At 37.8% G+C, this 72,089-nt stretch overlaps 3 long non-coding RNA genes across 3 annotated transcripts; all 3 read left to right on the forward strand.

The window, feature by feature from the left end:
* The first annotated feature begins 16,700 nt into the window (after window positions 1-16,700).
* LOC120519362 lies at window positions 16,701-17,437 on the forward strand. The gene is made up of 3 exons (XR_005631460.1): window positions 16,701-16,970; window positions 17,155-17,212; window positions 17,321-17,437. It is a non-coding gene; the product is annotated as an uncharacterized LOC120519362 (long non-coding RNA).
* A 2,781-nt stretch (window positions 17,438-20,218) lies between these two features.
* Window positions 20,219-20,831, forward strand: LOC120519370. The gene is made up of 4 exons (XR_005631463.1): window positions 20,219-20,289; window positions 20,493-20,525; window positions 20,647-20,700; window positions 20,802-20,831. It is a non-coding gene; the product is annotated as an uncharacterized LOC120519370 (long non-coding RNA).
* Window positions 20,832-21,875: 1,044 nt separating this feature from the next.
* On the forward strand, window positions 21,876-23,106 carry LOC120519380. Its single transcript, XR_005631466.1, has 4 exons — window positions 21,876-21,921; window positions 22,234-22,394; window positions 22,513-22,577; window positions 23,067-23,106. It is a non-coding gene; the product is annotated as an uncharacterized LOC120519380 (long non-coding RNA).
* Window positions 23,107-72,089: the final 48,983 nt, after the last annotated feature.

Genomic DNA, 72,089 nt, shown 5'->3' on the forward strand with positions numbered 1-72,089 from the left:
TGTGAAGCTGCTTTGACCCATTTCTTTAAATCGCTGGTTTTATTAAAGACATAACCATTATAAGAGTAGCACTAAGAAGCAGTTACTTAGCAGTGCTCACCCAGTATTGCTGTCAAGAGGTGTTGGATCCTTATATTAGAATACTGTATGTGTTATTTTTTATGCTTTACAAGATTAAGACACAGAAGTCTGTATCAATTAAGTGAAACTATTGAAAACTGATTAACAAATCACATCTCTACAGCTTTACAACACACTCCATTTACCTTCTAGTTGGTTCATTAGTATTATGTTGCATTTATGTTTTAAAATTGAAGGCAATTTCCACTAAACAGGTTCAGGTGATAATAAATAGAACAATTTTATTGCAAGGTTTTTTAGTTGCATCTATCCTTTTTCAGAATTAAACACCCTTTTTTTTAAAAAACTAACATTCCATAACAAAAATGATATCATATTTGCAACACTTAGGTTTACTAAATGTCTTCAAAAACTAAAACATTATTTGAAGATTATTGCATATTCCTAAGTTTAAGATCAGAAAATTGAAATCAATCAGTTTAATTAAACTACTTCAGTGAACATCAACAGAATCACTGAATTTTAGAACAGAAAAGGGGCTACTTTGAGTGGTGCTGCTGGCTCACAGGTTCAGTTCACTTTATTCAAAATCTAGCTCAGTCACTGTGTCATTCTACTCATGTCTAGGTAAGCTAATTTTAATCATTACAAAATACATCATCATCATCATATACATTCATCAACTATTTAGTGTTGGGCAGAGGCCTCTTCCAGCTTTCTCCACAATAAATGATTCTTGGTCTTCTGCATCCAGGTTGTTCCAGTAAAATTCATTATCTCATCATATTAAGCTAATAGGCATCTTTAAATGTGCTTAAGGAGAAGGAGTACAAACATATGTCTACATTTTCTCCACAATGGACTAGTACAATGTTTAGATTTAGTTGCTTTGTTATACTGCATAATGCAGAAATAGGCTATATCCCGCAGGATGCGCATGCTCCCTGGAAATGTGTTTCTTTTAAAGCTGCAGTCACACACGAGACAATAGATCCCTCCTATTAACCACAATGTCAACTTGACAAACTGTACAGGTAAGTACACTATCCTCATACCTGAATGTGTACCAATACTGTTACGTGAGTTATGCAGTAAGTACATGATAATAATCCCTAATTAAGCAGGTTATGCATAATTGGTGAATAATTACTGTACAAGTACACTGTAGAAAGAGGCTCATAAAGTTTTGCAGTCATTTCTCATTAGTAATCTATTCAGTTTTGTTAGGCACACATTTCCTTTCATCTTTGGATTATGACAAACGTACACCATAATGAAAAATGTAGGATAGCAGATGCTTAAATCAAGCTTGCTATAGTATGGGAATGTTGTTCTGTACACACAATCTACTTTAGCATTTCTGATTCAGGACAACATTAATCATCTTGTTATCAAGAAGCTCCTAGTTTCCTCACATTGTAAATATACTTTTAGATGCAATACAATACAATACAATTTATTTTTTGTACAGCCCAAAATCACACAAGAAGTGCCACAATGGGCTTTAACAGGTCCTGCCACTTGACAGCCCCCAAGCCTTGACTCTCTAAGAAGACAAGAAAAAACTCCCAAAAAAACCCTTGTAGGGAAAAAATGGAAGAAATCTTGGGAAAAGCAGTTCAAAGAGAGACCCCTTTCCAGGTAGGTTGGGTGTGCTGTGGGTGTCAAAAAGAAGGGGGTCAATAAAATACAGTACAATGCACAGAACAGAACAAATCATGTATCAAATACAGTATAAAAATAAAAATTTTACAAGTACGGAGTAAAATTTAACAGTAGATGATATCCCATAATATGATTTGGATTTGTTTAGAGTCCTGGAGACCTCATCCACCAAGCTGCCTCCCCCATTTGGCCATTCCACAGCTGAAATAGAGCTAATCCGATGAAAGTACCCCTCATTCCCACGATTCCTGCATCCTCCATCAGGGAGGATTTTTTAGACGTGATTTGCATTTTGTTACAATGAATTATTTCAAGGCCTCCTCCTCGACTTTAATCTCTAGACTTATGAAGGAACGAGTATCCATCTGATGACGCCTCATCTAGGGGAACAGTATCATATTTACTAAGTCAGGTTTCAGTGAGAAAACACAGATCAGATTTTGTACTTAATATAATATCATTTACCAAAACATCTTTACTGCCAAGAGAGCGAATCTATACAATAAAAGGCAAAGCCCTCACTCACTCACTCACTCACTCACTCATCACTAATTCTCCAACTTCCCGTGTAGGTAGAAGGCTGAAATTTGGCAGGCTGATTCCTTACAGCTTACTTACAAAAGTTGGGCAGGTTTCATTTCGAAATTCTACGCGTAAGGGTCATAACTAGAACCTATTTTTCTACATATAATGTAATAGAGTTGAGTTGGAGATGGCCGTGGGGGGCGGAGTTTCGTGTGACATCATCACGCCTCCTACGTAAGTACGTAGAGAACAAGGAAGAACTCCAAACAGCGATGAGCACAAAACGCCATTTCACAATTGAGAAGGCAGAAAAACATTATGAAGCAAATGATGCATACTAGCATATTCATAAGTACAGCTACTGCGGAAACAAAGCACGGCGTGAACCGTAAGTTTATATTAAATTAAGTTCATAGACAGGCTGCCACTAGCGTTTGTAATTTAGTGCCTGCCCATATAAGGCCGTCCATCAGCGGCAATCCAATACAAACAGTGCCGGTAAATATTCACGTGAAGGACTGTGCTTATGCAGAGGAAGATGAGATGGTCAGGGTGGTGTTTGGCACAAACTCAGCGAAACTGCGAGAGAAACTTTTAAGTGCCGGGTCTTAGCTGACATTACACGAGATGGCACCAGCACAGCTGGGAACCTTCGATGCAAGAACACCAAGCGGCTCACGGAACTGACGCAGTGCACAGACAAAAGCAACAGTTCCAAAGAGTGCTGAACAAAAACCGAATTACACAATTGAGAAGGCAGCAAAAAAATATGAAGCGTCTGATACATAGAATCATATTCATAAGTGCAGCTACTGCGGAATGCAGCTACTGCGGAAACAAAGCACACGGTGGAAAAAGTGAATGTCCCGCTAAAGGAAGACAGTGTAAAAAAACCCGTGCATGCAGTTTGTCACATCTCAGATAAAGAGGAAGACGAGCTGTTTATTGATGCAGTAAGAAACTAATCGATGAATGAAACCTCTTATGTTTACAACGATTGACAAACACGGAATGTAACTTGAACTCAACACATCGTACAAATACGACCCTGATTGAAACAAATAATGATAATCAAATCCTTGATGACAGCAACATTCAATAACACTCACAAAACAATTACTGTATATTGACAATCATGTTACGTTATTTTAAAATGTTCCCTTTTTCATAACTTCTACTTCTCCACTGCGATACACGGGTATATATATAAATGTATATATATACCCCGATCTACAGTACATACTCGATAAACAAGCCACACGCTGTGGCTAATTGTAGAGTCTTAAGCCTCTAATGCCGACATTCGAGGTTCGATTCCGAGAGGGATGCACTGAGTATGTACGCTACCCGATTCATTTTACCTTCGCATCTCCTTGGTTTGGGACATATGAAAAAATATTCGGTTAACGCAGAATCATGTTACGTTATTTTTAAAATGTTTCCCTTTATTAGCACAAGCACAGCTGAGAAGCTTCGATGCATGTACTCCATAACGCGTTAAAAAAATAACGCATTTAATCACACTTTCAATTCCAAGCAAACGGGAACTTTTGTCAATGCATGATTTCCTGGTACATCCATTACACTGATGCACACATCACAGCTACAAAAATGTTAGAGTCGGAATAAAGCGCGTTCCTACGACTGATCATTTCGACTTCCCGAGCAAAGCCTTGATAAAAGCATGGTTTTGTGCACACTGAAAAGCAAGCAAAATTAGATGCATTACAGAAAGCGGACTTTGTGGCTCTTACTGGGGATCATTGGACTTCCGTGACCGTTAATAATTCTGATTACATCTAATTACAAAATGTTCAATGAACACACTGTTTTAGCCTAATGTACAAAATAATTTTGGCTAAGGTTACTCAGAGTTTAAAGATTAAGTTGGTCAAATTACCTTTTATGTTTCTGACTTATTTTTTTAAGAAGAAAAACTGCACTTTATGTTGAAATTTTGGTTATTATTATTTAAAGACAATACCATTCTTAAAATGTACTTAAAGTACTTAAACTACCACTTTATTTTTAAGTCTGCCCAATTTTAACCAGGGATGATATTTTTGTTTCTGTTTTGAATTCAAATGCAGTTTAAAGGCTTTTTTTCAGAAATTAAAACAGCTTCAGTTTACAATATTCATGTACATGTCTATTATTTGATTCTGTCGCCCACTAAAACACTTTTAAATTAAAAAAAAAAAACATTTGCGATTTGGGGCAAATTTACGTGTGCGATTACATACGATTAATCAAGATTAATTCTTACACAGCCTCTAATTAATTGGATTATTAATTAATTAGTCCCACCCCTAATATATATATATATGTGGATATATATGTAGATTTGTATATATATATGTGTGTGTGTATATACAGTATGTGTATATATGTATATGTATATATATGTATGTGTGTATATGTATATATATATATAACTGTATATATATATGTGTATAGATGTATATATATATATATATTTATATATATATGTTTATATATGTGTCTGTGTGTGTATATATAACACTCATTACAATGACAAAACAATTACATTGTCAATCATGTTACGTTATTATTAAAATGTTTCCTTTTCTTTTACTTCTCCGCTGCCAATCGCAGGTATTTTGATATATATATATATATATATATATATATATATATATATATACACATACAGATATATATAAATATATATATGTATATATAAATAGATAGATATGACAACAACACTCATATCAATAACAAAACAATTACATTAACAATCATCTTACGTTATTTTTAAAATGTTTGCTTTTCTTTTTCATAACTTCTTTAACACACTACTTCTCCGCTGCGAAGCGCGGGTATTTTGCTAGTGTTAAATAAGCAGCATGTAAAACTGCATGCTTCTTTCTGAACTTTTGTTTTAATTTGAATTAAATTTCTTTACAGATGCCCCTGGTGGAGGGTCTGATTTTATCCCTTGGTCTAATTATACACCTTATTTTTTGGTTATCAAGTAATTTAAGGTTTGCATTAAGACTAAATTTACTGGATGCCCCACAACAAGGATTATGGGTAACAGCTTCAGGATAGTGAAGGGAATGCAATCTGCTATAAATCACATCCCCTCTATATAATCTTGGTAAGGGACCAGATACAACTAAATTCTGACATTTTCTTTTAGCTTTGGTGCATAGAGAGATGAACTTCCTCTTTAATACTTCAGATTGCTGTAAATAAATGTCATTAGTGCCGACATGCAGCAATAAGGAAGATACTTCATCTTTGGCGACACAGTCCAATGCGGCCTCTATGTCAGAAATCTTGGCCCCTGCGAGGCATTTAACATTAACTGCTGGTTTAACATAGTTTGGAATTCTAATGCTATGATTGCAAAGACTGTAGTCCTTGCTTCTGAATATTATTAGCTGCTTTAATTTATATTCATGTACTCATTCTAGAATAAGAGGCAGGCAGTGTAGCATAGGAGTTAAGCCATTGAACTTCAAACCCAAAAAGTTGTGGATTCAGATCCCACCGCGGTCCCAAATCAAGTCACTTCAGCTTTCTAAGCTCCAAGCGAAATAACCAAAGAAATAGAACCAATCATATCTCAAATGTTGTAAAGTAAACAATATGAAGTCTTGAAAGAGACTGAAAGGAGATCCCAGAAAATATAACATGCTTTTTAAACCAAATTGTCAAGTTTAATTCCTTTTATCTCAGTTGTGTCCCATGTTTGCTTTCTGTCTAAAGCTATTTCTCCTAAGAAATTTTAAGCAGAAACATCTGTGACAAAATTTATTCTTAAATGAAAAATAAATGGGAATCTCTTTTAAGTCTTATGAGCTCTCAAAGATCAGCCTTTGTCCAAAATGTTTCCAGGGCAAGATCTAACCTGCACATGTTGCAGTCAAGCCTCATGTTTTGGGGGTGCACCAAATTAACATCATTCTGGACCAAAATCTTTAAACGCCTATCAGACAGCCTTGGTGTCACAATCCCTCTTAATCCATTGACAGCTGTGTTTGGTGGACTCCTAGAGGGGCTTAAAGTGGAGCAGAACAAACAAACTGTGATTGCCTTTACTACACTATTGGCATGTAGACTTATCTTGCTCAACTGGAAAAAATCCTAACTCACCTCTTTTAAATCAGTGGATAACTGATGTTATATACTATTTGAAATTCGGAAAAAAATATCATTATCACTTAGAGAATCTGCTCAAAACGTTTCTAAAAACCTGGCAGGATCTAATCAATAACATTTTAGAATAAGTATTTTTATTGGGTAAAAGGATTCTCTTCCCTCTTTTCTACTATTAAAGTTTTACTCTGTCTGTTGGCCTTCCTGTTTAATTTGCTTTTTATGGAATGTGTGTTGCTTTTAATAAATTCAATTAAAAAAGGAAAATGTGGCCTAAATGATCATACTTAGGGTGGCGCAGTGGTAGTGCTGCTGCCTCCCAGTTAGGAGACCCGGGTTCGCTTCCTGGGTTCTCCCTGTGTGGAGTTTGCATGTTCTCCCCGTGTCTGAGTGGGTTTCCTTCCACAGTCCAAAGACATGCCGGTTAGGTGGATTGGCGATTCTAAATTGGCCCTAGTGTGTGCTGAGTGTGTTTGTCTGTGTCCTGCGGTGGGTTGGCACCCTGCCCAGGATTGGTTCCTGCCTTGTGCCCTGGGATTGGCTCCAGCAGACCTCTGTGTTCGGATTCAGCGGGTTGGGAAATGGATGGATGATCATACTTATGAAAAAGGCGTTTGATGTTTGTGTAAAGTAAGGATAGATTGTTCACAATAATCAATTCATTTATTGTTCCTCCTATACTTTTTTAGGCAGTGGGTTTATTCTGCCATCTCTTTTAATTTGAACAAATTTTAACACAGAAAAAAGGTGTTGGCCTTACAATGCTACAGGTTCATCAAATGTAGAGATGCATGGTTGATCCTTCGATGCTTAAACTAGGTAGCAAAGAGGTCCAATGGTATTACAGTTCTACATTGCTTCAAATAACCCAGCCATAATGTTTCACATGTCACACCATCTTATTTACTTTTCACTTTTGTAATTGACTAACACATTTTAAAAACTTCTGGTTTACAAGAATAATTTTCCAATTATATTTTTCCTTAACTTACCCACACTTCACTGTACCAAGTTCAGAAGATGGGTTGACTAAGCCTAAATTGGATTTTAAATTTCATACACATTTCCTCTTTTTGCCTCATGTGCTTAAACAATTGGTTTCAGGAGAAAAAGCAAGCTGCATAATAAAGGCTTTAATTCAGAAATATGTTTTTTTCTTTCTAATAGAGCCATTATTAAACTGACTTTATATCATATTTTTGGCTTAGTCTGTGAGATATAATGCATAAAGCACTATTGTTTTAACAGACTAAGAAAATGTAATTATCACCTAGCACTGCATATCTAATAAAATGTGCAAAACTGGATTGTTAACTATACTACATTTTTACAAGCATTCTGTGGAGATTAGAATTCCTTCAGGAATGTTTGGTCTCATTTACAGCATACGTTCTGCAAAAACTAACACAGATAATTAGACAAGAGTGTAGTATAAAATACTGCCTACTAAACTCTGAGCTACCATTGATCAATATTTTAATAACCAAACCTCTAACACCTATAGAGAAGTCATTAGTATAATTTCTAACCTCAAGGTTTGAGACGTGAAGATCATTTCACATTAGCTTTAGACACCACATTCACATCAAAAGCCAGATTAACAATGGAAGCTGAATGATACCATTAAATAAATTCAGTTCAATTTATTTTTATTTTATTGCTTCAACACTTGACAGCGTAGGAGGATATCTGCTTTAACTAACTCTGTAATGAGCATTAAAAAAACACAGTGCAGAAAAAATTGGAAAGGGTGCAGTCTTAAATAAACAAGGAAAGAGGAGCACTAAACAAGTAAATGTGCTCACAAGCTCTAAAGAAATTAATGGGCAAAAGCGCAGGCACAGATGGATAAAATGCTTGAAAATATCAACAAAATAGAACTAAAAAAAAAATTGCTTGCTAATTTCAAAAAGATCAGAAAACCTCCGATCCGTCCATCCATGCTTCAAAGGCTGCCTTTATAATGACCCAAAATGAAAACTAAGAACATGTGACCACATGACCCTATAATGTGCCAGTTGCTACATCTTGGATAGTTACAGCCAATGGGAGATCACTGGCAAGCAAAGCAAAACGAAGTTACATTTTTATTGTACACCACATAGTGATAAAACACGAATAACTAAGAAATCTGACACATTGCTGCCTACTAGTGGCCCCAATGCCACACAAATGGAAAGCCTTAATGCCTTTTCTATTCAATCCAAAAAGTATCTTCATGTCTTTAGCTCTCTAAAGACAATTCTTCACTGATTTCTTAACAATAGCAAAGCTGTCCAATTTGTCAAAGGATCTTTCTTCCATTCAAAGAGGCAAGAGGGAAATATATGTATACAGTATGTATGATATGTATGCAGTCCACAAACCCAGAATGAGTGCCAAGAAAGTCAGTTATTGAAACATGTGTTTTATTAACATTAAATAATAATAACAAAGGGAAGTGTTAACAAACAAACATTCTCACTAACCCAATGGACCCATCTAAACAGAATTTATAGTTTCCCACTTACAATAACAACACTGTACCTTTTACTCAAGGTCTTCAACTTGCTCTGTTCTTTGTCCTGATTCAGATCTTGACTTCCAGTTCACTGGCCCTATGACCAGAACGGCCAATTTAGTGGTCTCTATTGGCCCCAGATGCTCCTTTAATCTCACACTACAACTAACAGTAAAAGGTCCAGTCAGGTCCAGTGCAGCATGGTTACCTTAATACAGGGAAACAAGAGTAATAAATAGAAAGGCAGCTGTTGCCCAAGATTACATTTTGATTGTTAAAAACTACTCTTTCATGTGGAAAGTGAATAAATTATGGTGTGAAACAATGCAGCCATTTTTGAATAACTTACCAGAAGAGAGCTGCCCAGTAATGACACTGGTGTAGTACTGCACTGGTAGGAAAGAACTGAAAAATCCAAAAATCAATGCAGAGGTTAGGAGGATGGTTGGCTTAAAGAAGAACTAAGAAAAAGAAAGAAATACAGAAGAAAATAAATCCTAAATACCGTTAACAAGTGTAAAGAAATACCTGTATTCTGATTAAAATTCTCAAAAACTGTGAACTCAACAGCAAATTCTCTGATCAGACACCTTTAATTTCCATCCATCCATTGTCTAACCCGCTGAATCCGAATAGGGTCACGAGGGTCTGCTGGAGCCAATCCCAGCCAACACAGGGCACGAACCAATCCTGGGCAGGGTGCCAACCCACCGCAGGACACACACAAACACACCCACACACCAAGCACACACTAGGACCAATTTAGAATCACCAATCCACCTAACCTGCATGTGTTTGGATTGTGGGAGGAAACCGGAGCCCGGAGGAAACCCACGCAGACACGGGGAGAACATGCAAACTCCACGCAGGGAGGACCCGGGAAGCGAACCCGGGTCTCCTAACTGCGAGGCAGCAGCACTACCACTGTGCCACCGTGCCGCCCCACCTTTAATTTCAAGCATTTATTCCATCCATCCATTATCCAACCCCCCTTATACTAACTACAGGGTCACGGGGGGCTGCTGGAGCCAATCCCAGTCAACACAGGGTGCAAGGCAGGAAACAAACCCCAGGCAGGGTGCCAGCCCACCGCAGGACACGTGCACACACACACACCAAGCACAATTTAGGATCACCAATGCACCTAACCTGCATGTCTTTGGACTGTGGGAGGAAACTGGAGCACCCGGAGGAAACCCCACGCAGACACTGGGAGAACATGCAAACTCCACGCAGAGAAGACCCAGGAAATGAACCCGGGTCTCCTAACTGTGAGGCAGCAGCGCTACCCACTGCGCCACCGTGCCGTCCAGTATTTATTATCAAGGCTTATTTCTAAAACTAAGTTTAAATCCTTTAACAATATCTAAAACTAATCCAGGATCACAAAAAAGGCTAAAAAATGAAATACATAAGGACAGAGGTCTGAACCCTCAAAAGAGGCATAAGCGGATTCCAGAGAATGGCACTGTGTTAGTGCGTCCTTTTATAACTTTTCAAATCTCACTGTACTGACTTCCAAAATGAAAGCCAGAAAAATGTTTTTATGAGAAAAGACCGGCAGAAAAGATAAGGTCAAAAAATAATACAGCAAAAGATCAAAATCAGAGGGCAAAGAGAGAAAACAACCAAACCGGAAACATTAACCCAAAACTCAAAGTCAAAGTACAGAGCAAAGGTCTTCTCCTAAAAACTCTCAAAAGAAAGCATGTAGTCCACAAGTAATTTCAATCTCGGATAAACTAAAGTTATAAAAGTTGACATTTATATAGTCACAGCACCAAGTGCATTGTGGTATCTTTTGTTATGGCAACAAGCAATGCAGAATTCTCAAAATATTGGGTTCTATTGGAAAAAAAAATGCAGTCGATAAATAACATTAAAAAAGTTACAAACTTTTGAAAAAGATCTCCATATAAAAATAGACATCAGAAATAGATTTTCAGGATGTATAAGTCATTTTTAAGGCTTCAGCATTGCTTAAAATAAATAAATAAATGTTAACTACAGCAGCCCCTAAGTAACTGAGCCATAATTAGTGACAGCACTTGAGTAAAACCTGTGCAGCCAAAAAAGACCTACTTAAACATAAGAGGATGATCCAAAAAGAGAATAAAAGATGGAGCTACGAGTGAAGCCTTAACAGCAATTTGACATCTACCACATTTTATGCATATGCTCTCTCTCTGTACAGGGTTGGGCAAAAGTAGGTTTACAGTTGTTTGAATGGAAAAAAAAACATGCAGGTTATTATTGTAGCTTATTTGCTACACTCAAGCATTATTATTTAAGAATAATAATAATAATAATAGAAAAGAAGAAGACAAATAATACAAAAAAATACAATAAATAATAATAAACTATGTTTCTTGTACTCACAACCGTAAACCTACCTTTGGCCACCCCTGCATATAATTTTTTTTTCTGCTGAAAAAAATTCAATTACCAAGGATATTATATGGTCTTTAGTGGTCCTCTCCTATAAACACAAGAGAAAGTATTAAATAGCAGCTATTTTGATAGATTTCTAGTACAGGTAAAGCAATTTGTTAGAACACAATCCTTCAATTTTTGCACTTTCAGATAATGTTCCCAAATTTGAATTTGCATATTGATATTTTGTTTTTTCATATATTTCAGAAAGCATGAAAAACTCTGTATGATGAATATAATTTACAGCAAACACTAGCCATAAATGTCACTACTGCTGTGTCTAAGAATACGTTGCAAATGAGCCACCTTCCTGCATTGTGCTAATCCTTTGTAACTCCATTCACAATGTGCCATCTCGCATGTTCGCCTTTCCCCATGTCAAATTGGTGCTGGCTGTGTACTGTACAATTTATGTGAAGACAATGCCATGCAATTTCATATGAGTTAACATACCTTTTTTAGCTAACTGAAATAATTGGAGCAGAGACAGTTTACAGATGAGCCTATGATCTTTATTATTGCATATACTTACTGTTTTGTCTTGGTAGGGTAATATTTTACTCTACTTTCTCTTTTTGTATTATTAATATGTAGCCTTTGTCAGAATGCCTCAAATCTCACAGACTTAACACTGTTTATAAGGTATTGTACCATATACAGTAACTTCTCCCCACCTTCCCTTCTACATCTATAACCTCAGGCAATTAGGTGTAGTAAAAGACAAGCAGGAGTTAAGTTACAATTTTAACAATGTATTATTGGTAATATTCATAAATAATAATAATATGCAAAGTACATTTGAATATTGGCAACCATACAACATGATAAAATGGTGATGTGTAGTTTCAGGTGGCACAAAGACTTCTTAATTACTTAAAATGTCTCTATTTAAGGCATCATTTGTGGTCAGCTTTCTCCAGAACAGGCCGCATGCCTGCCTCAATATGGCTGCCGAGCTGTGCTCTTCATTGTGTTATCTCTTTCAGTTCATGGTGTGAGATGGTCTTTCAGTAGTTTGGTAAGAGACAGAGTGAAGGAGTGAGCAAACGTATAGGTTATCTGCCCAAGCCCTAGAGCCAATAGGGAACCATGGTACTTAAAGGCTTCTGATACAAGCCAATTCCAAAGAGCCATACTTCAGACCATTTGGGGGATAGAACATCTTCACACCTGCCACCCTCCAAAACCATTTGTTGAGCTAAACATTGCCAGTTAGGCAGCCTGACTTTCCTATAGGGGTTGAAAAACTTCAGAGAAACACTTACCAAACTTGTTTCAGGCACTTCCACCCCTAATCTGTCATAAAATTCAAAGAGACCCATTCCTAAAAGGGGGGCGTATAACATGAATGCTTCTCACTAATGTAACACTAATATTACATTGCTTTGCCTAAATTACAAATAAAGACATACAAAATATTTATCAACTTGTATGCAAAATTTCACATCACAACACTTACATAATGTAAGTGATTATAAGCAGATTTTTTTGTCATTTGGAGAAAAAAAAGTCCACAATCCATATAAGAATATATTCCAGGCAGATGGTGCAAGTGTATTGAGAAGGGTGGTGACTACATTGAGAAATGAAATTATCACTTTTGTTAAGGTTCGTTCCATTTTCTAATAAATCCCATTTCTAACTTTAGCTTGACTCGCCCTCGTATTACCCAAAGTTCAAAAACAAACATCAGAATCCATATCTGCGAGACCTAAAAAGCACCCAAAATGAGTGCCAGATCTCTGAAAATGATGGTGAAAGTCATATTAATAGAATCCGAATCATAACACTACCAACTGAGGCTTCTCATAACCCAAATGGGTGTAGAAAAATGAATTTCTGCCTGAATGATGCAGTAACTTAATTAATTTTGATACAGTCTCACTCTACCAAGACATGGGAATAGGTGAATCTCCTTTATTATAATACATCGTATGTATCTCATTATAAAAGGCACCTGGAAAAGAGGGAAGATGATGGGAGACACATGAGCTACAAGAAATAATTGTATTTGTATTTCAAGGCAAAATGTTTTGCACAGATTCAAGTTGCTCGATGGAATTCAGTGTGAGCTGAAAGGATCAATTATCTGGAGATGTGTTACGGGGCTGAGAAGGTTAAAAGAGCAGCTTGTATTGGCAGACTAAAGACTATTTAAATTGAGCCATTTCATTTATAGGGAAATTAGATTTTTTTCCTGTTTGAATTTCATTTAAACACTTTTCAGCTTTAATCAAGGCTACCTCTGCTTAGACATCCAAGCACCTTGGTTTTTATAAGAAAAGTGCAGCAGAATCCATTTGCTTTGGTCGTAGGTTTTGTGGTTGTTTTCATGGGACTCTCTTTTTCACACAGAATGTAGCTTTTAGGGACCAGGATTATTCAAAATGAAACTGTATCAAATCAAGCATAATATATTATTTATTATGGTTTATATTTTTCTTAAAAAGATCACAAGCTGTCACACAATCCATATTTATCACATTCTGAAAAGTAACTGTTATGACATACTCTAGATTTGTTAAACTCTACTTGTTTAATTTGGTGCTGATGACTTAATTGAGTCCTGCCCTAATTTACCCACCAATTGAGTTGCCCATTGTTAATAAATCAGCTGGATTGTGGGTGGGGTATAGATTATAAAAGAAGCTTGTTTGGGTTTTAGGTTAGTTGTGTGCGTGCTTTGGGTTTCACACACCAAGGTATGGAGAGTTACGGCTGGCCTGGTTTTTTATTTTTATTGCATAGTAAAGAAATGCAATTTTTGTAAGCTAGCCATCTGTGATAAATGTGGATAGGTGTATCTAGTGATGGGCGGAGTGAAGCCTCATGAAGCATCAAAACGTTTGAAGCAATTGTGTCGGAAATCGTATCGAAGCTTCGAAGCATTTGACACTCACCTCTCTAGTGACCCCTCCTGGCCATTTTCATTAACATTACACAAACTCATGATCCACTTCAATGACATCTGTTATAACTCTTATTGCTTTTATTTTTTCACTGCTACAGACTGACAACGAAGAGAATGGTTTGTCAGCAACTTCTAGTGTCTGATGTCTAAAAAATATAAATATATATATAACTAACGCCGACAAGCAGAATGCACTATACGATAGCAAGAGTTAAACAAAATAAGACGCCTCAGTCATGGATTCCCGGCTCTTTCAATTAGTATTTACTATTGCACTATATCATTATAATCAGTCCTTTTATTAGTATTATAATTAACCTTCATCTTTTCTTGAGATCAGATTTAATAGCCTTAAATTATTTCTTTGGTTTGACTTAATTAAAATGGAGTAGACGGAAAATAAAGGTTTATCCTTTACTTTGCCATGAAATAGGTAAGCACATTTGAGAAAGAAAAGGTGAAATCCTTAAATCAGTTGTTATTATTCGATCAAGTATTGAAATATTTCATTTCCCACTAAACATTAGACGTCGTATGGACGTGCAGATCATGTCTATATTACGTCCGTCGGTCCAAGACCAATTCTGGACGTCTACACGACGTGCAAACTATGTCTGCTATTTGGACATCGATCTATGACCCCCACTTAGACGTCGATAAGACGTTAAACATCGGACGTAACTTTTTTGGACGTCATGGGGACGTCTAACACAGGTGCAGGAAATTTAATGAATTAATTTAAGTTTTTTCATTAAAAAAAAAGGTAATAATTTTTTTTTTACATTTTTTTTATTTTTATTATTTTTTTTTTACATTTATGACAAATATCAGCATTGTAGTTAATTAATAAAAAAAATTATGGTGGGCATGATTTCATCCAGTCAATGCCACTGATTTGCTGAGGCAGCGCGTCATCATATCCCAACGCCACTCTGATTGGCCGAGGCAACACCCCAAGGCATTCGGCGAATCACTTTGTTCATTCGATCGGCTCTGCTCAGTTTGTCTTGCAACAAGCGGAAGAAACGCTCGGCCAGGTGAGTTAATTGTATGTTTATTCATGTATTTGTAAGTGTGAGTTGTTTATTTGTGTTAGGGTGTTACTTATTTTTTGTTTTGTCTTCTACTATATGTTTGTTAATTCAGACTTATGATCTGTTTGCGAAAGTGTTAGCTGTTTAGCTTTAGTGGCCATTTTGCATTGCCTCTTTGTTAGCTTACATTAGCGAAATATTGGCCATAGTTAAAATGGCCGATGATACGAGATGGCATTGATAATTAGGTCAGCACAGCAGAAAATCTTAAAGTAATCCCTCCTCGATCGCGGCGTTCCAGAACCCCCGCGATAGATGAAAATCCGCGAAGTAGAAACCATATGTTTGTATGGTTATTTTTATATATTTTAAGCCCTTATAAACTCTCCCACGCTGTTAACATTATTAGAGCCCTCTAGACATGAAATAACACCCTTTAGTCAAAAGTGTGCTCGACAAGACAGATATCTTCTTTCTCACAATTAAAAGAATGCAAATATATCTCTCTTCAAAAGAGTGCCTGCATCAGGAGCAGAGAATTTCAGAGTGAGAGAGAGCTTGCTCGCAAAGAAAAGCAAACAATCAAAAAATCAATATGTGTGCTTTTGTGCTTTTAAATATGCCAAAAGCACCGCGATAAAGCTGCATTTATTAGAGGAGCGTTCGTCAGATCGAATAGGCAAACAGCCCCTCGCTCACACCCCCTCCGTCAGGCACAGAGAATGTCAGGGTGAGATAGAGGCAGAGACAAGCAAACACAAGCACCACGCGGGATGCATATCTTATATCAGGAGGAGTTTTAGTTAATATGTACATGCTCTGATTGGGTAGCTTCTAACCCGTCCGCCAATAGCGTCCCTTGTATGAAATCAAATGGGCAAACAAACTGAGGAAGCATGTACTATAAATTAAAAGACCCATTGCCCGCAGAAATCCGCGAACCAGCGAAAAATCCGTGATATATATTTAGATATGCTCACATTTAAAATCTGCGATAGAGTGAAGCGGCGAAATAGCGAGAGATTACTGTATTCACTGTTTTGATTCACTCTGATTGGCAGCACGTCATCATAGCCCAACCAGTAAACGCCACTCTGATTGGCCGAGGCAGCGTCATCATATACCAACGCCACTCTGATTGGCCGAGGCAACACCCCAAGGCATTTGGCGCGAATCACAAGTTTTCTTTGTTCACTCGGCTCTGCTCAGTTTGTCTTGCAACAAGCGGAAGGAACTTTCTGTCAGTTGAGTTAATTGTATGTTTATCCATATATTTGTAAGTGTGAGCTGTTTATTTGTGTTAGGATATTTTATTTTAATTTTTTCATTTTATTACTATTTAATTTAATATTGTTTCTTTGTATCAGTATACTGCTGCTGGATTATGTGAATTTCCCCTTGGGATATAAAGTATCTATCTATCTATCTATCTATTGTGTGTTACTTATTTTTTGTTTCGTCTTCTACTCTTATGTTTGTTAATTGAGACTTTGTAATGATCTGTTTGCGAAGAAAGATAAAAAAAAAGTGTTAGCTGTTTTAGCTTTTTGGGCCATTTTGCATTGCCTCTTTGTTAACTTACATTAGCGAAACATTGGCCATAGTTAAAATGAAATTTTTTTAAGGTGTCTAACCAATTTTTCCCCTATCCCTCAGGTGCTGTGAGGTATTTGTGAAATTGTGAACGTTCAGCCAGGTGAGTTAATTGTATGTTCATTTATGAATTTGTAAGTGTTAGCTGTTTTAGCTTTGTGGTCTTATACCAGCATTGCCTCTCTATTGGCCATATCCCATAGCCCAACTGAACGCCACTCTGATTGGCCTAGGCAACACGCCAAGCATTTGGCGTGATTCTGAATTTTTTTTTCCCTATCCCTCAGGTGCTGTGAGGTGTGTCTTCTTTGAAATTGTGAACTTATTCATCTTTCCTTGGCTGCGGTAATTGGCCAGTGTTTTGTTTTGTAAATGAATAGCCAATCAATTTTTTAACAACTATAGTCCTACATACTATAGACTATAAACTTAAACTCACATCTGTATCTACAGATGGCTCTGAGAATGAGACGATGGCGAAAACGGAAAAGAGAACTCGATCTACTTCTACGTTATTCTGACAGTGATGAACACCAGGGCACTGAAAATAATAGTGACAGTGTGCCTGGGACTCTGAGTAGTTGCAGCAGTGAAAATGTGCCTGGTACCCCACATAGTTTCAGCAATGACAGCGTCCCTGTGACATCAGATAGTTTTGACTTTGCCACTGATGTGGACTATTGGTCTGCTGACTCAGAAAAGGAACCAAATGATGAAGCTGAGGTGACCAGCAGCTTTGAAGATGACCTGAGACAGTGGGCCTTGGAGCACAAATTGACGCACAGAGCGCTTAACGGTTTATTGCCCATATTAAGGAAGCAAGGTCACCTATTGCCTTTGGATTGCGGACACTCCTTGCTACACCACAAGTTAATACAACAGAGCCTAAATGTGGTGGGCAGTACGTGTACTACGGCTTAGAAAAAGGGATCTGTCGTCATTTAAGTCAGATGGACAGTAATGATGTGCACCTCAGTGTAAACATTGATGGCATACCACTTTTCAAAAGTAGTAATGTCCAATTCTGGCCAATACTGGCAAAGTGTGGCCATTTTGGTCCATTTATTGTAGCTATGTTTAGTGGACAGAAGAAGCCAAGTCCAATCGAGGAGTATCTTGAAGACTTTTTGACAGAGTACAAACATCTCAAAGACAATGGTATAGTTTATGAAGGCCAGACTTACTCTGTCAGTATTGATGCTCTGATCTGTGATGCGCCAGTAAGGGCATATCTAAAATGTATTAAGGGTCATACTTCCTATGAGAGTTGTGAAAGATGTTTAATCAGAGGTGCTCGTTTTGATGGAAGAATAGTTTTCAGTGAACAGGAATTCACTTCTCGAACAGATGACAGTTTCTCCAGAGTGGAGTACAGGAACCACCAAATTGATGTCAGTCCCTTCATTGCTTCAAGAATTCCTTGTGTTAGCTCATTTGTCCTAGATTATATGCATATGGTCTGCTTGGGAGTAGTTAGACGCCTGTTGTTTTACTGGACACGTGGCCCAAAAATCTGTCGCTTATCTGTGAGGCAAAAGGATGCAATTTCCCAAAAATTAACTGCACTGAGAGGGAAGATGCGAGTGAATTTGCCCGGCAGCCACGGGCTTTACATGAAATAGATAGGTGGAAAGCAACTGACTAAGGCAGTTTTGCTATACACAGGACCTGTGGTATTGAAAACTGTGTTGTCCCCTGAAAGATACACACATTTCTTGTCCCTGACAGTGGCAATGTCATTAATGCTGGAGTCAGATGATAGGATTCGCAAGGCCTATCTCCAATATGCCCATGAACTAATCAAACACTTTGTCATGTGCTGTGCTGACCTGTATGGCAAGACCTTTCCTGTATACAATGTACATGGACTAGTTCATCTCCATGAAGATGCCAGCCACTTCAACTGTTCCTTGAATGACATTTCCTGTTTTCCTTCGAAAACTACCTGCAACAAATTAAAAACATGTGAGGAGTGGGAGAAGTCCCCTGGAACAAGTCACCAGGCGTTTGTCAGAAATGGAACATTCAGAAGTGAACGTAAGCAAAATGCACCCTGAGGTGTTTGCTTCTGTTAAAGAAAGGGACTGTTGTTTTCTCTTGAGAGACGACAGATTTGCTTTTGTTTGACAGAAAAATGCAGACGGTACCTTTGCTTGTGAAATCCTGCACCAGCATTACACTTCACCATTATTTCACCAACCATGTAGCTCTGGACTTCTGAATATAGTGTGCATAGGAAAAGGTCAGGTCAGGATGAAAAATGGACTACTGTGTGAAAGGGATCTGTTCCGAAGGTGGCCTGCCTCCCACAAGGAACTGGAGGTTCTGTCCTCATACCGCTTCGCCATGGTGTGGAACACTAAAGGTTGAAATTTTTTTGTTCTTTTAGCTACATCACAGCGGGGGTCATCACAGCCGATCACTTGTCTCCATCTGTTTGTTTTCTGCATCTTCCTCTGTGATTGCCACCTGACTGTCCTTTCTCACCACAATCATAAACCTCTCTCCCTTCCTCTCACCTCTTACCACAACATGCTTCTCCCAAAGTAGCCTTCATCCCTCTTCTGCACATGTCCAAACACTCTCAACCTCACCTCGCTTGCTTTATCCATTAACCAGGCCGACCCTCTAATTTAGACACTAGTGGTCTTTATCACTCCTAATGAGAATCATCGCATATTAATTTCTGTCTTCTAACATGACAATTGGTGATTTGTTGAATAGGTTTGTGTCCTTTTCTGTGCCATTACACCTATGATTTGCTTTGTCTGCTACAGTGGTTCTCAAAATGGGTTCAAGGGACCCTCGGGATTCCTTAATTGGGTTCTAAATTGGACGCTTATAGGTCTGTACAAATGAAATGCAATGGAACTGTAAGGGTACATTAAGAGTCATGAGAGTCTTTGAAATTAAACAGTTTGAGAACCACTGGTCTACTCAATGTATAAACTATATTAAAATGTTAAAAACTTCAAGTAACATGCATATGCTGTCCTTTCCAGATCATGTATACAAGGGCTGTTTGGAAGGAGGGTGAACAAGAGGAGGAGGGTGTAGTTCCTGAAAATTGGATCGACAGGAACAACAGAACAGTTAGGTGGCCACATAGTATGAGCGCCACAAAAACTGAAAGGGCTCTAAGGGACAAAATTAACCCCCAGGATCACTGGATGACGCTCCCTTTAATCAAAATAAAATTTTCGTCAGGCAAGTTTTTTGATGAATAGAAATTTAAATATATATCCAAGTCAAAATATTGTTGATATATATATATTTTTTTTAATGTTGAATTGTAGCCAGTCATCGTGAATGTGACAATTACAACCTGACCAGTCAGGCAGAGGACGACAATGATGAGGTGCCATTTAAATTGACGAGGAACCGCACTAAAAAAGGAACTCCAGAGGGCTTTGTAAGAAATGGTATGTTTCTCACTCTCAAGTAACAAGATGTGTATCAATTTTGAGGTCAGTCAGATGGATGGTTTGAGAATTATGCATGGAAAACACACACAGACACTCGCACACAGGCAGATGTTTCTTGCATGTATAGATAGATGACATTTGTAATCTGACATATTGGGCCTCAAATTTTTGACTAAAATGTGTATCAACATTTTTTGCAGAATTGACAGATTCAGATGAAGAGAACATCAGGGGTAATGGTTTTCTATAATGACTTTATAATTTGTTTCAAGATTAATAACTTTTTTTTAATAAGGTTATTCCATTTTTTTTGGAGATGCATATGCTTATTTTCACTGTATTACCTCTGTATAGGTGTCAAGCTGCCCAAATACCCCACTGCACCAAAAAAGCTGTGGTCCATTCAAGGTACCAACTTGAATCTCAATGCATGTGGGAATAATGACAACTTATGAAGCATGGTACTGTCTTGTGTATACACACAATTCACACTGATTCATGTGTTTCAGCCTCTGAAGATGAAGCCAGGTCTGTGGAGCGCGGACAGTTCTCAGGGCAGTGAAATGTCCACTCCTTGTGAGTATTTACTTCTCCCCTCGCATCAACCATCCCATTGAACAAAGTTAAAAGTCCATTCAAGATGGTGAATTTCTCACTGCTTCTGAATTGAGCATAAAGGGGAAGGGACAAAAAGAGGGCTTAAGGGTAAAAATGGGATTCAGCCCAAGTGTCCATCACAGCTAAAGGTCATCTTTTTGTTTCCTTTCAATAATTTTGCACCTTTGAATATTCTGTCTTTTTCAGGCCCTCAAACTGCAAGCACAGCACCTCGGTGTGGAGATCTGTCGACACCTAGTGAGAATTCATCTCATCTCTCTTTAAACAGTCACTTTTTTATTTTATCATCTTTGTGTAAGAACATTCTTTGTGGTTTTTCAGGATCTCGACATGCAGCAGGAGGTTGTCCCATGGATGGCTATCGCTCTAGGTAAAGAAACAGGATAAGGCACAGTATTGGCTGGCTTCTACTGGTTGGTCTCCAGCACATATTGTTCGCCAACCAGTAGGTGTTAGTCTGTTTCCGTGTTATGGTATTATGTCCAAGTGATTTAAAATAAATTTAAATGGTACTAGGTCCAGAGGTAGGTCCAGCAGAGGATACAGACACAGGTCCAGATCACGGCACAGTGGTTCGAGGAACACGGACAGGTCCAGGTCACAGCACGGTGGTTCGAGGCACACGGACAGGTCCAGATCACGGCACGGTGGTTCGAGGCACACGGACAGGTCCAGGTCACGGCACAGTGGTTCGAGGCACACGGACAGGCATGACAGGTCACAACGTACTGATGCCTACAGATGTGATGAAAGATCCCGGCACAGTGATCTTACCAGCCCCCCAAGGCATGGTGAGTTGTCCAAAGGCCGCAATTTCATCAAAACACTTTGCAATTCAGTTAGTCGTACTGATGAACCTGTAATTGTTTTAATCACGTTATTTAAGATTATTTCTCTTCTAATCCTGCCTGAATCTGTTAAAGTTTATCATTTGGTAATGTCTAAATTAAACTTTCTGTGGTGCAGATGCAGTGACAGATCTAAAATGGACATTCCCATTGCCTACGGATGGTAAGTATTTGATCTATTGGCAGTGTGAGATGAGCGAGAGAGAGACTTAATACTACAACTTTCTCTCTTTGTCTACTGTTCTCTCGGTCTACACAAACTGCTTTTCAGTTATAGCAGTGGCTTGTTTTTCTACCATCAATTGTAGGGTAGTTTCAATCATGTTATATTATAACATTTGTTTGAACTTTTTTCTTTCTCCAACACTATCTACTGTATTGATAAAAACTGAAACTGATTACAAAAATAATTTTGAACCAGCTAGCTAGCCTTGCTATTCTAAGGTAATCATAGTAATCAACAAATGTATTTCAGTGTTTCAGAAAAAGGTCTTAACCCTGCTGTTTGACCTGCGCGATCAGTACAAAAAAGCAGAACCTGCCTCTTCAGCCGTGCACATTTTGAGGATGGAGACTATGGTGGATTTTGAGGCAGAGGAGCAACGCCTCTGTGATGCGCAAGCTTTTGATACCCTGGTAGGTTTTACAAGTCTGAAAATAATGGAGTCTTACATAACACAATACAATACAGTGCAAAACTGTTCGGTTCCTCTGAGGAGTGTCAGTCAACTTTATAATGGACTTATTCCAACAGGTGCTGCAAATTGCACGTATTGGAGGGAAAAACACCAAGGATTGTGTCCACAAAGTCCTTGACCGGTATGTTTCTACATACAGTATGAATTGTGGGTGGGTGGGTGCTCTGCTTGAACTTTTTTATTCTGGGTGTGGACCAGCATGTTTTCATTTGCCTTTTTCTTGCTTAACCCTTTTGTGCCCCTTGATAAATTTTTTGCATTTCAGTTTTTTATGAAATTTTGAAGCTTGGATCTAATAATAGGACTATAATATACTGTAGAAGAAAAGTTCCATCTTTTACCCTGCAGACATTTTTTGCACCATTTACTCCCATTATAACATTCATTTCTGTTTGCATAAAACAATGTCTGAGTATGTCATACTAGATAAAAATTAAGTGAAATTATAAATTCACAACACATTGTGGTCTTATAGACCAGCAGCAGCTGTTCTGAAAAGAGGGGGCCAACCTAGGGTACACTGATCACACGTCATAAAGCCTTTATAGTACATTGATGTTGTTCCTATGTATATCACTCACATTGATTTATAAATGTCTTTTTTTTTTAGGCTCTTCAGTAATGCCCTGATGGCGAGGTTTAATATGAAGGGGAAGGGGAAAGGGGCAAGAAACCTTTGGAGAACACAAAGGTTTATAGAGCAATACAAGGTAAGCCCATATTTCATGTTGGCTAAGGCAAGAACATTACCCCTTGCCAACCTGTAATAATTTGATTTATAACTTGATTTCCGCCTAATGTCTACTAGCTGTGACTATCTTTAACATTTGCAGACATGGTTTTGTAATAATCCAGTATTGGTAGTGGATGCATAGGCAACCAAGTTTTGCTTTCAAATATGGGGACTTGGTGTATGACTGCAGATTACCTTCATAATTCTAATCACTTGTCTTTTCTACTCGTGCAGATGGAGTCATGAAATTTGACCCGGCAGCCACAGAGGGCTTTATAAGGATGTGTGCTTCAGAGCATTTAAAGCATGCACCACAAAGATGCGGAGGTCGAGTGGACACACTCATCTCTCAACTCTCATCGATCATGACTGATTAACTTTTTAATTTTTTGTATTCAATATGGTGGATGGAATTAATAAAAATGGAAAGAATTGTGTGATGAGTGAATTGTGATTTTTGTTTCTTATTTGAATAAGAATATGATGACTGGAAATGCATGCAAAATGCATACAAAAGTGTAAAGCATTTCCAGTTCAAATCGGCTGCTGAGTCAAACGAAGCTACAGGAAAATAAACTGGTACAGTAAACAGGTCCTCCACCTTCTGGAACTACAGCCACCTTCTGAAATGGAACTACAGTGTACAGAGAATAGAAACAGTAGACCTGTAAAAACAATGTCTTAAATGAGTTTAAATATGTTTAAATTTTATGTCGAGATAACATTTTTTTTAGAATTAGCATAACATGCTATGGTAAATCTAATCCAAACGTCCACATTTGGACCTCACAACGACCTCATTTCGACTAGAATTAGCCCTTATCTGGAGGTCCTGGGGACGTCAATACTTGACGTTCGGAATACGTCGAAAAAAATACGTCATCTGGCGTCACTATCTGCACCTTCAGAGGACCAAAATGGTACGTGCAAAAATGACGTGGAAAAGACGTCGCTTCAACGTGTCTCTGCACAGTGGGTTATTAATACTTTACAATTTTTGTGGAGCACGAAAGTAACGAATTAGCTACAAAGAAATGACGCCGTCAATGGCTCAACTAACTAATGTGGTTGCTTTTCAAATTCTGAGCGTAGTGCTAGCCCGCGTTCGATCCGACTTAAAGACTCATCAAAATTAACAATAGTAAAAAAAATGATCAGAATTGAAATCTTTATAACCAATTTGAACTAAATAATTTTGAGAGATACTGTGGAAGGATCGCATAAGAGATCTGTTCGGGAATCACCAAAATCGCCATCAAAATGCGATGTCTAATTGCGGATGGCAGCTCACGTATTTACATGAATCCATTTCTATTCATTGCCATTTGATGTCCATGAACCCCTCCATTGAATAAGGCAGTGGTTCTCAACCTGTGGGGCGCGAAGTAACAAAAAGGGGGGCGCGAAGATGTGAAAAAAAGAAAACATTTGTTGGAACCAAAACAAATTAACTTAAACTACATTCTGATAATAGAACAATAAATACTGTATAGAGTTAGATAAATGTCGATAAATGTTAAGTAGGTATAATCAAATATGCATCTACATTTCAAAAAAATGTTAGGGGGGGGGGTGCGATTAAAACTTTTATGAAAACTCGGGTCGCAAATACTTAAAGGTTGAGATAAGCTGGAATAAGGTGATAACAAACCCACTGTGGTAGATCAGGTTGAATTTGCTCTGCTGCACCAAACATTTAAAAGTGTCTATCTGGAGCACATCAGAGAGGCTGAGAGACATGGCGCAGATCAGTAACCGACACACAGACACACACGGGGCACTCCAATGTGAGCAGTGCACATATCAAGGTCGGCATTAAAAATTAAGTGCTGAGGCAACAAAAAGCAGCGGGATAAACACATCTGGACCTGCTGTTGAAAAAACATTTGCTTTTAACAATAGCATCCCTTCCTCGTGAACACATCTTCAAGGTCCAGACAGGTGATCAGTAAAAAGTTTTTTAGTCACAGCACAGTGCAATAATAAAACATTTCCTAAAACATATAGTTGTCCAGTCTGTATCATTCCTAAGCAATCTTCCAGTAATAGAGGCGCAATCCCAGTTACTAACACATTAACACCCAAAGTAAGAACACATTCCACCTTATCAATTTAATATTTAAAAATTTAAACCACTAAACCGGCTATCAACAACTACAAAAGCAGTTGAAATCGTTACTCAAATATTTTTTTTCTTATAGACATAAAACAAGATGCACATTTACATTTGATATATCTTTACTAGTGTTCTCGCCTTGCTTGCTCCCGGTCCATGCTGGAATTTGCTGTTTAATAAAAAAAAAAAAAAAAGAAAATCAGACTCTTTTGGGTCATAATTCACAGTGGGTGGACGTGGGACCCGAACCCACGTATGCTTTATTATGAAGCGGTAACGCTACCACTGCACAACTACTATTTTCAGGAGGGTGGTATATAATGTGTTTTTTAATGTATATATGTATGTATGTATGTACTGAAGACGAAAAAAAATTATATATATATAGATGTATACTATATGACATACCTTCAGTGTTGCATGAAAACGTTGCATGAGGCGAAGAATGGATATTTATGAGAGTATTATAATGAGAGATGTGTTGTCACCCGTATTGCTAAAGCTCTTCTTTGCAGCATTATGCATTCAACAAGTCGGCGTTTGTATGATGTATAATTTATAATTTTATTTTTTGCCACAACTTATTATCAGGCACAATCATTTAACATGTATTGATCGTCTACAAACTTTCATTTCAATGGGAATTCTGTTGAGTTTTTTAACTCTGTTGATGCCGTATGTACTTCAAATGGGAGCTCGATGAATAAATAATGAGTCGAAGCTTTGCGCAGAGTACTAAGATTGCATCATAACGGGCTTTGAACGGGGCTCCGAAGCCTCAGATATGCGTACTACTGAGATCATGACGGGGCTACTGAAGCCTCAGACATGTGTAGTACTGAGATCATGACGGGGCTACTGAAGCCTCAGACATGCATAGTACTGAGATTGTGTCATAACGGGCTTTGAACGGGCTCTGAAGCCTCAGACATGCGTAGTACTGAGATTGTGTCATAACGTGTTTTGAACGGGCTCCGAAGCCTCAGACATGCGTAGTACTGAGATTGCATCATGACGGGCTTCGAACGGGCTCCGAAGCCTCAGACATGCGCAGTACTGAGATTGCGTCATGACGGGCTTTGAACGGGGCGCCGAAGCCTCACACATGTGTACTACTGAGATCATGACGGGGCTCCGAAGCCTCAGACATGGGTAGTACCGAGACTGGATCATGACAGGGCTTCGAGCAGACATGGTCACTGGTTACTAAATCTTTGTGAAGCCTCAGCACACTGAAAGGCATTGACCTCTATATTTTGAGTCTATCTGACACTTAACTCTCTAGTTATATTTTGTAATTCGTATTGACATTACACGTTTCACTTGATATGGTTAAGCTACAATTCAGGTAGTTGCTGAGAATTAATTATTCTTCTTGTGGATTGCTGTGATTTCCTTTGTCTGATACATAGTGTCAAAGATATATTGTCATATATCAACTTTATATATATATATATATATGAAAAGATTAGGTAAATCGTTCAACCTTTTATGGAACACTTATTTTGTTCAAAACCGTACGTCATATAGTATACATCTATAAATATTATTTTTTCATCTTCATTAGGAGAATACAACAATGATACTCTTGTATCAATGAAACCATTTTAACGTGCATATGTCAAACAACATATTTCATCCGCCGCAGTAAGAACAGTAGTAGTAGTAGTTTAGTTGTGCAGAGCTCGTTAATTATCCGGATTAGGTGGCTCAGTGGTGTTGTCACTGTCGCTCAGGTTCGCGTCGCCGATCCTCATCTTGTGAAAGTTTTTTTTTCTATTCCTCCATTTAACAAGCTTGGACGGATAGCGAGCGAATCGAGCTATCGAGGGCAGGTTGGGCCACCGTAGTCGGGCAGGGGGCACACGCCCCTAATTATATTGTGTATGTAAAGAGTTTCATTGTAAAACGTAATAAACTTCATATTTGTGTGTTTGGAGACCCTGGTGTCGTACTGAATTTGTATTGTAGAAAAACAAACTACTGTCCAGCATGCCTAAATGTGTCTTTTCGTGTCTGATCGCTATACGGCACTTCCAACTTGGGACAATTCGCTATAAACAGTTTCAGCCAACCAGCACCTTCTGAACATGCAGAACGACAGTGTGAACCTTAAGTGTTGCGGCGCAGCATCTTCGTTTCAGTCAGTCATTGTCCTGTTAGACTATTTACTGTTAAGTGTTGCTTGAGCTACCGTTTATAGTACAACAGGTGGCATACGTAGTTCTTAAATCGATATTGAAATGCACACACAAGTCTCCTAAATTATTTATTGAACTACCTACATTTACAGTGTCCGTTTTAGGAAGTCGTAGTTTTTACTTGTTCCCGTTATTAGGAATTATAATTTCAGAGTGTCACATATTATTCGTTACTACTTGCGAGTCCCGTATCATTGAGATTCTGTTTTATATTCTGTATAAGGAAACCTTTTAAAAGGAGCGTTGATTAAACTGACTATAGCAGACTTGTCATCTTCTTAAAATGACTTTATTGATTTGATATTGACAATTAATCATAAGGTCAAACATCAAGGAGGATTTGAGTTTGCATGGACTGCACTGTTTCTTTTTTTTCGTGACATCGTGTCAGTAGAGAGTGCGTCACGTTAACAATGCATTCTGTCCTAAATGACAGCGCACACGCTTTTTTATATTTCCTAAAGGTCAATCTGTCTCAATTTGCTCATTAATATATTTTGACAGTGTATTTTAGTGAGAATGATTTTAAACATATTAACCATGTTTATTTCGTAGATATGTAACGTTTGGTGAGTATAAATAAAAAGTAACAACACATATAATAGTTATGTTGCATTGTTTATGATTAACAAAATTCATCGTTTATCGGAAATGTTCTACTTATACAGTCGATTTATTCCACTTCTGAAGGTGTACATTGTCGGTATTCTCCATTGCATTTGCCCCCGAGTGTAACGTGTGCCAGTGTAACCGAGGGATGGCAGACGAGCTCACGTAATGGGTGACAAGGAACATTCTCATCCTGATGCCCAGGCTCTTGTCATAAATATTCCCATCTTGTGCTTTTTCTCGTTCCTGCAAGTTTAGTATTATTATTGGACATGTAGAGGAAATGTGTTTTATTTTATGTCTATGAAAGGAAGGACGGTAAAGCCTTGAATGAAACTGAGTGTTGATGCTTTGGGTAACAAGACAGGTGAAGGAGCAGGGAACATTGAATGTGACATTGACTGCGGGGGATTGTGTAACTGGAAGATGGTTTAAGAATACAGAAACGACAAAAGCTTAGTGTTTCAGTAATTCTATTTACGTCAATTATTTACTCTGTTGTGCTGCACTTCGGAAGATTACTTATTTAATCCCACCCCACCCCCCTCAGCACAGCCTTTGATAAGATGAATTCACAAGTAAAGGATGTTGCTGACAAAGTCAGATGCTTTTTTGAAAGTTTGGCTCCAGATGTGCTTATCCAGCTGCTCCTTCTTCTCAGTACTTGAGTGATCTTTGCGTTCACCTCTGGATGAATTGGCAAAGTTTCTTTACAACTTTTTTGTCTCATTAACGCAGAAATCCGAGGCTTTCCTAAAATTGCAGAAGACACTGTTGATGGCGCTGATTCTGTTTTAAAGACAGTTGTGATTAGTTATGCAGAACACGCTTTTACTCACATTGCTTTTTGGAAATCAATAATACAAATCAGCAACAGATCTGGGAATCACTGAATAGTAAAAACGTTTAATGAGGAGTGTCTTGCGCATATACTGGTGTAATGACCACGTCAGCTTTAGTGAAGCATTTCTTAGCCTCTGTGATATGATCGACATGGGGTAGAATAGATTCTGGATTGTTATGATACGTGCTACCTTACACAAAATATACTCATCAATTTGTTACAAATTCTTGGTGGACATGATTCCACACCAAGAAAAAAGGTGCCCCATGTAAATCGTTCATAATGTCTCCAAAATATATTTGTTAACTTTCAGACAAGTACTACTTAACTGTTTTATACAAAATCCTTATTTCAACATATGCGAGCCCCAACTAGGATTTGAACTCGGGTTAGGGTATTTTATCACTATAGCACAGACAACTGCTTTTACGCTTTGAGCCAAAGCACTTCAGCAGACTAGTTACTGACCAAAGCGACTGCTGACTGCGCAGATATCAATGACATCATTACGCTAGCGTGCTCAAAATCAAGTGACGGGCGCATTTGAAGTAAGCCTCGAAGCGGTGCTTCGATCTCCAGTGCTTCAAAAGCTCGACAACGTGTCGAAACCTGAGTATCGAGCGGCCCATCACTAGGTGTATCTAGCTGTGTAAACTTTATTTAGCTAGATAATTTAGTGTTGTTCTCCTGCCTTGTTTCTGTTTTGTGTAACTTTCTCCATATTTTGAGTTTTTTTCTTTTTGACAATAAATGGAGTTTTTTTTTTTAGTTAGCTGGTTTAGTTATTTGTGTTTCTCTCTCTCTCTGGTGTGCAGCCTATTTATATACCTGTAGGCCGTAACAGTAATGAAATAAAATTATTGTCAAGACTGTTTTTGCCCTTAATGCACATTGTGACTCACTCCCTCCCAGGTAACAAACCACATTCCTCTTACACACGGCCCCAGACAGAGAGATGTATTAATTGGCTGAGGTAAAGAATTTCTGCAGCTTGACCTCTGCTGCTGTCTGCAGAAGAGTTGCCATCAATGCACCATAACAGGCTGACATGTCTAATACAATTGTGCAACTCTATTTAATTAGTAATCTCCAGAAAACAAGCCACTCCTTCTGATGATCCTTGCTATGCTTTACTCTTTTCTAAGTTGAAACTGCCATTTTGTTAAAGTAGCCTGCTCTGTTACTGGGCTACTGAAAGTTTACTTTATCCACTAATGCTTTGGTGTTTGCTTAAGAATTACCTGCAAACCGGTGATAATTAGTTTACATAGAAGAGGTTACTGTACTGCACATACAGTTTCATATGCTGTGTCCAGTTTATACAAGCATGCTGCACTGTTTCCTCTTTATGATGTAAGGTAAGGCCGCTTATTTTGGAAACATGATTTTAGTTGAATGAGCTTTGGATGACAGCACATTGGTCTCTAGGTTGACAAGCATTCCTCACTATAGCCTCCTGACTCTAATGGCAGAAGCATATGAGAGCTGGAAATGCTTTTTGGACAAATTAAATTGACTTGTAAAAGAGGTAAAGTTGTCTTGGAGACAGGATGACCACATCATACCTAGATTACCTTTAGAAGATCAATAAAAACAGTTTCATAGTTGCAGTTTGCCAGTATTTAAGTCATGCTTCACTGACCATTGTATTATATTGGAAAAGTTCATATATAGTTTGCAAAGTGTCTTGCAGTGGGTAACTGCAGGCAGTTTAAATAATCGATACTGCTCCTTTATGACTGCCAGGAGTGATTCTCCAAGGTGGACCTGGGTCTCGAAGACACTAAGAAGGGGACGATTGGGTCCCAAGAGAAAAAAAAGCACAGCATAAAAGTGCTGATCGAGGAGGAGGACACGAGGGTGGAAAAGTCAAACCCACAAATGCTCTGACTTACTGCTGACACACCAACTAATGCAGGAAACGGGTCTCCTGAGAAAGAAGAAACATTTAGCATTACCAGGTGGAAGGATTTCAAGTGTTATTTTGCTTTATGCTACTATCTATTTGAATAATACTTAAAGTGTAAAATTTTCTCCTGCCTGTTCTGGTACTCTATCTGGGTGAAGTATTGAACTACACCAGCAGGCAATCCAGACAGTCAGTGTATTTTTAAGCCCCTTGCTCCACCTATTGATGTTGATCGTTCATTTGGTTGCGTTTAGTTAGGGAATGATTAAAGTGTAGTGTCAAATCAAAATGCAGTACAAAACAGAGTAGCCTCTAAGCCAAGTGCAATATTTCTGCTTTGCTTTTAAGTTACAACATGGAATCTATGGATGTGAATCCAAATACAATACACTTTTGTATTGCATTTTAAGCCGACATTAAAATTGCTTGCCAAAGTGAAAAATAATTGATCATTTGGTCGATATATTTTTAATTGTGACACGATAAAACTTTGCCACCCCTCTTGCACATGTACTGCATTTCAATGTAGTTAACACGCTGGACTGCATTTAATTTTGCCACAAATAATTTTTCACACTTTTGAACGCCCTGATGGTCTGTGGTTGCCATTGCTTTCTCTTTGTTTCTACCTAAAAGTTATTTCAATGGGACCAGACATCAGGGTGACATGTCTCTCCAATTTTGCCCAGGCAGTTTTCTTTTTACCTTTATAACAGGGAAAATGTTGGTGGGACTGAATTTTTATTGTTTTTTCATTGTCTCCTTTTGACTTTTTATTGAAACAAGAAGCCTATTGGTTATTGTTATTTCCACGACTCATTATTTTATTTGCTGCAGTCTTATAAATTGTATTTGATGCTTGCCAGTTGCTTCTAATTTTTAACAAACTACTGTTACCATTTTAAAATGGATTATTTGTTACTCAATATTAGTGATTTATTGATAGTTAGAATGCTCTTGCAATGTAATCGATTTTAATCTTGAAGAAGACTCCGACAACTTATGAACAGAACATTTGCTGTATTATTTGTTTAGTCGATGAAGTAACTATAATGTGGATGACCTCCTCTGAGTATTTTTAACCAGACCTCAAAATCATGTGGTTGAATTGTCAATTAGATGTGTGTCTTATCAGAGAATGTAAGGTTTGGTTTACGCAGTTTCAGGCTGACTTTAAATAAGGTGTAATCTGGCTTTTTGTGCATATAAATGCTACACCTACTCTTGATCTTAATGTGCTTGCACCTGTTTGGCTTTTATTTTTAATTATCTCATTCTTCCAGGTCTCTTACTGAAGGAGAGCACAGCCATAATCTTTCCCAGGTGCAACCCATATAAACTTGCATGAATGAGCTCTTTTGAATGGAACCGCCCCCTGCTGCCATTCCTGGCAATTAACAATAACAGCAGATATTGCAAGCAAAAAATAAATCAAACTAATTTTGCAAACAAATATGGAAACTTTTTAAGATGCCTTGATTCACCAGTAAAATCAATATTAAGGAGCAAAATAATGCAGAGTCACTGAAAAAAGATAACTGGAATTTCACTGCATAATAGCATATATTAGTATTTTCATTATGGGTGGCAATGATTTTAGTATCAGAATATGTGAATACTTTCAAATGTCTTGCAAAAAATAGTGTTAGAAATAGAGAGTCTATACTTACTTGATTACGAGAAAAGTATAAACGTGCTGATTTTTTTGAAACAGCTAGATTTTTTTGCGAGCAAATGTTTTGATGATAATAAAAATGATTGAGATAGTGACAATCAATTGGATGATGTGAAACCTGTTAGCTGTTGGTACTAATGTGGATAAATTCCCCGAAGGTGTTTCTTCATTACAAAGCATCCAACTTGTCATGACTGACAGGACAGCACTACATGGACATTCTTCCACCCATCAACTGCAAACAGTCATCATCTACCAAATGTGTTGTCTGCAACAAGCATGGACAGTGCAAAGGAACATGTTTCTAAGCCTTCACTCTGTGAGGTCCTGAGTTTCTAGGACTCTCATTCAAACTGAGACTTAGTCATGTTACTGATGAAAATAAATGAATTAACGTTTTTTTTTACATTTTGACAGTTGCTGTTAATAATAAAGTCATTACATTCTAATTCATTTCTTTTCATTTTTTACCAGTTTTGAGTATTTATCATATATGCCTAGATCTACACTCTAGCGTCCCGGTAGGGGTCCAACAGTCAAGGTGTTAATGCTGTTAACACTCAGATACTCAACTGGATTTGATAGCTTATATTTCCCACTTCAGCTTGAAGTGATACAAATGCGTTTTTTTCATACCCACCCCACTGATAAGCAAATTAAGTCAATATAGAATTTTCAATTAATCAAAAACATTGTTTTTTGGATTGGATAAGGAAAGTCAAAGTACCGGTTACGCAGACTGGGGAATGTAAACTCATGTAATACTTCAGTCACTGTTTGGGTGGCTTTAAGCGTTCTTCTTGCATTTCTGCACTACCTTTTCAAAACTTGAGGATATGGGATTTGAATCCTGACCCTGGCACTACCTGTGTGGAACTTGTATAATCTCCCCTGTCTGTGGGAAGTGTGTGCGTGCATGAGTGTGCCCTGTGATTCTTTCCTAAATTGCACCCAGTGCTGCTGTGGCTCTGAAACGGATAAGCAAATAAGAGGATGGATGGCTGAATGGACTTTAGGGGAGATTTCAGATGTTTTATGAATGTTTTAGAGATTGACGAAATATGTTAGGCTGAATTGCCCAAACTTCTATTTATGTTATCATCCAGTCACCACCGAATATATGGCTAAATACCTGACAGACGTTCAATATCAAGCTTTCATTTACAATTAATTTATAAATATATTAATTACTTTTTAAAGACAGGAGTGGTTGTAAATCTAAATACAGTACTGCATAGTTAGTACTTTTTTTGCTACTATTTTACATTTGTAAACCTATGAAAGCATTCAGTGCCTACTTTCATTTAATATACAAAAAGTACACATATGTAATAAAATAAGCTCAAGAGCAGTGACGACAAATATATAGGTCAAGCTGAATGAAACAAACACATACAAAAAGATGGCTGTACTTTTTTGGACATGACAGTTATATTCTATCATGCTTTAAGCATTTTTAAAATGGAAGCTTAAATGCTGTAATTTTAAAATAAATTATTATGTTCAGTGCTTGTACTGCTATAGCCCCTTGTACCACATTTATTCTTTCCAATGATTATAGGTTTTGAAATTGTAATGCAGTGACAGTACATTGAAACTCCATATCTCTCCATATTTAAAAACAAACTGTCTCTGCAATACCAGAAAAATCATTTAATGGATGGCTGATATAAATATATAATAGACCACTACACACTTAAACTTAGTCCATAATAAACCTGAGGAAATTCTGAAAGTCTGCTCCCACCACATGAAGACATTTTAAAGTGTATATCGTGCAGGATGTGTTAACAAGATCTACTTGCTGTGACCGATGACTTGTATTTTTTCAGGACTAAAATACTGAAAACTATAAAAATATTGAATGCTCCAGTATTGTTTTATTTATTTTTTAAATACTTGAGCACTCTTCCCCCAGCTGTGACATTTGTGTACCCCTGTTAGTTAGTCTGTCTGTTTATGATGGACCTCTTTCTCCCATTACTTCTTCGGTCAAAGGTCAGCTTGGACTTAATAACCTTCTCACAACATTTAGGCTTACATTACAAAGTTCTCTTTCAGTTCTGCTTCTTAATGATGGCTTCTTCTGTGACTGCATAGTCACATTAGAGCAACACAAAGTATATTAAAAATGAAATGTGTGTATTAAGAGTTTTAGAAATTGGGACAGATATGGATTTGCTCTACCTCTCCTGCTTTCAATGGCATGTAATTATCTTTCATTCTTCAAAGTCTTATACTGTCACTTCTGTCACTAGATTAACATCCTCAGTTTGGGGGTTTTCAGTTACAAATACCTGTCTGAAGACCTTTTTAGGAATATCTTTTATGCCTTTTTCTCATACATGTACATTATTGGCTTTGATGTAACTGGCCATACAGAAATCTGCATGGCAGGTCAATTAAGACTTGAGCCCTGCTGAGAGATTTCAGCACTCGTGTGAGAAATGAGAAAGGTCAGTACGGACATAATTGGGAAGAAGGGCATGCCTGCTCTGAATCCAAGCTGTTATAGGACTTTTCAGTTGTTCATAGATTGCCTACAATGATCATAATATTTTCTTGCAAGGATTCTCATATAGTTACTGTACCTGTCACTAGAGTATCTTGGTCCAAAGATTAATGATCAGTTTTCAAGTTTGGATCTGTGGCTGGATGTTCTGGGTACTCCAATAAAGAGAGAGGTGCTGAGGTGGCTCAGACAGAATGACCCAGAAGACTCAAACAGGTGGTGGGTGTATACAGGGAACAACTAGCAAAATTATGTGTTCGGGATCAACCTCTTGAGAAAATTCTCCTACATCCTGAGAGAGGTCACAGACACAAATGTGTGAATGAACTTCAGGTCCTCAATAGTGGCAGGAACTAAATGGATCTGTGGCTAGAAAGCTTTTATGCCTGTTACAGCAGCAACTCAAGGACTTATTGGTGATTACCAGCATTACAAGCAGTTGTGGAAAATTGTGTTCCATACAACATTACCAGGATGATCTCAAGAGTTACTGGCAGACCAAAAATGTAGCAGTGACAGAAGTGGATAAAGTAAAGGCACAAGAGTAGGGGCAGGATGTCATTCAGGGTATTGTCAGCAAGAGTGGGTATCATTGACCACTATTGGAGATATATTTAAGAGTTTGAATAAGCACTTTCACAAACTCCTAAACTAGATGGACATACAATACTTTCCTTGGAAGAAGGCAGGATGAGAGGTGTTACAGCTACAGTGTTACATGGAAAGCAAAACACCACCCTATCATGATATATGGCAAAGAAAACAGCAATAAGGGGTATTTGCCTCAAAATATCCTAAACTAGACCAGTACGCACATAGGGTATCATGTCTAAACAGTTTGTTCGCACAAAAATGTTGCGTACACCCGTTTTCACACTCACTTCGAGGTGTGTAAAAACTAAACTTGGCGTAAAGCCACACACATTTCCACAGCAGCCTTACACCATACGTACATAAGTTTCAGCTCGGTTTTGCAAACAGATGGCACCACGTGGCAAAGTAGTGCTACTGTATTTTTCTGTGTGGTGTCCCTTTCTTTTTAAGACTTGCATCCATGGTGTGGGATTTATCAAATACACCAAAATTAATTGCATATTGTTTATAAATTTAATTCACTTGATTGTAATCATTCTGTAACAATATAATGGTGCATAGAATGGCCAAACTATCCCAACTACCTTAGCTGCTTTAGTTCTGTAAGAAAACAAATGGAAGAATTAGAAGAGATTTCGTATTTATAGATGATGATGATTGGCTTCTAAGTTGATTTTGACTTCCAAAAGCTATCTTCTTGGAGCTGGGTGCTGAACTGGCACCACCTTTACAAAGGCAGACTTTGAGGAATTGTGCACTACCTTTGTGACCCTTTGTTTAACCACAGGACCTTTTCAACGTGAACTTGCTGACTAATCGGATATTTCACAAACATCACTGAGTCATAATCATATCAGTTGTATAGGATGGTATTAGTCACTTTTCATCCAGATATATAAGGTTTCCTTACAATGTGGTTGAACTGGGAAACATCAAAGTGCAATTCCCAGCAACATCCGTTTTTTCCAAATGTAATGCACGCACATTGCTATTGCAACGATGCTGGACAAGTTACATCAGCCAGGGATAAATCACCAAAAGAATGAGCTGGCATTACATCATCTACAGCAGGAGAGCCTATAAAAATGGCAACTCTGCACAGTCACAGGTGCATTTTCCAGCTTGTGTGGCAAAAGGCAAGTAGTCCTTTTAAGGATATTGAGTCATCTCAAAGAGCCATGTTAAGAGCAGAGACTCAATCCATTATGCCACTTAGTATCGATGCTACAATATAAAGGTATCTGCAAAGAATTAATTTTGCTTAGGTAAATAGAAAGCATTTCCACTCTATTAATGTGCTGCTCTGTAGTCCACAGAAAGTGTGTCGCATTGTGCAAGCATGTAGTGTGCTGCATGAAATGGCACACAATCATGGCTTGCTTGTACCTGAAGAGATGCGGTATGACCCTGTCCCAGCAAATGATCAGCCAAGGCTATAAATACCATCAAACCAATTAAACAATATTTGTATAAATCAATGTAAGCTAAACAGAAAACACATGAAACAATTAAAAATAACAGAAATACCAATAAAAAGAAAGATGAATATAAGGCAGCAAACAAAGTCCTTCTTGAACCTAACACTGGAAGGATTACATGTCTCAGCTGGCCTGGGAGTCTCTGAAAATTCACCAGGAGGTGTTTGAAGAAGCTTCTGGGAATAGGGTGGTCTGCAATGTCCAACTCTGAAAGTGTTCAGTGACCCTTACCAGAAAAAGTAAAGTGAAAGTGAACCGGTGGAATTCTGATGATGTATTCAGTTCAGTGTAGGTGGTGCTGAATTACTATTGTCAGGTTCAGTGCATTCTAAGGACATTCTTGATGTTATACTTATAATTCTGAGAATAAGTGTGCGGACTGTATGACCTAAAAGCACATTTGTTCAAAGTGCTTTTGATGTCTATGCATCTTGTAATTGTATATACTTGGAGGCTGATTACAGTGTGGCTGCTTTGTATTTATCCTTTTACTGTAAGTCTGGTGGTAACAATAAAAATATATTCTGCATACCAAAGGGCAAGCTAACACCATTTACATCAGTTTGAGCAATACCTTACCTAAAACCCCTTTCCAAGTTTTATTATTCTTACTTATTTTACTGTTTTGCATTATTTAACTAAAAAAAGAGCAACTAATTAATCAGTAACTTTGTTGTCAAATGTATCATAAAGATAACCAGAATGAAATGAAAAAAAAAAACAAACATACACCTCTAAGGTAACCCAGAAACGCTTCAAAATGACTTGGTATACAGAGTTTTTATTTCAATAACAGGCCCATGCTAATGATGTCTCTCAGTCAGTATTCCTTCCAGAAAAAAGTTGTTACTTTGACATTCCTCTAACACAGACCCTTCATTTAAGAGCCTCATTTCAGTGGCAGTGTGGTAAAAAATCACAACAGTGGGCATAAGAGAATAGCTGGAGCAAAAAGTACACCACACTTTTTTCTTTTTTCACCTCAGGAAATCAAAAATGTTAATTAGGGCACTTTTATAAAATATTGAAATAAGTCTATGTAAAAAACTTTGTTTTCTTAAATATTATAAAAACAAAAATTGTATTTAGATTTTGAGGCCCCAAATCACATGAAGAGGTACTCGTGCACAGAAGGCTCAATAGAACTGGTTCTTATTCCATGTTGCTGTCCAGGGCGGAATATCTAATATATCTTGAACATAGAATGGAATGTTTGGGTTGAAATGCCTTCTCATCCAGAACGACTGAGTGAACAATGTTTACACAATATTTCTAGGTGTTTTTTTATGTTTTAGTGATCTGCACAGATTATAAATATCTTTTATGTCATGAGGTGTTGTCCTTTATCTCAGTTGATAGCTACCATAATAGCTCATTGAGAGTAAAATGCAAAGGATAGTCCATTGCATTAACTCCTACACTTTACAATGCACACGCCAGTATAACCAAGTTTTGGATATTTAGGAGATCAATGTGTGTAAGCAGTGGAATCAGAAGCAAAGACCTGCACTAAAATTAAGGTTAAGAGTCCTTACTAAGGATGGGCTTCACTCAACAACACTTCTTTCTTAAGAAAAACAAGGCGTCCCACAATGACAAAGTGCATCTGGAAATCGTATCTACTGGAAGATTTCTTGAAACTAGCCTTAGTAGTTTTGTTTTCTTTCAGGATGAACTCCTTCAGCCATCATCTTCCAAAGACTTACTCACTTGGTAGCAGGATAATGATAGGGTGCCAAGAGATGCTCACATATACTGAAGTTGTGCATTATACTGAAAATCCATTGCTGCTCTCAGATCCCTGTTTAGCTTACCAGCAGTTTCAGTACATCCATTTTGTATAATATTGGTGTAATAACATAAGGATTAGCTGTATTGTTGTCACATGTACAGAGTGAAATTAATTTTTACTTAATGGTCAACATGTCCTCACTCTCCAATAAGGGGTGATAATAAATATTTGCTGCAAGAGCAACTGTCCAATAGTCTAATAAAAGTGAAGTACTGGTTTAATGTTAAATGATGATGTGAATAAAGTATCTATCTATCTATCTATCTATCTAATGCTACCATACATCTATAAACTTAATTATTAACTGTATTAATTTCTTATATGCAATATGTTACCATGTTGAAGTTTTTAAATGTAACATGGAGATGGACAACAAAAATAATAACAAAAATGTGCTTTCAATCTGACAGGCCAGGCTAACCAGCTGCACATTTTATGGAGAGGTTGCAAGCAGATGGCATATAGACTCTGTCCTTGTTGCCTCAAATACTTGATCCATTGCAGCCCAATTTTTTTTTATTTTTATTATGGGCACCAGAGATGGAAACCACCAAATCATGAAAGGAAAACTGATACTTAAAAGCACAGGTAAGAAATAATTATTATTTTACTAGCCATGTGCGCCCAACTACGTTGCGCGTGTTAAAGTTGTCTGTGAAGGGCTCCCTGTTTAAACGTGGCTGCCAGTTGTGAACTGGGCCCTTTGTCGCATAGCATTATGATTTTTTATAAGGGAAACAAAATTACAAAAGAAAACCCTTGGACATTGATTCGATAGGAACGGCCTACTTGGAATCACTGTCCGAATCGTAATTATGTGGTGGTGTAGGAGCATTTCTGCTTCTGTCCGTTCACAGTCCGTCTCATTTTCACGACACTGTCATTTCCTCTCATGATCTCTTCTCAACCTTTCTTCAATCTCGCAGGTTGCTTTGTGGCAATCCAAAGAGTAAGGCAATATACATGGAGCAATGGTTATAAAAGGGGGACACATAGGTATCCAGGCTCTTTAAAGCATAAATAGGGATCACTTCACTGACATGTGAGCAAGCCACGGTACAACTGTGAGACGCGCAGCACTCGCCAGCTACAACGTAACAATAAAAATTTCCGGAACGTGCTGTTATGTTGTCATTCATTTTACTCACTGTCTTTCTTTCATTCATATGTTACATAGGCACGTACCTTTTATCTTCGGCAATCTCATTCTCTAACCAGGCCTCAGGAGCTAACCAGCTTAACACTGTCCACCACCCCTTTCGTTATTCCGGCGCATTGTTGACATCCGTGAGTAACAACAACGTACAAACTGGAAGGTGGTCTATGCATGCGTGGAATTCGCGGACAAACAAAGATCAAGATCTAAATGAAGATTATATATAAAGATTAGTTAATTTAAAGCACAAGAATTTGTTTAGTTTGAATGTCTCTGTTTTGAGGTGTGACTGGCCTTCTACAGTCTTCAGTAGTATAAGCCTGGATGAGATTCTTAATGCAATGCCTATGTTTTAGCTGTCTCTCTACTGCCATCTAGTGCTTCTTCTTCTAATTCATTCGCAGACGAACAAAGATCAAGATCCAAATGAAGATTATATATAGAGATTAAAGAAGTGCTTTCTGGTATTTTTTTAATTGTGTACCATCTTTTTAAACAGCCTCCATTTCACGAGTAGAACCCCAGGTGAGGCCACCCTCACATGAACACTGCTGGGATCTTCGTCTGCCTTTAAATGGAGGCCAGAGTGAGAGATCAGCCAGTGGATCATTTGGCTTTTAATAGGAGGCAAAATATTATATCTTGTTTTGCTGCATACAGGATTTTCTTATTTTTGGGATGAGGATGCTTTGGATTGCTTTTTAGATATATATCTTTTTTTTACTCTGAGCATTTCTCTCTTTTTTTTCTTATTTTGTTAAATAAATTCTTTCTTCATATAAAATAAAATATAAAATAAAATTAAAAAAAAAATGTGTGTTGATCTTCTGTTTACAAGCCAGGGGTTTATAGTTATCTTTTCCCTATGTGACATTACATATTATATATTTGATATATTTTGACATATTTCTTTTTATTTTTAATGGTTAGGCCATTGTTTTTCCCTTTGGGCCTAGCCTAACTGAAATTGCCAGGTAGTTTTCTCAAGCAAGCCAGATTAGGTTTGCCTCATCTGGGCTAGCCATTGAAGGTACTGGCCTGAATTTATTGGTCTTTTAGGAGGCCTTACACTATTTTTGTCATGTTTGTAACTCTTTTATATAACTACTACAAATTTGTTTTATTTTAAATTGATCCAAAACAAGATATTGAGGTGTATGTGTTGTGGTAGAAATGTAATATCTCTAACAGGACAAATCACTTATCAGGCAGGAGAAAAGCTGTTCATTGTATCTTTTAATTACTCCTCAGCAGAATGCCTTAGAGGGTGCATTCTTTAAAAGCAGTCTGTTACAGCATGGTCAGAATGATCAAAATGGTCAGAGAAACACAGAATAGAGGTTCATTTTATAAACTACTGAACTTACAAATAGTGTCAATCAATGCATACATTTACTCTGGTTGGATCTTTGGTTTACACCCAAATGACTTGTATAAAATTAAAGTCTATTACATTATATTCTGGTTCTTCTTATACGTTTGAGTTCAGCCACCACACTTGAAGTTTCTGTGTATATAACAACTGTCCATTCTAGTTGTTTAGCAGGACATCTGCTGATTTCATAGTCATCTTTTAGTACATTTTGTGGTTCATTTAACTTTTATCTGGTTTTCTGATATGCTGACAAAGGTTTCCGACATTTATTAACTATTTATTATGCTATTTCTTTAAGATGAAAGTTTTGTTACTCTAAAATTATTCTTCCTCAATTTGATACCCCATAAAGTGGGAAATGGTCACCAAACTACACTCTAGGTATCTCGTAGTTTGAGACCAAGCAAGATTAAAGGGAGAGATCGAGACACAGAAAACACAGTACAAAACCAAGGATGAAATTAACTTACAAGAGTACAATCAAAAGCAAATCAGTGTCCTGGTGGATGTAAGGCAAAATAAAGAAATACAAAACCAAAGCAAGTTATTATATACACCAGTGGTTCTCAGCCTGTGGGGCGGGCTCCCCTAGGGGGGCGCGAAGTAACAAAAAGGGGGATGCGAAGATGTAGAAAAAAAGAATCAAAAATATGAAAAAAAACATCTGTTGAAACCAAAACAAATTAACTTAAACTACATTCTGATACTAGAACAATAAATTTAGAGTCAGATAAATGTCGATAAAAGTTAAATAGGTATAATAAAATATGCATCTACATTTCAAAAAAAATGTTAGGGAGGGGGCGCGATTAAAACTGTTATGAAAACTCGGGTCGCAAATACTTAAAGGTTGAGAAAAGCTGATATACACTCATAAAACCAAAAAATGAAAAAACCCACACAAAAAAGGCATTTGTCCACTATTAAGAAAACACTTCGTGGAAAAATATGCACAAGCCAGTTCTCCTACCGTTAACACACTCACTCAAAAATTAGACACTCTCTCTAATGGTCTAACGATGACCCCTCTAGACTGGAAATTTTATATTATGTCACAGTTTTGCCAGCCAATTCTACACCCTGTCTTCTTCCCCAGATGGAGTCACACTGACAGCGCACTACCAAACACACCTTTACAAGCCCTGTATTAGTTTGCTTACTTTCTCATACCCACATGTGTATGAATTGGCACAATGACACCTATTACTGCTACGGTAAGTGCTCTACATTATCTCTATGAGTTTCCCTCTAACTCAATAAACTCAACTCATTAACTAAAGACCCTCCACTTCTTTTTTGGATAGTGATAGACGACTGCAGGGATGATGGTGACATGTGGTTGAGTGTAGGCCTCAACTCGACTCATCGTGGGCTCATATGTCACGTGTATCCATAGCATGTGCCCTCTGAAACAGTGACAATATGTTCATGGCATTTCTACTGCACATTTCAGACATTTACAAAAAGGTAAGTGCCTTGACTTAAAATTTTCTTAAATAGCTATAAATACTCAAAGTAAATATAAAATCACTTAAGTCTGTAGTGTGTCTTACCACACAGTGTATTGCCATCTTATATACTGTGAATAAAGAGACAAAAACAACACAAAGAGTTGAGGAGTACCAAAGTGGTAAACCCCATATTCTTGCAACAATTATGTAAAAGAATGGTCTTTTCATACATAGCTCAAAACACAACTGATCAGAATTGTAAAAATAGAAGATTATATATTTAGAAGACAGGAAGGGGTGGGTCCAATGGAATTGGAACCAGAAGTGACATCATCATGGAAGAACTCAGTCGGCTAGCCTGCAGAGGCAGAAAGGGAAGAAGCATTAGAGGACAGTGCCAACTCCTGGTCTGGTGGCCAATTACAATTATTCAAGCTTTTAACTTGTCTGCCATGTTCACATTTGTGACAATATGTATACAGTATATGATAGTACCGTACATTATATGAATTCCTTGTCAACTGAAATGACAGTGGGTGTTGTTCCTATAAACAGGAAGGTCATGGCTATCAGAAAGCATCAAAAAATGTCAGCAATCTTGGCAGAAGGTGGTAACATGATGACATCACCAAAATAGCAATAAAATATTTTAACAATAGAAAATTACAAACAGGGCATAAGTTAATGTATAACAAGCCATAACACATTATTACAGCCCTCAACTGGCTCACTGAGCACCCATCTTCATCTCTCCAGCTTCAAATAATGAAACTAACTACAAGTTAACTAACATGAAATACTAAGATACACCTTTCATTAGATAGAGATAAAATAATGAAGACACCAAGTAAAATATGAATATATACTGTACTAAGTATTTCTTTATAATTTATTAAAAACCTCTTATAGATGCTACACTCTGCTTTAATATTGCTTCTATGAGAGCTGTCACCTACAACAAGCCAATTGCTATTTGCCTACATTATTTATTAATGTGAAGAAGACAATTTGAACACTTTAAGCCATCAATTCTATTGTAATTTATTAATACTGGTTTTCATATAGCACATCTTTTCAAGGGACATATAAATCCCAATTATCACAGGCAGACACAATTCATTGAAGGCCGTCAGACCAAAAAAGCTGCTGGGGTCATTTGAAGTCATGGTTCTGAGACTGTATTGCTTTAAACCAAAAGATTACCTAAGAATTTAAAAATATGACATGCTATTGATAAGAGTAAAATACAGTACACAAAATAAAAATTAAACATAGTTTTTCAGTTTCAAACAGACTATTATAATAAAATAAAACATAATCAGGCTGTTAAAGCTGTTGCTAAAAAAATAAAATTAAATAAAAGTAGAAGCTGCTAGTATACTATATAGACAAAAGCATGTGGTTACCCATCCATATTATTGAGTTTGGGTGTTTCAGATGCACCCATTGTTAACAGGTGTGTAAAATCAAACACATAGTCATTTAACCTCTATTGACAATAAGAGGCATTAGAATGAGTCTTACTAAAGAGCTCAGTGACTTTAAACATGGAACTGTCATAAAATGACATCTTTTCCAAAAGTCAGGACATGAAATGTCTGCTCTGCTAGACCTACCTCAGTCAATTGTAAGTGCTATTATTGTGAATTGGAAATTTTGAGGAACAACAACAGTTGCAAAAACTGTGCATTGGGAGCTTCATGAAATGGTTTCCATGGCTGAGCAGCTGTACACAAGGCTAACATTACAATGTGCAATGCCTAGCATCACCTGGAGTGGTCCAAAGCACATCAACATTGGAGACTGGAGTAGGGAAAAATGTTCTCTGGAGTGATGAGTAATCCTTCACTATCTGGCAGTCTGATTGATGAAACTGGGTCTTGTGGAGAGAAGAACGATACCAATAGAACAATACCTTCCAGACTGCATAATGCCCCACTGTAAAGTTTGGTGGAGAAGGGTTAATGGTCTAGGGCTGCGTTTCAGGGGTTGGGATGATTTCCTTGGTTCCATACAAAGAATTTTGAAACAATAGTGTACTTCCAGCTTTGTGCCAACAGTTTGAGGAAGCTACTTTTCTGTTCAAGCGTGACTGTTTCCTTTTACAAAAAGCCAGGTCCATAAAGACATGGTTTGATGAGTCTGGTGTGGAGGAACACAAGGGACCTGCATACAGCCCTGACCTCAACCCTATCGAACACCTATAGAATGAGTTGGAACTGCAGCTGGGTGCTATGTCTTCACATCTTACAGCACCTGACCTCACAAATAGTCTTTTGGTTGAATGGGCACAACATCCCAGAGGCACACTCTAAAATCTTATGGAAAGCCTTTCCAGATGAGCATAGGCTGCTATAGCTGCCAAAGGAGGAGCAACTCCATATTAATGTCTGTGAAATTGGATGTTCAAAAAACGTATGTACTATAGGTGTGATGATCAGATGTTCAGAAACTTTTGGCCATACAGTGCATTTTAAAACATTCAGCAATTCCTTTTTTTGAATATTATATTGAGTTTCGAATTTCTACCCGAGCATGCCTGGGACATCTGCACCTTCAGAGTGGGTGTTCTTAAATGTGCACATGACTGACATTTGGGTATATCAATATGTTCCTACTTCAAAAGAAAAATGCAGAAGACACTTTGCTGAATAAAGAAAAGATGCAGTTTGTGGAACATTTTTAAATAAAACTATTTTTACATGCATAATGTATGAATAAAACTTTTTCTTTTTATCTTTATATTTTCTGTGTTTGTAATCTGGATTTATCTTTCTACCAATTAACAGTTAATAACTGATCAAAGGGGTTGACTATCAATTGTGAGATGTGATCTACTAGGATTGCAAATGCTTTTACCAAAAAATAAAGAGCAGTATGACCAATAAAAAGTAAACCTCAAGAAACATAGCTTAGTTGTTGCTTTATGAGCTTTTCTATTTAATGTAAAAGTAATGTATGTATTACACTTCTGTTTCATATTGTTTTCTCTGTAAAACAGATTAAGGTACAATTTCTGTAGCCAAATTCACTTACTATCAGTCACAATTCAAGTTTTTGTAATGTTATTGGGGGGGGGTCAATGGTGGAACAAACCCATTTGCAGCCTCAGGTGTCAATTATCTGTATATTACAATATTTTAAATATTAGAAAAAGTGTACATATATTTCTAGCTAAGAAATATAAAGCTTTCAGCATTCACCACAACAAGAAATCAACTGAGAAGAGATTATGAAATATAACACTGAACAATCTGCACAATATATATGTATATAATAAGCCTATTTACAATAATTTGTGAGCCTGGTTGTGGATAGTCTGTGATGTTGGAAAGGCATTACTGTACTTTTGCAATGAGAGCTTTGACCCTTATTGTTTTTCTATTTGATTAAAAAAATCCGATTAATTATACTTAAATCATTGAAGATCTCATTATTCGGACTTTCTTAAACATTTTGCAATTAGAAAGTTGTTGGAATTGCAAGCAATAAGTACTACAATTACACTAAATCAATTGTGCTAGATGCAGGTATTAAACAAGGATCTGCTGGACCACAGCACAGACAAAGTCCACTTGCTTTTTTAGTTCCAGCAGACCTACATGAATTACCTGCCAGTAAAAGGAAAACAAGAACAACTGCACAAATGGTGTTAACCAGATCAGCATGTGCTTTTGGAAAATTGTAACGAGGATAAATGTCTACAACTGAGAGAGGCCACTGCCACGAAAACGTAGAAAAGTACAGAAGTGGAATACCATGAGTTGTGAACTTGAAGACGTAAAATACTGAAGTTGTTTGAGGGACAAAACTAAAACCAGATCATCCATAGCTAACATCAAATTGTAAAATAGATCTCTGCAAAGTAATCTAAATGAATTGCAGAAGTAAACACCCAATTCAAGTCAGTGTTTAATAGATGTACCTTTGGCAGCCATGACAGCCCTGAGTCTGTGTGGTCAGGTCTCTTGGGGTCTCATGTATAACAGGGTGCATAGAATTCACACTAAAACATGGTGTACGGACAAAACTGGAAATGTGTGTACATACAAAAAATTTCAGATGCATGAAACTGCACATACCAAGTTCCATGCACTTCCCTTTTAGAAATCCCAATATACATGAAATTTAATGCATGTGCACAAGCTTACAGCCCCACCCAGACTCCTCCCAGAATTTCACATATTTGAATATGCAACTCAATATAAATATCCCAGTCCATTCAGTGTATTATTAACAGACAATGACAAAAGCACATGGGGGGGAAAAAAAAGAATTTTAGTGAAAGCAAAATGGGGGCAAGGAAAAATATCCCATCATCTGTTTATTCTGCTTCAGACAATATTACAAAAGCTGAACCCCGTGTTGAGGACGTGACTCGAGGCGGTGATGGTGCTGTTGTGTCTAGCACATCTTTGGGCACTGGTTGCTAACACTCCTCTGCCTCGGAAAACCATTGAGTGACCGTCTGGCTGTATGCTGACTGACGCTGCTGGAGTCACAAAATGCAATATTGGATGCTGCAAGAGATGTGGTCAATGACCTAAGAAATATAATACTATACTATGTGATATTGACCAGAAATTAAATGAATTGGTTAAAAAATAAATGCTGCATCTGATTACATATTTTTACATTGTGCTAATTAGATTTAAATGAAGTTGTAATACTGTCCAATTTGGCTGATCATTTGCTGGGACAGGATCATACCACATCTCTTCAGGTACGAGCAAGCCACAATTGTGTGCCACATTATGCATCACGCTACATGCTTGCACAGTGACACATGTTCTGTGGACTATAGGGTAGCACACTATTAGAGTGGAAATGCTTTCTATTTACTTAAGGAAATTCAGTCTCTGACGGAGCCTTTATAGTGTAGCCTTGACACTGAGTATCACAATGGATAGATTCTCTACTCTTTACATGGCTCTTTGAGGTGACTTGCTATCTTTAAAAGGACTGTTTGCCTTTTGCTGCACTAGTTGGAAAAAGCACCTGTGACTGTGCAGTGTTGCCATTTTTATAGGTTCTCTTTCTTTAGATGATATAAAGTCAACTCATTCTCTAGTGATTCATCCCTGGTTGATGTAACTTGTCCAGTGCAGCTGTAATAATAATGTGCTTACATTTGGAAAACTGGACTTTGCTGCAAATTGTGCTTTGATGTTTCCCAGTTCAACAACAGTGTAAGGAAATCTTAAATATCTGGATGAAAAGCAACTAATACCATTCTATACAACTGGCATGACTGCGACTCAGTGATGACTGTGAAATACCCAATCAGTCAGCAAGTTCACGTTGAATAGCACCTGTCGCTAAAAACCCAACAGTAGACAGAACTTGCAAAGGAGCAGGGAGAGCGTGATTCCTCAAAGTCTGCCTTTGTAAAGCTGGCACCAGTTAAGCACACAGCTATAAGAGGATATCTATTGGAAATTGAAATCGACTTAGAAGCCAGTCATCATCTATAAATATACACTCTTCTATCTGTGATGTCTTCTAGCAACACTAAAGCGGCCACAGCAGTTGGAAGAGCTTAGCCATTCTGTGCACCATTATGTTGTAACAATGATTACAATCAAGTGAATTAAATTTGCAAATGATAAGCAATTAATTTTAGTGCATTTAATATGTATGTGAATATGAAAAAAGAAATGACACAGAAACAGTAGGACTGTTTTGACCTTGGGGGGGGGGCAACAGTTTGCAAAACCGAGCCGAAAAGTTCATATACACACAGTGTGAGGCTGTCGTGAAGATGTGCATGGACTTATGCCAAGTTTAGTTTTTATACAACTCAAAGTGAGTGTGGAAATGGACGAACACAAAATTTTTACGTGTATGCACCTTCTATACATGAAGCCTCTGGTCACTGCAACTTATCCCCATTTTTTTTTTTTTTATTGATTTTATTTACAAGCAGATAATATTCCATACAGTCATTTATTCCCACGTATATTTACAAAACTGCTCAAGCTATGACAGATCACATGTGGATAATGAATGAACAAGCCTTTTTTAAGTCCAGCCATAAATTCTTAATTGAGTTGAAATCTGGACTCTGACTCTGCCACTCCAGGTCATTCACATTGTTTTTTTTATGCCATTCTTGTCTGGCTTGGCTTTACTTGGGGCCATGGTCTTGCTATAAAACAAATCCTCTCCCAATATGCTCATTTCTGGCAGACTACATCAGGTTTTACTTCACAAAGAAGCATTCCTTGAAAATGTAAATTAAATAGACTTCTTCAGTCTTTCGTTGTAGCTCTTACCCCATTGTATTTTGATACATTTCTCATCACTTCACTCTCTCTACTGCAGATTTTAGATGTCTTTTCATTTTTGAATATAGATCAAAACTGCCCACAATATTCCAGATGAACCCTCACATGTGTTTAGTACAGCTTACAGTAAAAAACAACCTTGCTTGGTTTGTACCCCACACGTTGTGCTCTGTAACCTAACTTCCTAGTAGCCTTTTTAATTACTTCTGCATATACTAACTGGATTTGAATGATGTGTTTATTGTGGAAACCATGTGAAAACCATGTAGTTAGTTATTAATACAGTCATTTGGTAAAGCATATCTGTCCACTATGAAAAGGTAGCAGCACTGTTGCAAAGCCTAATTCTACCACTGTTATGTTATTGTGTTATTTCACAGAGAGATTCCATTATTTCTCAGAAGTATTGCATTATTTTTCTGCAATAATTATGTTGTTTTGCAAAGATATTACCTGATGCTGCAGCTAGTGTTGTGTAGACACATGCATCCAGCTTCTAATGACTGTTGCCGAAAGAGAGATTAAGCAAATATGAACTGAATGGAACAAAAGTTGTCGGAATGCATTTAGTTTAATCAGGCTAAAAATCAATAAATTTAGTAAAAATATTTTAACATAGACAGAGTGGCTGTGCAGAGCTAGATTTCCTTTCTCACAGCACCAGGGTCTACACAGAATTTGTACATTCTCCTTGTGCATTTGTGGACTGACTGGTATCAGTGAGTGTGCTTGACTGCGTATGATGATGAACTACTGGAAACATGTCAGTAATACAGGAGTAAATGTATTTTGTTAATTGAGAGTTTTGTACTGTGAAGTAAATAAAATGTATCCCCTTTTTCTATTCCCAATCTGAGCAACTGAAAATTTGAGGTGTGCCCACCAGCCACTGCACCACAAGATCACACTGTTTCAAAATACCTATAACAAATAACTAGACTAAAAACTAAACTGATTTTTAAGTAGACTGAAGAGGTATGGACATGTGATGAGGGCAGTCAATGAATATGTGGGCAAAAGAGTGATGGGAATGCAACAAGGACAGAGAAAGCAAGGGAGGCTAAAGTGGAGATGGAGTATGGACAAAGTAAAAGAATATTTACAGGAAAAGGGTCTGACTGGCAAGGAGGTGTAGGACCAAGCTGTTCAAAGAAGATTGATCAAGCACATCAACCCCACACAGAAGTGGGAAAAGATGAAGAGGAACTATAGGAATCCATCCATTCATTACCACACCAGATTAATGCATTTCATTGTCACAGGATATAAAGTCTGTCCCAGAATCATCAGGCAGAAGATAATAACTAACCCTAGACAAGGTGCCCTTGTATTGCAGAAAACCTTCATGCATACATCCACACTCTCACATTCAGATCCAATTCAGAGTCAGGCAATAACCAAAACACATACACTTTGTAAGGTGGGAAGAAAGCCAAAATACCCTGAGGAAAACCCACATACACAACCAACTCCGCACACAGCAACCTATGTGCCAGGTATTAAGGCTTGGTTAGCCATAGAGACGAAAAACTGACTCTTATTAACAATTATTCCAAAATGTTTCTTTATTCAGTACTGCAAGTAAATGACGTTATTACAGTTTTTTCTAGAAAGCAGGTTTTATAATATTAATTTTCACAGATTTAAAGGCAAGAAAACAGTCTATTTTAAACAAACCTTACAAGAACAGTCACTGAGTCACTGCACTGTTTATATTTTCATGTGCAGTAGCATTTGAGAAGGGGAAGCAATAGCAGTGAGTGAGTGTTTCAACATTTTTTTTTATTATTATGAAATGCTGTTCAGTGGTTCATAACTTACTTGTGATAAAGAATATAATTTCTTTTGAAAGGAATGAGCTAATTAAAGCTTACTTAATTGAACCTTGAAGTAATTCTTTGAAACGTGAAGAAAAAATGGTGGAACTTGAAATGAGATCTCATTTCAGAGCTGCTTTTTCCCTACTTTTTAATAGTTAATAAAGTAGGTGTACAAATTATTTTTTTTTTTACTTCTGAACAAGCTTATAATGCATAATATATGTATTTAATTACATTTAAGCCATTGCTTTCAGCAAGAACAAATAATCCAAATGTTTCACCATGTATGCATTTTATTACGAATTTTGCAGAACCATAGGTGTGTTATGTATCCAATGTACTAGGCTATCAACAATAGGTTAGACCTGAAGACATGCAGTATACAATCTTTTGATTTTTGTGGGTTTTTTATGCTGATTAATATTTTTAATTCATCCATTCATCCATTATCCAACCCATTATATCATAACTAAAGGGTCACGGGGGCCTGCTGGAGCCAATCCCAGCCAACACAGGGCACAATAAAAGTGATTTTCAGAGAAAGACTTGAACAGAAAATATCACTATTTGCAAATGATATGGTATTTTATATATATATATATATATATATATATATATATATATATATATATATATATATATATATATCAGATCCACAAAATTCAATGCATGTAGCCCTAACTGTACTAGTAGAATTTCAGAAGATATCTGGACTCAAAATTAATTTGAACAAACATGTGCTTTTTTCCAGTGAATTCTCTAGCAAACAGCATTAGATTGGACACCTTCTTTCTTATCATTGGAAATCAGTTTAAATACCTAGGGGTCAACATCACAAGTAAATATAAACCTGTTTTTCAACAAAATTGTGCTGTTTGCGTGGAAAAAATTAAACAAGTCGTGCATTGATGGTCTACCATCCATCTTTAGCAGGGAGACTTAACACTTTCAAGATGAAAATCCTCCCTAAGCTTCTGTTTCTATTTAAAAACATCCCCATATACATTAACAAATCATTTTTTAAGAAATTAGATTCAATCATAACCTTGTTTATTTTTAATTCGAAATATCCACGTATCCAAAGGGTGACTGTACAATGACAAATCAGAAGGCAGCGTGGCTCTACCTAATTTTCAATTTTATTACTGGGAGGCAACCCAGTGCGAACGGCAACTTCCATGTTCTTCTGCTACATAAATCCCGGTAAGTTTGAAAAGTAACGCACGTGCATGCGCCTGCTGTGCTGCCCCGTCTCCTCCCAGAATTACACCTCTTTGAATATGCAAATCAATATAAATAGCCCTTAAGCTCAGCGTTCTGTGAAAAGGCAATGGGAAAAGCACGGGGGTAAATAGAAGAAGATCAGCGAATACCAAGTGGAGGCAAAGAAAAACGTACTATTTCTTGGTTTAAACCATGATATAAACAACAAAAGGAAGCTGATTGAGTGACACACAGTGTCGTAAAAGTCGAAAGCTGAAATTCACAAAGTCACCGTGAAAAGGCGAGTCGTAACCCACCCTCTGAGTTTCATATGAAAGCTTATTAGGGTACAGAGGAAAAAAAATAATAAGCACACAGTGGAGAAAAAAAGCACGAAATGTCAACTTTATTCTCGAAATTTCCACTTTAATCACGTAGTTTATTTTGCATTAAAGTAGAACATCATAAACTTAAAATTGTTTAATTTACTAGTTTCTCAAATCCCATCGTAACTAAAGTATCACGTTAAATGCTTTGTTTTGTATTTGATCTTCTATGTGCTCTGTGTGTGTGAATCACTATGTGCTTCCGGGCTTTCTCTTCTTCCGACAGGACACAGAATCCATTACATTCGTAATATTACAGCTCTCTGAATAATTAAAATACTGAGATGTATACTTGATATCATTTTCATGATGATAGGAGTTAAAGCATGTTATTAAAGATGGGGACACAGTGATTGTGTGCAACCTTCGATGAAATCATTTATTGCAGCAGTACTGTCTCTTTCAAACGTACTAACCCCCAATTCCTGTCCTTACTTTTCTTTCTCCAAATAACTAATCGGCATACAATCAGCTCTGTAATATATGTTAAGCCATCTGTAAGCTTAGAATGCCAATTCTTCAAAACTTTTAAGGAACATTGAAATATCTTCGTAGTACATGTTTAATTATTCTATCCTTCCAGTGTCATGCTAGTCCCAGCAAGCATACAGTGTGAGGCAGGAACAATCTGTAAACGGAACGCCAGATCCTTGCTAGCGCAGCGACACCGTGTCCTCACATGTTTAATTATTAACAATATAGATTATTTGAAGTATATGGAGTTAAAGTTTTATCTGTATAATATAATAAACATATTTTGCTGCATTTCATCTTAAAAATGATATCGTCATCATACTGTATGTAAATATGCACTTAATAAAGTGGCTCAGGTTGTGCAATATTATAACTGTCGTACAAGTTTACAGTGAGGTAATTGTACTTATAAGTACAAACAGTTCTACAAGGAGCACTTGATGGACTGATTGCGTGCAGTTACAGTTCTTGGGATGAAACTGTTTCTGAACCACAAGGTCCGTACAGGAAAGGTTTTGAAGTGTTTGCCGTGTGAGAGCAGTTCAAATAGGCAACATGGCTGAGGCAGCGAGTGCTTGATGCTGTATACCGATAATTCTCTTTCCGATCAGCTGCTCCGAGTGGTGCAGTGAGAGTAATATGGAAAAAGATGATCCGGTGTGGCAACTCCTAATGGGAGCAGCTGAAAGAAGAAAAAGAAGGTGCAGTGAGAGTAACAACGCTAAAGCAGCTATGGTATTTGGAATATTTTGGCTATTCCATGGACCATTATATTGTTACAGGTTAATTACAATCAGATGCATTAAACTAATAAACAATATGCGGTTAATTTCAGTGTATTTATAAAGCATCAGGGATGTGGATTTAAAAAAAAAGGAAACCACAATGGAACAATAGCACTGCTTAGACGCTGGGTGCCGCAAGTCTGCAAAACCGAGCACAGAACTTGCGTACGCCAGGGTATGAGCTACCATGGAAATGTGCGTAGCTTTACGGCAAGTTTAGGTATTATACATCGTGGTTTGAATGTGGAAACAGGCTTACGCAACATTTTTGTGCATACGCACTGTTTATACATGAGACCCCAGGACACTGACACAAAGAACTGAACACAATCTAGCTTGGTCTGCAATAGAAATGAAATCCTGCAATACCACTTTATATCCCTTGCTTTGTATCCCAATAAATACAAGTTATCGTCAATATACTAACAACCCAATTGTCCTTTATTCACTCAGAATATGGAACCAATGTAGGAAGCACATTGAAGTTAGAGAAGCTTTTATCTGTGGCACTTCTATGTTTGGAAAACGTATGGGATTAAATCATTTAGACATTTGTATAAGTAATGTCTTTGCATCCAATGAATAAGTACACTCCAAATTTAGTCTCCCATCAACACAATTTTTCCACTATCTTCAAATTAGAAACTTTGCACCTATTTCTATTCCAGAACAGATATTTATAAAACCATTTTAAACTCCCTTCCTTTTAAAGATCCCAAAATACAGTGGGAAAAGGACCTCTCACTCAGCATTTCAGAAAAGGAATGGAAGACAGCCATGCAGAGAATTCACTTGAGCTTCATATGCGCAAAGCACTCAATTATTCAACCTAAAATCTTTCATCGAGTGCATTTATCTTGACTAAAGCTATCCAAAATGTTTCCAGGGCTCTAGGCCACATGTTTTGGGAGTGTACCCAATTAACATCATTCTAGACAAACATTTACAAAGAAAGAAACATAGAATCAAACATATTCAACCTAAAAATTTGAAATTTGAAAAAAAAAAATGTTTTTTTCTCGGGGAATTTAATAACTTGAAAATAAAGGATGTCATCACACACAGAGCCAAAAAGAAAGAGAAATAATCTTTTGATTTTTTAAAAGAGGTTCTATCTAAAAAGTTAAATACACTGGTTCTTTTTCTTTTCATTAGTTTTCATTTATAAGCACCACTGAGGAAGCTGGGAATATAGTGAAACATATGGTGTAAACTATTTTCAAACAAGTTTTCTTTTGTTTTGTGGGGTTTATTATTTTACATTGATTTGGGGGAAGTTTTTCTATATTTTCTTTCTTATCTTCTTGTAAGAACCAGTGATTTACTTAATAGTGTGTAAAAAGTAAAAGAACTCTATATAGAATAAGATTCTAATCTTTAAAAATAATAGATTTGTTTAAGAAATCAAGAAAAATACATAGACCCTTCTTCAGGGAAATGGGTCCTGATGAGGACTTTAATTTTGACACAACTGTCAAAAATGTACAGGATAAAGATCTAGGAAATAGAATAAAACAAAACTTTAGGAATACCTATGCAGGTATAAGGAATAGGTTTACAACCAATTTTTCAAATTATACCCAGAACAGAAATTATGGGTACAGCACTAGGAATGATTATGGAAATTACAGTAACTACTCACAAAGAAATGTGAATAATAGTGGAATATATGTATATGTTAAGCTCCAAGAAGAGACATTAGATTCACAGAACCTATACATAGTGACAAATATAGAGGTATAAGACTTAGTTACTATGGCTATAGAGGCGCAAGCACAAGCAAGTATAGACATTATGATAACAGAGATTATTACAGACTAACAAATTGCAGGTATTTTGAAAATCCTCAAACCACATAAAGACCTGAACCATGTGATACTTACTCTCACAAAATGAAAGTGTTTTTCAGATGCGCTCAAATTAAAAAAAAACATTTAAGAGTAGCCTAACAAGCTTTACAGGGGAATATCCATCCATCCATCCATCCATTATCCAACCCGCTATATCCTAACTACAGGATCACGGGAGTCTGCTGGAGCCAATCCCAGCCAACATAGGGCACAAGGCAGGAAACAAACCCCAGGCAGGGTGACAGCTCACCGCAGGGCACGCACGCACGCACACACACACACACACACACACACACACCAAGCACGCATTAGGGACAGTTTAGAATCGCCAATGCACCTAACCTGAATGTCTTTGGGTTGTGGGAGGAAACCGGAGAACCCGGAGGAAACCCACGCAGACATGGGGAGAACATGCATACTCCACACAAGGAGGACCCAGGAAGTGAACCCAGGTCTCCTAACTGCAAGGCAGCAGTGTTACCCACCGTGCCGCCCCCAGAGGAATATCCCTATCGCAATTTCTAGACAAAATGATGTCACACATGTGCGATTAGGAGCGAGCTGAGTGGACCAAGTGGAGGTAATCATCTGCCAGGCCAGGGGGTGGCGGGTTGCTCTAAACCCTTTTCTGTTATCTCTGCAGACCAAATATGGGAAAACCTGCCTGGTTTAACGCCACTACCTGTTCCGGTACCCAGACGGACGTCACTTCCAAAAGGTTGGCGGGTGAGGGATATAATGAAATGGGAATATAACCCAGAGGAATCCCCCCAAAAGCAGGCCATAAAAACACCTGAAAAATTGTAGAAAAAGTGGCCTAATAAACGGCCTTCCCGTTAAGCTCGCCCAGCTGACCTGGGGACATTCATACACTAACATGGACTCCCTGCTAGGGATCCTTAACACCTTGTGGGAGGAAACATACTTGGGAGAACCAGAACGAGATCCCTGTGAATCCAGATGGAGTTGTGTCCCTGATTCAGAGTCCTACTCTTACATTGCGGAGCATGCTTTGGGGAATTCAGATACACGGCGGAAGGTTTCACGAGGTGACAGGAGGGTCTGCAGAGAGATGGGGGGTTTCAGAGTGCTTCTGCTAATCATCTGGCCTTTTCACATACAGGAGAAGCGCTAGTCAGTGGCCATACGGTAGCATCTTTATTTGACTCTGGCAGTAACATTACCATTGTTGCTCGTCATATAGTGTTGCCGCGACAATGGTTAAAAGTAAAGACCCGTCTAACCTGTATTCACAGGGAAGTCCGATCGTACGAGTCCGCCCGCTGTTACATCTGCCAAGATGGCGTCGTGAAGAAAATGACGGTGACGGTACATGACAGTCTTCCATTCCCCGTGATACTGGGTGGAGATTGGTCAGACAAAAACCACGGCATAACACTCGCTATCCCTAAAAAAACGCTAGGTCTTGTTATGGATGGCGACTCCGCGTCCTCAGCTATGTCCATGGCATGTACACAGCCGGTAAGGGTGCAGATCGCGGCCTTAGAGAATAACGTGGAGACAGCCGGGGCGTCACAAAGCGATGCATCATCACCAAGTGCTGCGCCGGTTTGGACCGAAACCACACCCCTTCAGGTCAAGTCTGATCCCCTCAGTCATCTGCAGTTTCAGTTTAGGCAGACCCCAGCTTCATTTAAAAAGGGAGGAATGGAATAATGACTCCCTTAAATTTGCAAAAAATGTAGTAGTCTTAATAGATGGCCAGCACACAACACATCCCATGCCACAAGGTCCCCACTTTGTATTAAATAATGACCGTCTGTATCAGGTGATTGAAAATGAATGAGGGGTAAGGTCCCTGCTCTTAGTCCCACGGACTTACCGGCGACAAGTCTGTGAACTGGCTCATACCCACCTCCTGGGAGCCAATTTGTGCCCTGATAAAACTTTAGAATGAATCAAGCTCTGGTTTCTTCGACCTGGAATTAATGAGGAGGTCTGCCGCTTTTGCAAGTCCTGTACAGAATGTCAATTACAGCAGATTCCTAGGAGGGACTGTGCTCCTCTATATTGGATATATTAAAAGAAGGCTGAGAGGAGGAGGCCTTTTCTTCTTTAAATATGCGATTGATTTGCAAAAATTAGACCTATCCTAAAATCTCACATGGAGAAGGCGCAAACAGCCCAGGCTCGTTGTTATAACCGTGGCACGTCCCTGCGGGAATTCCACCCGGGGGATCAAGTCATGGTATTAGTTCCTACCTCACACTCCAAATTACTGGCACATTGGCAAGGCCCATATGAAGTTAAGGAGAGGAAGGGTCTGGTCGATTATTTAGATATCCAACCTAATCGTCATCCTAGACAGCGGATTTATCATGTCAATTTGCTGAAACCATGGAAGTAAAGAGATCCTGATCCCTCCTCCGGACAGCCCTGCTCACTCTTCACTCATAAATTACACCTTAACTTCGGTGATGAATTGACTTGCTTACAGCAACAGGAGCTCGAAGCAGTTATCCAGTGTGTTCCAGAGGTAGTGAGCAAAAACCTGAATGAACCTCCCTGGTTGCGCATGACATAGTGACAAAACCAAACAAGGGTTATAGTCAGAGAACGCCAATATCGGATTCCCAAAGAAAAAATGGCAGAAGTGGAGTTGGAGATCAAATTAATGCTGGATCTAGGTGTGATAAAGGAGAGTTATAGTCCCTTGTCCAGTCTCATCATGTTGGTCAAAAACCCAGACAGAAGTTGGAAGTTTTGCAATGACTTCTGTCGGCTTAACCACGTCTCCCAATTTGATACCTATCCTATACCGCGAGTGGATGACCTCCTCGGGCGGCTAGGACATGGTAAATTTTTGAATACTCTTGATATGATGAAGGGGTACTGGCAGGATCCCTTAACGGACTCCACAAAGAAAAAGACTGCGTTTAGCACCCCTAGCGGACATTGGCAGTATCGTGTACTTCCATTCGGATTACATGGGGCTCCCGCTACCTTCCAACGCCTGGTGGACAAAGTGCTCTGACCCCATAATTCGTATAGTGATGCCTACTTGGATGACGTTGTCATATATTACAGCACCTGGAAGGAACACCTACAGAAGGTTAAGGCTGTACTACGGACACTAACGAATGCCAGTCTTCGTATTAATCCAAAGAAATGCTCTTTTGGATTAGTAAAGCCAAATTTTTAGGTTACCCAGTGGGCCAGGGTATGGTCAAACCACAATGCTCCAAAATAGATGCCAGTCCGATAACCAAGCGGCAGGGACAAGCATTTCTTGGCTTAGCAAGTTAATATCGCCGGTTTGTACCCCAGTTTTCTGTGAGAGCAATAACCCTTGACAAACTTGACAAAGAAAGGGAGACCTAACCACGTGGTTTGGGATGATGCTATTTAGTGACCTTACGTCAGCTCCTATTTTAAAAGCACCTGATTTTTCTTTGCCTTTCATTCTCCAGATGGACGCTTCGGACACAGGTCGTGGTGCCGTGTTGAGCCAAATCATTGACGGAGTGCAAAACCCCGTTATGTACCTGAGTTGGAAACTGTTGGATCAAGAGACCTGGTATGTGGTAGTGGAGTGAGAGGCTTTGGCAATTAAATGGGCAATTACTCAGCTGAGGTACTACCTCCTGGGATGCGAGTTCACCCTGGTGACTGACCATGCAACTTTACAGTGGATGGCATTGTACAGGGATTCAAATCCACTAGTCACAAGGTGGTTTAGACCTACAGCCTTACAAGTTTTCGGTCATTTATCGTCAAGGTCTACTGCAGGCCAATGCTGATTCCCTTTCCCGGGGCCACGACCTCACCCACAGGTACGCCCGGACCTGATGGGTCTTGGGGGTGTGTCACACACGCAACTAGGAGCGAGCTTGGTGGATCAAGTGAAGGTAATCATCCACCAGGCCAGGGGGTGGCGGGGTGCTCTAAACCCTTTTCTGTTATCTCTGCAGACCAAATACGGGAAAACCAGCCTGGTGTAAAGCCACTGCCTGTTCCAGCGCCCAGACAGACGTCACTTCCTGTTCCGGGGCCCAGAGGGACGTCACTTCCTGTTCCGGTGCCCAGACTGACGTCACTTCATTCTCATTCTTTTACACCAATAATTTGATTGACTTAATAAAGTCAGCATATGGTGATAGACAAGTGAGAAAATAAATAGAGGCAAATACCAAAAACTGAGATGTAACAACCATTCAAATACTAAATGAACACTAGGTGAGCAAACAAATAGAACAGATTATATCAGAGGATACGCAGTGGCACAAATGTTGCAGACTGCCATAATCTGGATAAAAAATAGATACAAACACACAGAGCAAATTGCTCTAATAATAAAATTAACTAGCAAATTAGATAGATAGATAGATACTTTATTAATCCCAAGGTGAAATTCACATACTCCAGCAGCAGCATACTGATAAAAAACAATATTAAATTAAAGAGTGATAACAGTAAAGGTATAGCAGACAGACAGTAATTTTGTATAATATTAATATTTACCCCCCCGGGTGGAATTGAAGAGTCACATAGTGTCGGGGGAGGAAGGTGCTCCTCAGTCTATTAGTGGAGCAGGACAGTGACAGCAGTCTGTCGCTGAAGCTGCTCCTCTGTCTGGAGATGATACAGTTCAGTGGATGCAGTAGATTCTCCATTATTGACAGGAGCCTGCTCAGTGCCTGTCGCTCTGCCACGGATGTCAAACTGTCCAGCTCCATGCCTACAATAGAGCCTGCCTTCCTCACCAGTTTGTCCAGGCGTGAGGCATCCCTCTTCTTTATGCTACCTCCCCAGCACAGCACCGCATAGAAGAGGGTGCTCGCCACAACCGTCTGATAGAACATCTGCAGCATCTTATTGCAGATGTTGAAGGACACCAGCCTTCTAAGGACGTATACCTGCATTCCCAGGTATTTATAGGTCTGCACCCTCTGCATACAGTCACCTCTGATGATCACGGGGTCCATGAGGGGCCTGAGCCTCCTAAAATCCACCACCAGCTCCTTGGTTTTGCTGGTGTTCAGTTGTAGGTGATTTGAGTCGTACCATTTAACAAAGTCCTTGATTAGTTTCCTCCACTCCTCCTCCTGCCCACTCGCGATGCAGCCCACAATAGCAGTGTCATCTGCAAACTTTTGCACGTGGCAGGACTCTGAGTTGTATTGAAAGTCCGATGTATATAGGCTGAACAGGACCAGAGAAAGTACAGTTTCCTTCGGCACTCCTGTGTTGCTGACCACAATGTTAGACCTGCAGTTCCCGAGACGCACATACTGAGGTCTGTCTTTAAGATAGTCCATGATCCATGCTACCAGGTATGAATCTACTCCCATCTCTGTCAGCTTGTCCCTAAGGAGCAGAGGTTGGATGGTGTTGAAGGCGCTAGAGAAGTACAGCACCGCTGCCTCTGTCCAAGTGGGAGAGGGATCGATGTAGCGTATAGATTATGGCATCCTCCGCTCTCACCTTCTCCTGGTATGCAAATTGCAGAGGGCGGACCTGTGGCCTCAGGTGGTGAAGCAGCAGCCACTCCATGGTCTTCATCACATGTGACATCAGAGCAACAGGCTGGAAGTCATTCAGCTCACTAGGACATGATACCTTTGGGACTGGGGTGATGCAAGATGTTTTCCAAAGCCTTGGGACTCTCCCCTGTTCCAGGCTCAGGTTGAAAATGCGCTGGAGAGGACTCCAACACACAGGTCTTCAGCAGTCGTGGCGATACTCCATCTGGACCCGCTGCTTTGCTGGCACAAAGTCTCCTCAGTTCTCTGCTTACCTGGGCTGCTGTAATTGTAGGTTGGGGGAAACTCTCTCCTATGCTGGTATCAGAAGAAGGATGGGTAGAGGGTGCAGTACTCCAAAAGAGTGAGAGTGGGTTAGGGTGGTCAAACCTGTTGAAGAAGTTATTCATTTCGCTTGCTCTCTGCACATCTCTCTCAATGGTGGATAACTTACAAATCGAGTTAGCTATAAAAAGACCAACAGAAACAGCTACAACTCCAAACGCAAATGATACTGCAAGAAATTTAAGCTAAGTTGCAAAAAAAAGAAAAGGGAACCCTGAAAACAGGAATTTTAAGTTCCCCAAAAGTTCAGATTCAATCTGTACCAAAACCAATATTAACATGGGCACAAGTGGCAGCAAGGAACCCCTCACAAGCTTCACAGGACATTGAAACCATTTCAACTAACAATGAGTGGCATATTCCTAAGGAATCCAGAACAGAGACTGTACAACCAGTACCACAACTTCAAACTAAACAAACCTCACCTGTACCTCAAAGAATAAAAAAAAAACCTATAAGACAACAAACTGAGGTAACTCCTATAGTATTAACAGTAAATACAGAAGAAACAGAAGATTTTTTACTAAGTTTTTATTTCTCAGACCCACATAACTCAACTACACCTTTAAAAAAATCCAATCTAATCAAAAAACCGAGACCAAGAAAGATGAACAACAACAAATAGATCAAAGATAAGAAAACAAAGAAATTGAAATACAAGAAATTATTTCAATTCAATCCTCAGAAGAGGAGAAAGATACATCAGAGTTCAGACAAAAGAAACCAAAAGGTTTTTACAGATTATTTACAGAAACAAGGAAAACAATTTCAAAAGATGCAGAGAAAGAAACAAACACAGGTTCAAAAGAAACCCTTAATACTTATTACAGTACAGAACAAAGAATAATTAGAAGTAAGTGGTGTTATGATACATGCCCCTCCAGAAGATTTAGAGGACTTAGACTTTAGATCCAGACTCAGAAGAGTTACAAATAAACAAAGAAACAGAGAAACTATTAAGTTCAAACCTAGACATTTCTATAGAAATAGAAATACATCCCAGCCCAACACAAATAAAAAAGCAAATTACTTCTTCTGCAATCAATCCTGAAGCTTTACTAATTGATTTTGAGAGTATAAAAATTCCTTCTATAATTGAACAACCACCTCCACCCCAGAGCCAGAATTAAAAGTATTTTTTTACCCCAAAACCATGGCATATCCATAAGGAAAAATGTAGAATGGACTTTGGAGGTTAAGAAAACAAATATAATAATGGGAGATTCTAACAAGATTACTAAATGGACATCATTATAAAAATCTGCAAATTGACTTTTACCCAGGAGCCAGAATGGCTAACTTTATAGTAATTAAAAAAAAAAATCCCCAAACAATAAAGTTCACAATTTGATTCTTTCCATAGGTATAAACAATAAGGACATATGATATACTGAAACTACAAACAAATACACGTTATACTCAGAATTGCTTCTGTGGAAGCGTAAAATACGCCAAAGATTCTGAGATTGAAAGAAGGCCCTAGGAATCGAAGGATAGGCTAACAGAGTAATTAGTTTATTGCAATAAACAATAACACAGACTCAACCCAATTAAGTCAAACTGAGCTGAGCCCCGAACAAGCCAAAAGTTAGTTTATATAATCATTTCTTATCCTCCTAAATTCAAGACAGGTCATTTGCTGCTTATTGTGACTCCTTTCTGCAGTTGGTCCTTTCAAGCTTTTGTGGAAACCACCAAATATTCTCCCTCTTTTCTGTCCTTCAAGCTGATAAATAAAATATTGGAGATTTCAGGTAAGCTTTAATTAAAAAAGAAATATGGCATGTACCTTTATTTAACTATTTGCTTTCCATACCTGATTTGTGCTACTGCTTACACTAAGTTAATGCTTATATGTTTTCATGTCTATTTATGCTAATACAAGAATATAATAACTTTTATTTTCCATACTTACAAGATCTTTCCCAGAGCTACTATTATAATTCAATAACTAAACTACTCAGATCAATTAATATAAAATCAGCAAATGATCCTGGAAGCTTTCAATAAATACATCACTCAAAATACAAATTATATTTCATGGCTGTCAAGAGGAAAAATGTATTTTGCAAAAACAGCAGATACATTGGAATAGATCCACAGCACAAAGATTTTTTGTCAATTGGCTCAAAGCTTTAAACTTCAAGTTAATAAGGCAAAAGCAATACAACAAAAGAGAGAAATGAAAAACATCTTAAATCTTTCCAAATGGTTCACTTTAATTCAGCCACTAAAATCCCTCTCATCTAGAAGTTTAAGTTTTGTACCTAGCCCAACCACAAACAGACCAATGAATAAAACAATAGCTGAACTGGAAAATGTCCATAGAAGAATCAAATTAATACATTATTATCAAAATAAAGAAATAACTACACACGTGTCTTTTTGTCCAAAATCTAACTGGAGAACTCCAAATAAAAAAAATAACACAAAAAAAAAAATTATAGCTGAAAATATTCATAAAATTAAACAAATCCTTAATAATTTTCATCAAAATAAAAATAATATAACTGCACAAGAAAGACAAGCCCTGAAAGAATTGCAAAACATAAGGAAAATAATAAAACCAGCTAATAAGGGACGTGTTACAGTGTTAATGTACATAGAGGACTACATTACAGAAGTTTCAAGACAATTAGAAGATAAAGATTATCATCAAAAACTTAACCTACAAATATATTTAAAAAAAAAACACAAAAACTGATACATTATATAATTGACAACATGGTGAAAAGAAAAGTGATAAATCATAAACGGGCAGAATTTCTAAAAGAACCTATAGAACCAAGGCCTAGAAGATTTTATATCCTCCCTAAGGTTCATAAGATTCCAAAAGATTGGACACAACCATATTTGATCCCACAAGAGTATCCTATTATTTCAGACTGCAACAGTGAAACTTACAACAAAGCAAATTACATTGACTTTTATCTTAATCCTTTATCCCAATTACATGATACTTGCATCAAAGATACAACACATTTCATTCAGGAAATGAAAACAATAACACTAACCAAAAACTCCTTATTATTTACTATTGATGATAAAAACTTCCATACAAATATAGACCTTCAACATGGCACACAAGTAACTAAAGGAGTGGTTAAACTGCTATCCACAGAAAAATGGACCTAACAAGTATATTTTACAGTTATTGCCTTATCACTAATCAGCAATGATTTTGTTTTTAGAAATCTGTTCTATTTACAAATCAAAAGCACAGCCATGGGCAGAAAGTTTGCCCTGGTGTATGCCAATCTGTATCTACCCAGATGGAAGAAATTGAAGTTACCTCAAATATAAACCAACAATATACCTAGGATACCTCGATAATATCTTTGGAATATGGGACCATGGATTAGCAGAATTCAAATAATACTTACACAAATTAAATACACATTGGGAAAACATTAAGTTAACAGCAAAGATCAACAATGCTTCAGTTCATTATCTATATAAAGAAGTACATAAAAACAATAATAAACTACAAACAAAAGCTTAGTTTTCACACAGCACATACCCATAAGGGTTTAGTAAAATCTCAACTCTTAAGATTCCGTAGAATCTGCTTATCAAAAGAACAATTCCAAAAATCTACGAATATATTTTTTAAAGCCTTAACAACCAGATAATATACTAGAACCCTACTCAGGAATACTATTAAAACCTACCAACATCAAAAAACTAGACAGAAACAAAAAATCATAATGCTAATCTGTACATATAACAATCATATCAAAGAAAAAACTGAATTATTACAAATCAATATCAGAAATTAAAAGAAGACTATAAAATCTTTGAAGAATACACACTGGTTGCGGCATATAAGAAAAATAACAACAACATTTATTTATATAGTACATTTTCATACAAACAATGTAGCTCAAAGTGCTTTACATGACAAAGAAAGAGAAAAAAACAAAATAAGTAAGAATTAAAATTAGGGAACACTAATAAACATAGAATAAAAGTAAGGTTCGATGACCAGGGAGAACAGAAAAAAAAAAAAATAAATCTGCAGGGGTTCCAGGCCACGAGACTACCCAGCCTTCTAAGCATTCTACCTAACATAAATGACCTCAATCAGTCCTCATTGTATTCAGGGTTCTCATGGAAGAATTTGATGATGATGGTCATGTGGACTTCTGGGGCCTCATGTATAAACGATGAGTACGCACAAAAATGTTGCATACGAACGTTTCCACACTCAAATCTCAATGTATAAAACCTAAACTTGGTGTAAAGCCACACACATTTTCACGGTAGCTCCGCTAGGTTTTGCAAACTGGCAGCACCCAGCGTCAAAGCAGTGCTACTGTTCCAGTGTGATTTCCCTTTCTTTTTTAGATCCACATCCCTGACGCGGCTTTATAAATACACTGAAATTAACCGCATATTGTTTATTAGTTTAATGCATCTGATTGTAATTAATCTATAACAATATAATGGTCCACAGAATGGTCAAATTATTTCAAATACCATAGCTGCTTTAGCGTTGTTACTCTCACTGCACCTTCTTCTTCTTTCAGATTATGATGTTCTACTTTAAATTTTGAAATTAAAGTTGACATTTCGTGCTTTTTTCCCCATTGTGTGCCTATTTTTTTCTCTGTACCCTAATAACCTTTCATATGACACTCAGGCGGTGGGCTACGACTCACCTTTTCACACCGACTTTGATATCTGACAACTTTTTTTATTTCGGGCACTGTGCGACTGTGAACTTGAGCTTTCGAGTTTCTCCGACACTCTGTCACTCGATCAACTTCCCTTTGTTGATTATACCACTGCTTAAACCAATAAATAGTACATTTTTCCTTTCCTCCACTTGGTAGTCGCTGAAATTCTTCTATTTCCCCCCATGCTTTTGCCATTGCCTTTTCACAGCACACTGAGCTTAAGGGTATTTATGTTGATTTGCATATTCAAAGAGGCGTAATTCTGGGAGGAGTTGGGGTGGGACAGCAGGCACATGCACGTGCGTTACTTTTCACGCTGATCGGGATTTATGTAGCGGAAGAACGTGGAAGTTGGTGTTCGCACAGATTTATGCATCTGGATTTTTTTGTGTGTAAGCACATTTCTGCTTTTGTCCGTACGCCATGTTATAGTGTGAATTCTACGCACAACGTTATGCATGAGGCCCCTGGCCTTTAATCCATCAATTTAGGGACATTACGGTGTTTTTCATTTGATGGTGGTGACGCAGATTGTAGGGGCTAGTATGGATTTTGGAGCCACTATGAACAATAATAATTAATTGAATATACAGAGCATCAGGATTAAACAAAGATGAAGCTATGAGAAAGCCATGTTAAAGTATTGAGTTTTCAGCAGTGTTTTAAGGTGCTCCACTGTATTAGCCTGGTAAATTCCTTTTGGCAAGCTATTCCAGATTTTAGGTGCATAATAACAGAAGGCTGCCTCACCACTTCTTTTACGTTTAGCTCTTGGAATTCTAAGCAGAAACTCATTTGAAGATCTAATGTTACGATTTGTAGTGTAAAGTGAAAGACATTCCAAAATATAAGATGGAGGGAGATTATTCATGGCTTTGTAAACCATAAGCAGTATTTTAAAGTCAATTCTAAATGACACAGATAACCAGTGTAATGACATCAAAACTGCAGAAATGTGCTGAGGATTTTCTTTTCCTAGTTAAGATTCTAGCAGCTGCATTCTGCACTAGTTGCAATCGATTGATGTCTTTTTTGGGGAGTCCTGAGAGGAGTGTGTTAAAGTAATCTAGTCGACTGAAAACAAAAGTGTGAACTCATTTTTCTGCATCTTGCAATGTTATAATAGGTTTAACTTTTGCTGTATTTCTTAAGTAAAAAAATGCTGTCCTAGTAATCTGCTTAATATGGGATTTAAAATTCAGGTCAGAGTCAATAGTTACCCCTAAATTCTTTACCTCCATTTTGACTTTTAATTCTAATGCATCAAGTTTATTTCCAATAACCTCATTATATCCATTATTGTCAAATCACAAAAATTTCTGTTTTCTCTTAATTTAGTTTGAGAAAATTACTATTCAGCCATTCAGAAACACAAGTAAGACATTGTGTCAGTGAATCAAGAGTGTTGGGGTCATCAGCCACTATTGATAAATATAGTTCTGTGTCAGCGGCATAGCTGTGGTAGCTCATGTTATGCCATATAGAGATAATCTGACCTAACAGAAGCATGTAAATTGAGAAGAGCAGCGGACTCAGGATAAAGCCTTGTGGAACACCATACAGAATATCATGTGTCTTTGAAGTATAATTACCACAACTAACAAAAGAATTTTCTACCTGCCAGGTAGGATTAAAACCAATTTAAGACACTGCCAGAGAGGCCCACCCATTGACTAAAGCGGTTTCTAAGAATATTGTGATCAAAGGTATCAAATGTGGCAAACTCAGATCTAAGAGGATGAGAACAGATAAACGGCCTCTGTCTGCATTTACCCACAAGTCATTTACTACTTTAACGAGTACAGTTTCTGTACTGTGATTTGTTCTGAAACTCGACTGAAACTTATCAAGAATAGCATGTTTATTAAGGTGATCATTAAGCTGCGCAATGACTGCCTTCTCTAGAATTTTACTTAAGAAAGGCAGGTTAGAAATAGGTCTAAAATTTTCAAAAGAAGAGGAGGCAAGATTATTTTTAACTACAGCAGTCTTAAGACATTCTGGGAAGACCCCCATATCTAATGATGAGTTTACTATGCCACGAATACTATCAATTAGCACGCCTGATACTTCTTTGAAAAAACTTGTTGGTATTGGGTCAAGGATGCAAGTGTAGGGTTTCAGTTGAGAAATTATTTTATATAAATCAGGGAAATCTATCCTGGTGAAAGAATTAAATTTGTTTATAATGGAGTACCTGGGTTTAAGAGGATCAGTTTTGGGGAGATGTACTATATTATTTCTAATATCATTAATTTTTTGATTAAAAAATACAGCAAAAGCCTCACAAGTTTTACTGGAAGTATTTTGGAGGCATTCCATTGAGTGACCTGGGTTTAGCAGACAATCAATTGTAGAGAATAAGACTTTGGGATTACTAGCATTGTTATTTATAATTCTAACGAAATAACACCGCCTCTCAAGACGGACTATGTTGTTGTATTCTGTTATTTTAACCTTCAATATCTCATAGTGGATAAACAGTTTAGTTTTTCCCCATTTACGCTCAGCTCTCCGGCATGTTCTCTTTAGATCAGAAACTCTTTCTTCCATGGTATAACAGTGCTAGAAGATTTTTTTTTAACTATGTCAGCAGCAGCTCTCACCTTAATATTAAAATAAAAGTCTAAAAGACATTTTAGTAACCAGCAAAATGTAAAGCACAAACAAAATGATCACAGATAACTTAATGAAACAATATTGGGACTCCATACGACAAATAAGAAGCAACCAAATAATAAATAAACTTATTATCCAACGTAATTACATGGACACATAAAATTGTATATGCTATATTAAATGCAAACATTGTACAAAATTATATACAGAAGAAACAAAGACTAAATTGAGCTGGAGAATTCAACATCCCACCAGTATTAGAACAAATAAAACAACACCACTAACTAAACATTTTACAGTAACTATATCGGAATACCACATTTCAAAACTGCAATCCTAGAATGGATTAGATAGACACCCTTTGTTTGAAACGGGCATGATAAGTGAAAAGGCAAATTTCCTGAATATTTCTTTTACAGGTTGTTGTTAATGCACAAGATGCAACTATTTACCTGTCTCACAAAAGAGTCACCTGCTTTGAAGATCTAACTCTATGATTTTTATCTCATCAATATACAGTATTGTGATAAAAGAACTGCCTGCTTCCTTAGAAATTTTTTACATTTACTTGGTTTGAACAGCAATGTGTTCCAGGGACATTGATCTCTCATCAGAATAAAGTGGTATATGAAGTTCTTGATAGTTGTCAAGACTACCATTGTTTAAATCAAGGAAAATGTGTTTATACTATTGTTAAGAAAAGGAAATTGGTATGTACCATTTTTAACTGATCTATTGATTTAGGCAGAGACTGAAGCAGCCATATACAGTGGTGTGAAAAACTATTTGCCCCCTTCCTGATTTCTTATTCTTTTGCATGTTTGTCACAAAAAATGTTTCTGATCATCAAACACATTTAACTATTAGTCAAATATAACACAAGTAAACACAAAATGCAGTTTTTAAATGATGGTTTTTATTATTTAGGGAGAAAAAATCCAAACCTACATGGCCCTGTGTGAAAAAGTAATTGCCCCCTGAACCTAATAACTGGTTGGGCCACCCTTAGCAGCAATAACTGCAATCAAGCGTTTGCGATAACTTGCAATGAGTCTTCTACAGCGCTCTGGAGGAATTTTGGCCCACTCATCTTTGCAGAATTGTTGTAATTCAGCTTTATTTGAGAGTTTTCTAGCATGAACCGCCTTTTTAAGGTCATGCCATAGCATCTCAATTGGATTCAGGTCAGGACTTTGACTAGGCCACTCCAAAGTCTTCATTTTGTTTTTCTTCAGCCATTCAGAGGTGGATTTGCTGGTGTGTTTTGGGTCATTGTCCTGTTGCAGCACCCAAGATCGCTTCAGCTTGAGTTGACGAACAGATGGCCGGACATTCTCCTTCAGGATTTTTTAGTAGACAGTAGAATTCATGGTTCCATCTATCACAGCGAGCCTTCCAGGTCCTGAAGCAGCAAAACAACCCCAGACCATCATACTACCACCACCATATTTTACTGTTGGTATGATGTTCTTTTCTGAAATGCTGTGTTCCTTTTACGCCAGATGTAACGGACATTTGCCTTCCAAAAGTTCAACTTTTGTCTCATCAGTCCACAAGGTATTTTCCCAAAAGTCTTGGCAATCATTGAGATGTTTCTTAGGAAAATTGAGACGAGCCCTAATGTTCTTTTTGCTTAACAGTGTTTTGCGTCTTGGAAATCTGCCATGCAGGCCGTTTTTGCCCAGTCTCTTTCTTATGGTGGAGTCGTGAACACTGACCTTAATTGAGGCAAGTGAGGCCTGCAGTTCTTTAGACGTTGTCCTGGGGTCTTTTGTGACCTCTCGGATGAGTCGTCTCTGCACTCTTGGGGTAATTTTGGTCGGCCGGCCACTCCTGGGAAGGTTCACCACTGTTCCATGTTTTTGCCATTTGTGGATAATGGCTCTCACTGTGGTTCGCTGGAGTCCCAAAGCTTTAGAAATGGCTTTATAACCTTTACCAGACTGATAGATCTCAATTACTTCTGTTCTCATTTGTTCCTGAATTTCTTTGAATCTTGGCATGATGTCGAGCTTTTGAGGCGCTTTTGGTTTACTTATTTGTGTCAGGCAGCTCCTATTTAAGTGATTTCTTGATTGAAACAGGTGTGGCAGTAATCAGGCCTGGGGGGGCTATGGAAATTGAACTCAGATGTGATACACCACAGTTAGGTGATTTTTGAACAAGGGGGCAATTACTTTTTCACACAGGGCCATGTAGGTTTGGATTTTTTCTCCCTAAATAATAAAAACCATCATTTAAAAACTGCATTTTGTGTTTTCTTGTGTTATATTTGACTAATGGTTAAATGTGTTTGATGATCAGAAACATTTTGTGTGACAAACATGAAAAAGAATAAGAAATCAGGAAGGGGGCAAATAGTTTTTCACACCACTGTAGCTCTAGGCAGATAAGAATAGAGAAAAGTATGGTAAGAGACTCCTAACTGCTAACTCTGTACAACAGTGGCTTGTACCTGGCCCAGGTTCCCCTAGCCATGAGACCTCTAACAGAGCCAAACAGCACCCATATAAGACATGAATTTTGTAAGTGCAATATGTGAGACTCTTGATAACCGCTCCCATATCCAAGCAACAGGCATCATTTTAAAACATGAAACTAGGACATCTAAACATTTATTGGTCTGTTGTCCACCTATGGTTTTCTAGTATTTTTGTATTCTGGAACACTTAACGCTAGAATTACCAGAGCCTACAAAAAACTCGTAGATCCGGCCCACCTTAAATCCGTTCGCACCTCTCCGTCAGAGTCTTTTGTCCTGTAAATGTGCCAATAAAGACAAGCAGCAAGCAGCCTAGTATCCTGTCCCCCACCTCCGCAAAATGTGCACAATGTTCTCCTAGCTCATGCCTTGATTGATCATCTGGGAGTGAAGTGCTGGAGTTTTAGAGTGGAAATAATAGATCGTTATTTGGAACATATGTATTTCATGTGTGTTCCGCTTCTACAATAATCTGTGTAAGCACATTGTGCAAACAGAAACATTTTTCATATTTTAGTAGTAAATGACAAAATGTTGGCATAAACTATATAATGTGTGAAGATTGAAGTCCAAAGATCAAATAAACACTTTCACAAAAGGTTCAAGGACAATACACCAGCTTCCGTGGTATAGCTGTAATGTTTGCTGACTTATAATCAAGAGTCCCTGGTTCGATTCTGACTGCCTCCTGTATTTGCTATTTTCAGTAGTGAGCTGCTCTTATTGTTACAGTAATATTATACAGTACACACAGTTCACTGCCGCTAAATATTCA

This window comes from Polypterus senegalus, chromosome 1 (genome assembly GCF_016835505.1).
Source record: "Polypterus senegalus isolate Bchr_013 chromosome 1, ASM1683550v1, whole genome shotgun sequence".
NCBI lineage: Eukaryota > Metazoa > Chordata > Cladistia > Polypteriformes > Polypteridae > Polypterus > Polypterus senegalus.